The following is a 72,089-nucleotide window of genomic DNA, read 5'->3' as shown; positions in this document are numbered from 1 at the left end:
AGAGAAGAAGCTGCACTTTTGGGCCTCATCAATGCTGCTCTGGGAAGCAAACACAGAAACCCCGGAGCTTGCAACACCTTTATTCAGTACATCAGGAGAAACAAATGTAACAGATGAGTCATGGCAGAGAGTTCAGTACATAGGAAGAGTAACAAATGTAAAAGGTGATAGGGCGAAAGTCCTAGAACAATGAAGAATTATGCAGATGAAGATTTTTGTTCCTCCCAGGATGTCTTCTGCTAGTGTAATCTTGCCCTGGAGCATCACAGCCTCACTGGACCACTGAGGTCTAGCTGTGACCCGAGGCGAAAATGGAGTTATGTCTCAGCATGTTGTAGCTGGGAAAGGTGGGAAAACTAGGTCCTAATCATGATTTCATTGTGAAATGATTTTTCCCCCAATTCATGTAGAATTGCTCCTAACAGTACATCATCATAATAAAGTCACTGGAAACCAAAAAGAATGCACCACCTCTGGCCTTTAAGTCTAAATTACTCTAAAATGAAAATTAGAGAGAATTTTTTTTTTTGGTACTGGGGATTGAACTCCGGACCTTGTGCTTGCAAGGCAGATGCTGAAACCACTGAGCTAAATCCCCTGCCCCTCTAGAGAAAATATTTAAACAGGTACAAGTATATGAAAAACTCATTAAAATAAGGACTACATACATAGAAATGAAATATAAGAATGCATTCTGCGGCTTAGGTCTAATAAGAAAAAATAAGTTATTTCCTATTACCAGCAACTTATCCCAAATAAAGTAATTTTTAGGTTAGAGGATAGACCTTTCCAGTAGACTTAAATCTTTGTGAAAGAAGAAATATTCGGTCTCAGTTTTTTCACAGTAGTTGATACATAACAGATTCTGAATAAATGTGAAAGCATGAATACTCTAAGTGCGTTCTGGTAGTCAGTTTTATGTCGCTATGACAAAATACCTAAAATAAATCTACTTATTGGGAAAAAACGTATTTTGACTCATCATTTCAGAGGTATCAGTCTAAGATTGCTTGGCCTCATTTGGGGGGGGGGGCTTGTAGCAAGGCAGAATATCATCATAAAGAGAATGTGGCAGAGCAAAGCTGCTCACCTCATACAAAGAGAGAGAGGGAGGGATTGGCAGTTCCAATAGCCCTTCAAAGGCACATGCCCAATGACTTAACTTTCTTCCACTAAGCTCTGCCTCCTAAAAGTTCCACCACCCCTTAATAGTGTGACAGGCTGGTGTTCCAGCCTCTAACTCATGGCACTTGGGGGACATTTTGAGATCTAAATCAGTGGTGGCAAACCTATGGCATGTGTGTTACTGTTTTTAATACAAAAGATGTTAATATAGAGTTGTATTTTCTAAATTGAAACCTCAATATTCATGTTTAATTGCAATAAATAAATGGATTTTGGGTTGCAGTTTGGCACTCTGTCTCTGAAAAGTTCACCATCACTGATGTAAACCACATATCATGCACATTTAAACAAAGAGCAATACATGCTTCCTTGTACAACAGAAAGTGAAAATGATGAATCAAAAGCAAATTAAATAAAATTCAGTACATTTTTCTGATAATTATCTTTTGTCATTAGAAGATGTGTTTTGTTTTATATTTACATAGCTAAATGTCCCACGAAGGTGACTTCCTCAACATACACACACATACTGCCCCCAAATATATTCAAGCCAACCTTCTCTTAAGACATAGGAATTTGTTTGCCATTTTGGAAATGTACTTTTCTTAGCTTCTACAATTTATATTAAATTTTCAAAGATTTGGGGACCAGAGTTCATCAAGTTTCCAGCTCAGAGCACCATGAGTTTCTTTACATCCTTTTATTTTTTGTTTATTTGTTTGTTGGACACATCTGTCAAACATATGCCCTAGGAATAGAAATTCTACCCACAATGGTAACTGAGGTCTCTTATTTTTTTCCACACCTTGCTGCAGGAATATACGACCTTTTTGTTTCTTTTATTAATTCCTTGAAAGGATAAAAATATTACCTATTCTACAGGAAGCATATAATAGATGAGAGTTCATACAAGCATATGAATATATACATGATGATATGTGTTAGCATCATAAAAGGCAGAATTGTCAGGCAATTAGGGCCAGAAAACCCTCCAGATTACTTCTTTCACTTACTCAAGAGAACAAGGGCCAAAACAAACCACCTGTTAGTACACATTGGGCAAGTCAGAATCTAAAGGCTTGCAAGAGTGAGGATTATAAAAATCAGAAGCTCATATAGTAAAGTACACGAACAACTAAAATACTCTAAATATTATAGGGCAGACCAAAGAGGACAATCACAGACTCAAGTGTATCAGCACTCAATTTAAGGCACTAGTAAGAAATAACTTTGAAAGTTTAGCCTTACAGATATAGTTATTTCTGAAGAAAAGAAAGTAGCTAACTTTAATCATAAAGTGGAAGACATAGCTGGAGTGGACAGAGCCAGGGACCATAACATCAGTTCCATTCAAAGCAGGAACAGAAAGACTGGAGCAGAAAACATTGACTGAGTTAATGAAGAAAGAAAAGGTAGCCTAAAATCAGATAAATACCCTCTTCAAGGTGAGTCGACTGCCCCAGTGTGGCTACCAGGAGGCTCTATGGCATTTTGTTCCATACATCAGTCCATATTACTTGCATAATGTTTCCCCAATAAAGATCCCACCTTTTTATTATTCTAGAAAAAGTTGAAAGTCAGATTTCAATGAGAATTTCTTCACGGCTAAGGACAACTACCCTCCTCTATCATAAATAGAAATGTGCATTTGGATGAAATGGGACTGAGAACTTATTTGATAGCTGTTTTAAGTACTAGTTCTTGAAACTGTTACAGTCTTTTCATGTAGTCTGAGAAAGATATATAGAAGCTATAAGCTCTGACACTAGGGTGATTAGCAGCCATTACAGGCTGTTTTGGAACATTCATAGGGGATCTTATTTCACACAAAACAATCTGAGAAGAAAATCACTTATAAAGATGATCTATTACTTAACACCTCATTATCTGGAAAAAATCTCATGCTGACATATTCATTTAATGATTTATTAAAATGTTTCAAGGGCTGGGGATTTAGCTCAGTGGTTTCACCGCCTGCTGCGCAAGCGCAATGACCCCAGTTCGATCCTCGGTACCCAAAAAAAAAAAAAAGTTTCAAGGCCTTTTAAAGCCTGTTTCTTTTATATTTTAAAATATCAAAATACTATTAGGAGAAACAAGCTCCATAAAATATCTGACTTTGCAATTAAATAACTATTTGAAATTTCTACTGCAGGAAAATAAAGTCAGCAAAATTTAGTAACAAATGAGTAAATTTCACCTATATGTCTTTCTTGTACTGTACAGTCAACTGGGCAAATGATATTACTATTGGTAATAACAGACAAGTCATATATAATAAGTTGAGGGAATGAACAATTATAGCAAAATAAAATGTCAATCACTGATTTCAAAATATTTTTAAAAGGAAAACGAAGATTTTTAAAAAATTTCTAGAACTGCACTATTGGTAACACAATTGTACCCTATTCACCTAAATGAGGCCATTGCTCATTTCTTCATCCGATTTTTTCTTTCTCCTCTATAAAGTCAATCAGCTTTTGACAGGAGTCTTCAGTGATTATGATAGAATAACGACTTTGGTTAGAAGTTAAGAATTAACTTTTATTCAAATACAAATTCTAGGGGCTCCTAGAGATTTCTTAGTATTTTCTCTGTAGATGATCATTTCATCTACATATAAAGATTTTACTTCTACCTTGCCAATTCTATCCTAATTGTGTCATTTTATTGCCAGAATATTTTGGTTTGGGCCTATGTTTCAAAGTTTAATGGATAGATGAAGAGTACGCATATCTGCCCTTGTTCCCCACCTTAGGGAGAAAGCATTGTATCTTCTCCATTCATATAAGGAGTTTTTGCTGGAAGTATGGAGTACATGTCTTTGATCTGTTGAGAAGCTTCTGTTCTACTCCTATTCTCCTGATAGCTTTTACCGTGAACAGCTGTAGAATTTAGGCCAATACTTTTTCTGCAACTACTGACAGGATCATATGGCTTTTTCCTTTCCTCTGTTAAAATGATGACCTTTGGGGATGGATCTTCCAATGCTGAACTAACACTGCCATCCCTATAATAAAACCACTTTCTACATACTGCCAGAACTGACTTCTAATAGTTTGTTTTGTTAAACAAATTTCTATCTATGTTCATACTTTTTTCTTCTATTATCTTTATCCAGTTTTAGTAGTAGCACAATGTTGATTTTCTAAAATGAAGAGAGAAGTAGTCCTTCTTTTTTCTGCTTTAAATGTTTGATATAATATGTCAGTTAAGGGTTGGGGATTTAGCTCAGTGGTTTTGTAGCCTGCTGCACAAGCGCAAGGACCCAAGTTCGATCCCCGGTACCAAAGGGAAAAAAAAAAAATTATCAGTTAAAATGTATATGAGCCTGCTGTTGTCATATAGGTAGGTTTTCAAGGTAGGAATATACTTTCTTTAATAGGTGCTATTCAAATTTTATATTTCCTCCGGAGTCAGTTTCATTAATTTGTCTTCCAAGGTACTTCTTACAAGTTGTCAAATTTATTTCAAAAAGATTTTTGTAATATCCTTTCTATATCCTTTTAAATTCTGTAAAATCTGTGATAATGTCTTCTAGATCTTGATACTGTAATTTAAAAATGTATAATTGATATTGTGTAATAGGAAGAAAAGGTCTAAAGGAGTACGGGAAATGGGCGGGGTAGTGGAAAAGAAAGAAGGGCAAAGAAAAAATATGAGAAAAGAAGAAAAAAATGGAAACAAAGTCTTTGCAAATAGGGAAGGGTGGAGGGGGTGAAGGGAGGGCAGGGGAAGGGGAAAAAATAAGAACCAAGATACATCATGTAAAGGTACAAGATCCTAATGATGAATGTAACTGTATTTTATTCCTAAAATGTACCAATAAACTTAATGGGGTTAAAAAAAAAAAAAAAAAGAATTAACCTTTAGAGTAGAATACCTGAAGTTTTAATCCACCTGCATAACTTAACAACTCAGTCACTTTGGGAAAGCCACTTAATACTTCCATACTTAAGTTTGGTGTGAAGACTAAATAATGTTGGCATATTTAACCATCTAATGTCTTAGCTATAATAATAATTATCATTATTAGGTACAGTGGACTGGGAACAAAATAAAGAGGAGTAGTTTGTATTTGTCTTTCCCACTTGCTAAATATATATCCAAGCAAAATAACATGTTGACAAGTGCAAATGAAGTAGATCAATGCAATGAAATGTTAGAGCAGAGAAAGTTTGCTTCGATGGATTTGGTTAATCTCAGAGATGCTATTAAAACTCATGTAAACATTCACACTGTTCCTTGCCTTGAGCCCACAGCACCTGACTCTTGCTCTTGGGTTTTTTGTTGATACTAAAAGCTTGAAAAGTCGCAAGTTTTAATCCATTTTTTTTCAGTGCAACCATAGACAGTAAGAAATTAGTATCTAGTGCAGCAAAATTTGGTATCTAGTGGAGTATCTAGTGATGGGTAGGGGATGGAAGCAAAATGAACCTTCCCCTTTTTCTCTCACTAAGTAAACTATATGTGGATTCAAGATCTTTATGGCCTCCCTGAAGAGATCCTTCAAGACCAAGCAGTCCACTTCTCTTGAAGTTACAATGGTCTTGGTACACTTATTGCTATGTATTCTTTCCCCTTCCTACTTTATTCCCTTATTCTCTCAACATCTCTTCCCTAAGGTTGCACTAGTCAATAAAATGCTAGAACAGAGCTTTTGATATAGGGTTTATTTTATTAGAAAAATAAGCTAATACACTAGAGAACAAGAAATGTCTTAAAAGGAAATTCTCAGAATAACATTTTGAATTTGAAATGTCCGTCAGTCTGAAACACTGATGAACCTTATGGTGGGTACTATGTGGGGTGGTGATAACAATTGGTGGTGGTGATAACCAATTAACTGGTGGTTAATAGGGTTGAAGTGCTGACAGAAATTGAGTATGTAAGATATGCAATGGCCACTGTACTTACATAAGTGTGGGGAACGTTATAGCAGAGTGAAAATGTCAAGCATTAACACCCCTACTAGAAACTATTGGGAAAGTGTACATAATGACCCCAATTTCTTTGTCTTGGTTGGAATACATGTAAGGCATAGACTGAACAGTTTATAGGAGATTATCTATAGAATTAAACTCCAGATGGTTATTGCCTTAATAATGCACCTTTTATTCTGCACATTTCCTTTCCTATTGATGTAACCTGTACTTTCTAATGGAACACTTGTACTCAGCCCTGGTTTTGTGATGTATTTCTGGGAATCCAAACTAAAACAATCATTTTGGGGACAGTAATGATTGTTAGGAATATGGTATAGGCTGGCTACACTTGATGGCATTGATACCTTGGGAAAAATAAATTGTACAAATAGTTAACTATCAACTAAGGTATATGAGGAAGGCCTGAGGGCATTTATGGTAGGTTGTCTTTTCTAAGCTGGAGTTGATAGGGTGATATCATGGAACTGGGGTCCCTAATATCTTCAGCTTTTAATCATCAAAACATTAATACAGACACACAGTGTCTCGGTGGGCTTCTGTGACTTTGTGGACTAGTAGCACAAACCACACATGGGAAGACTAATCCAATTGTTTATTGGATAATTTCAAAATCTGCCAGTTTCAAATAGGGTTGAAAGCAAGACAGTTTTGTAGTATTGACTTCCTTGCAAGCTTTCCTTTGCTCAGCCCATGTCAGGTCACATATCAACCATGCCACAGGAACCAATGATGTATAAGGAAGTTACGTGAAATCCCTGGCAAGTCATGAAAGGAAAACCGTACTGTAAAAATTAACAGGCCTAGAGGATGACTATGATTTCTGTGGCCATACATTCTTCATTTTGAAAAGTTTCTGATTAGATTTAGGTAAATTACTTGGTAAACTGAAGATTGTAATTATTGCACTCCAAAATAAATGTAATAAGAAATAGAAATGAAAATAACTGTGCTTGAGTTTGTATTTAATTTTTTCCAAAATGTTTCTTAAACACTTTTCACGTTACTTCTAGTACAAGGGAAAACAAAGAGTGATACACGATGCTGAAGAAGAAAGCAGAAAGGACTGAATGGTCTACCTTTTATAAGTTCGGAGCTGGGGTTGCTTTGTGAAATTAAAGACATGGCTCCATAGCATGACTTAGACCATTACAGGCATTTCTCTCCCAATGAGGACTCCTGCTCTACACCTCCTTCTTAGAACCTCCTGTTCTATGAGAATAGCAGTTCAGCTCCTTCAGAGAACCAGAAATATGAGTCGGCATTTTCTGCACAGCAGTAGCGGCAGCAGGTTCTGGTTCTGAAATGGGAAAGCTAGAGAAATAATCATGGCTCTTGCCAGTGAGGTCACATACATCACAGAGGTCGGGTTTTCTAAACTGTCAAGTGCTACAGAGGTCCATAAAAGCAAGGGCCACAATTGTAAAAACTTTGCTAGTCCAAAGAAAAGAGAATGTGCCAGATTATGAATATGTTCAACTCTGGGAAAGCAATTTAATTTTCAGTACCACCTCTTTTAACTCCAGAGTTACTAAAGAATATTAAAGGAGATACTGAGAAATAGCGATCGGCCGAGAGCGGCGCGGGGCTGTGGCTCAGCAGTCCGGGCTGGGCCTGGCCGGAGGCCTCGGGCCTCGGCTGTGGTGCGCAGCCTGAGCGTTGGCGTGCTCCATGGGCAGCAGCCAGGGCCGCGATGACAGACTACAGCGAGGTGCAGCGAGCGAAATGAGCTGAAGGCTCTGGAGTCTTATCTACCCCAACTCCTTCACAGAAACTCTGGAGTTGCGGCCAGTGCTTTTCAGTATTATCAGAAAATCCACCCAGCTTCACCATCACTGTGACATCTGAGGTTGGAGAAAATGATGAAACTGTTCAGACTACCCTCAACTTTACAAACAGTGAAAAATACCCAGATGAAGCTCCTCTTTATGAAATATTTTCCCAGGAAAACCTAGAAGATAATGATGTCATAGACATTTAAAAATTATTAGCATTACAGGCTGCGGAAAATCTTGGTGTGGTCATGATCTTTACTCTAGTGACAGCAGTGCAAGAAAAATTAAATGAAATAGTAGATCAGATAAAAAAAGAGAAGAGAGGAAGAAAAGAAACTAAAAGAAAAAGAAGCAGAAGCAGAGAAGCAATTATTCCATGGCATCCCTGTTACAATTGAGAATTTCTTATGTTGGAAAGCCAAGTTTGAGGCAGAATTCTTGGAAATTAAAAAGAAACGGATAAAAGAAAAACAGCAAGCAGGAAAAAATAAATTAAGTGGCAAACAGCTGTTTGAAACCGATCATAACCTTGACACATCTGATATCCAGTTCTTGGAGGATTCTGGAAATAATGTGGAAGTAGGTAAGTCTTTGTTCCAGGAATTGGATTACTTGGAGCTGGAGGATGTTGAGGACGACCCAGACTACAACCCTGCTGGCCCAGGGAGTGACTCAGAGGACTGATGCACCATCTCCGGAGAGCTCCACAGCCACAGCATCTGTGGCTATGCTGAGAGGCTTTTAATTTTCCTTTCTTTTTTTTCTAAGAAAAAACAACTCTCAGGAGAATATTCTTCTGATAACTTTCACCATTGAACTTAATAAACTGACCATAAAACATAAAGATAAAAAAAATATAAAGGAGATACTGAAGATATTCAGAAAACAAGAATAGAAATGTAGTATCATCATCCACACTTTCTACAATAAAGAAATGTCTCAGACACTACCAGGTTCTGAGGGATTTATCTGAATTCCTTATGTATTTATGTCTGGCTTTCATTTTTACTCCTTCTTTCCTTCCCTCTCTTAACTTTCATCTTTATTTCTCTCCTCCTAATTCTTTCCATTAAATGAAAGCAAAAAGCATATTTGCCACCAATCTACTAATAAATAATTTATTGCCAATATGTTCTTTCTCCATTGATAACATTTATTTTTAAGGGAGTTAATGAGAAGACAGAGAGATTAAAGCCAAAGACACAAAAGCAAGCAAACAAACAAAAAGTATGTCTTTCTACTTCCTCTTAAGAATGTTGGGAAATCAAGGCTTCCCTTCCTTTTCAAGGTCATTTCATGTTTGTTGTCATTTGCTTCCAGCAAGATAGCCTCCTGCTCCCTGGTGCTTTCTTAAGTTTAAATTAGTTTTCAATAAAGAGCTCTTATGAACACCTTGTAGGGAGAAAGCATTGTTTTTAATACACTTGTAACTAATGCTGCTGGTCCTTGGGGAGTTTCACAAGACCTCAAAGGCAATAGTTCTCTACCAGGGAGCAAAGAAGCCATTACAGCTTGTACTGGAAGATTTAATAGGTGTCATAATTTATCATGTAAACCGAAAAGTGTTTCTTAATTAAGTGCGTACGTTAATGAATTTTTTAATTTGATCCCTGTAAGTACCTTGCTATACTAATTGCAATATTCTACACATTAGTCATCCGCTGTTGCCCTTGGCTATTTTCTACCCTGAGAGGAAGAGAAAGAGAGCTTTTCAGTTAAAGTTCATTTAACTCTTTCCACCCAACAAATTAGATTTAGTCTTGCTCACACTGGAGTGACAGCTGTGGTTGAATTTCACCGAGGTTTTAGGGTACTTGTTTGTGGGAAGCAGCTTAAATGTCTGATATTTTTCAAGTAGTGCAAAGTGGGGGTAACTGGCCAGAAACTGAGACACAGCCCATTACTAAAAGGGTACTTTTTTGGGTCTCCTAATTGAGGATTTTTTAAGGGGTAAGATGAAGAGGGGGCCAACTTTTCTTCTGTTCTAAAAGAGTCCTATGCAATGTGATTAATATAGGCACAAATTTCCAAGATACTTCCCAAACTCAGAAGAAATAAGAAAAAACTAAAATGTAGGTATATTTACTTGTCTGGATATTACTTCTACAGCAAATAAACCAATATTTGTAATAAAAATGCTTATGGTATATTGTTAAGTCCAAAAGTGCAATGTTATTATACATGATGGTAAAATATTATTATAACTATGAAAAATGTTTGCAGAAGAAAATACCTGGAAAATAATATGCTCAGTCATTATATTGATGGCCTTCTGGTGGCAGAAGAAAATATCTGGAAAATAATATGCTCAGTCATTATATTGATGGCCTTCTGGTGATATGAGAAATTTTTTCTCTTTCTTGCTCCTGTTTTTTCCAACTGTAATATAATGCTATTATCTAATAAAAGAAAAGCTCTTCATTTTTAAAACACTGACAAAATATTTTTATAAGACTTTTGCTTCAGACTTTAGTAAGACATGCTCTTCATTTAAATATCTATGGTATCACTTTTTAATTCTTTTACATGTTCAGATTTGCTCACTATTGAATTAAAAGGAAAAAAACCCAAAATACCTTTCAGTTACAAAGTGTTATTCAAGGAGAATTAAAAACAAACTAACAGACTCAACACTCCAATTGTTGGCATTTTTATTTCAGTGGACACATTGTATTGTTCAAGAAGAAATAACTGTACTATAATCAGGTTGTTTTCTTATATTTAGACATACAATTTTCTCTTATGTGCTACCAGCAACATCACTAACCCTAACAAGATGGAGCTACACATTAAAATTTACACATTAAGAAAATAAAATATTTAATTGACACATAGCAATGCTTTACTTTTACACATATATATTTTATAAAGCATTCTTATACACAAGAGAACTTATTTTGAATCATATCTCTGATATGTATAGCAGTGGGATTTTTCAAAAAGGGATTACACTTGAATCTCTGTCATTTCAAATGAGTAAAATTATTACAGAATTCCCACATAATTTGAATTTCAGATAAGCAATGAATAATTTTTCATGTAAGTATATTGCTAGTGTTATTTGCTAAATCTGGAAACCCTACAAATAAAGGAATTAAGATGCATCAGAATCAAATAAACAATTTTTGTTTGTTTGTTTAATACTCGTATTCTACTCCAGAATTTTATTCTTCAGAGTTTGATATCCAGTAACAGAAAAATAAAAGATCCAACTCCACGTGATTTTTCATAAAGATGGAAAAATTTAATATTTAGGAATTGTTGTCATAGAGCAGTACTCTTCACATTTAATGTGCATAAGAATCACCAAGGGATCTTTTAAAACTAGATTCTCATGTCAGGGTTGAAATGCTGTATTTTTATTAAATTCCAAGGTTATGCAGATACTTCTGGCCATTGAACCAAAGTAGGAGGAGGATTCAGATGATTCCTGAGGTTTCTGTGAGGTTTAAAATTTGATTCTGTGATTGCTTTATAAATACATCATTTCATTTTACTAAAATTTCACTTGCAAACAAATGATGACAAATTTTCTGTTATCTAAGACTTACCCTGTGGATTGGAACTTAAATAATTAAGTATGGTATCCTAGTGCAGACTTTCATTGTAATCCTTATCTTGACCAGGTAGTAGAAATATAAGTTTATCAGAAACACCAGAACTACAATCATTTTCATTGATGAGAGCTATTGCTGTCTATTCAATTACTGAATCCCTGATATACATTTACTGAGAGCTACTGTTGATCAGAAAGGAAAAGACATCTGAGAAACCTTTGAATATATTTATTTTTCTCTTTTTTCAATTCTTATTTATGTTAGTATATATTTGCAGGACATAATGATTACATTGTTCATGGGGATTGGTGCATGTACATAACAAATTTAAATTCTCTTTTCATTCCTCTTCTCCCTCTTCCCCTCCCTTCATTTCTTGATCCTGTTCCCATTTGTTATGAGCTTATTCAAAATGAAAGTTGGTCCATACTTCTGACCTTCTAATCAAACCCAGGACTCTCTTCTTTCATCTTTATGGTCAATGTACTTCCTCGTCAGGTCCTCAGTGTTGAGCTTCCTTGTCTTCTGGGTCCTTCTGGTCACTGAAGTCTCAGGTCACAATGTCAGTAACATTTCCATAAAAAGTAGATACCACACTGGCACTCTTTTATGGTATTAGCATTCTCTATGATCTACAATTATCTTACTTATTTATGCATATATATGTATCCTTCTGTGTATTATTTTCAGTGCCCACTGTGCAAGTATGTGACGTTTGTGACTAGTAACCTTGTAGTATCACAGTAGACACTCCATGAGTACTTGTGAATTGGATGAGTTTATTTTTTTCATTTTAAACTCAATCCATTAGAATTTACATTTATGTAAGTAGAAGTAGAAATTTCAATAACAAAGGGGGACAAATTTTGTGAAAATTTTCTTTACATAAGTCTATCTAGAAAATCTGGGGACTAATTTATTGTCTCATCTTGGGAATTTGAATATATATAATTATTAGGGTTACATGCAAATATAATTTATATTAAAGTGGCCTTGCATATTCTTTATGCTATTTTAAACATTTTATGTAATACTTTTCTAAATATTTCTAGAAAAAGTGAGATTATAGACCAATGTAGAGGTAAAATTGTTTTTCTTTATACTCAAACTTCTACCATGTTTGAGTAGAACAAAAAAAAAAAAAATAGAAGGGCAAGAGCTCAAGAGAATGAGAAAAATTCAATGTCACTGACAACTTTAAATGTAAGAAGGAAAAAGCTTACATAAATAGTAATCCTAATAAATCCAATAATGCAAAGCCTGGCCTAAGTTGCATTTGGAAGTTTGTTCAATATTGTACACCTGCTTGGGAATGGAATTAATAAGAGAAAATGAAAAAATGAGAACAAAGTCTTTGTAAATAGGGAGGGATGGAGGGGTTGAAGGGAGGGCAGGGGAAGGGGGAAAAATAAGAACCAAGAGAGATTATGTAAAGGTGCAAATTTCCAATGATGAATGTCATTATATTATATACCTAAAATGTACCAATAAATAAAATTTTAAAAAAATATTGTACATCTGCTTTAAGTCAGGTAATGAGACACTCATGAGAATTTCTGGAAATGAAGGCTATAGGTTTCATAAATAACTGACTAGACTAGCAAGTCTCCCCATTATCATTTAGGTTTGAATATGATGAAGCTGGACTCCAAATTCATTTCCACTGTCACTTAATCAGAACACACATCTCAAATCCTCATCATCAAGCCCCAGAAGCTATTGGCCTAATTATTGACCAGGCCACCACCACTCACAAGCAAATCAGGCAGCACACTCTGGAAAGCTGAAAACTGCATTATTAGTGTCTTCCAACTGTGCGCTGAATACATTATTGATTCATTTTAGCTGGAGGTTCTCCTGACAAGCTTATGTGTGCAATTAAGTGGATTACATGGAACATGTTAAACAGCCTAAGAAGTTCTCAGGCTAGAAATGCTTTGAGAATCAGCATTTTTCTCACTCATCTCTCCCTCTCACAAACAGAGCCTAGGAAATTAATAGCAACTTTACAACAACCTGTACTCAATGGGAGAGGAGCTCTCCAAGTGAACAGCTGTCACTTGCTTTAAGAAACTCATTTCGCAAAAATCAAAAAGATTCTGAATCCACCTATTCAGAAAGAGTGTCCAACAACATTCTCTATTGTACTGTAATGGGGAAAAAAACCTAACTGCATAAAATAAATCCTTACTACTCTTGTTTTTATTTTAAAAGGCCATTTGTACTATTTAGGCATTTGATATTAAATATAACACTTCCTTGAAAAGCTATTTTCTCTTTGATTTCTAAATTCTTCAGTGAATGCTTTTACTCATTTCTGTAAAAAAGCTTACACTATGTATCAGTGGACTAATACAATAAGGCATAATGTGACGCTCCTTAGTTGAGGATTCTGATATGACACAGTCAAAGGTTTTGTTACAAAAACCCTCTTTTTTGTACCTAAAAGCAAAGCATAAATAAAATAAAAGTGAAAGTAACAGTCTGATGCATATTGTTAAACACACACACACCACAGTAACAAAAGATCTCTAAAGCACCATATTAAATATTACGGCCAAACCCAAACATTACGTGAAGAAAGCCTCATTGATGCCAATAATGAAGTCTTAAGATAGTGAAAGTCTTTAGAGTAGTCCAAATGAGAATATTTTTTAGCACTCTTAGGAACAATGATAGTGTCTAGGAAAAATAAGACTTTGATGTCCCCAAGGCACTGTTATTATTAAATGTCGCACAAGACAGTAAAGAAGCAATTTTGAGGGGAAGGGGCGGGGTGGGAAGGACCGCCGGCGAGATCTCGAGGCGAGGCTCACGTGCCTGCCCCTGCCTGGGCCCCAGAGCCCACCAGGTCGGCCCAGCCCAGCCATGATCAAGGGGATCCTCATCTTCAACAACCAGGGCAAGCCACAGCTCTCCAAGTTCTACCATCCCTACAGTGAAGATACACAACAACAAATCATCAGGGAGACTTTCCATTTTATATCTAAGAGAGATGAAAATGTTTGTAATTTCCTAAAAGGAGGATTATTAATTGGAGGATCTGACAACAAACTGATTTATAGACATTATGCAACACTATATTTTGTCTTCTGTGAAGATTCTTCAGAAAGTGAACTTGGCATTTTAGATTTAATTCACGTGTTCGTGGAAACATTAGACAAATGTTTTGAAAATGTCTGTGAACTGGATTTAATTTTCCATGTAGACAAGGTTCACAATATTCTTGCAGAAATGGAGATGGGGGGATGGTATTGGAGACCAATATGAATGAAATTGTCACACAAATTGATGCACAATATAAACTGGAGAAATCTAAGGCTGGCTTAGCAGGAACTCCAGCTCCTGCTGTATCAGCTGTAAGGAATACAAATCTTCCTGAGATCCCAAGGAATATTAACATTGGTGACATCAGTGTAAAAGTGCCAAACCTGCCCTCTTTTAAATAAAATACAAAACAGGCCACTCCCCGGTAAAATCCAGGGGCGAAAGTCATCTAAGTTTGCCATACAGTTGTTTACCAAAAATAGAGGAGGAAAGTCTTAACTTTTGCTCTTGAATTTAAGTCAAGGTATTGTATAGAAGTTGTGTAAAATCAGTATGAAATTTTGAAGTTGCTTTTCTTGCTCAGTGATTTTTAAAAAATTGTATAGTTCCAGTGTGATTTTTTTTTCTTTTCTAAACTGCATTCCTATGCCCACCTAAGGCATGCCTCTATGTATTGGCTATTACAGTATTTTGAAAGTGAGATGTTTCTTTAATTATGTACAACCCAAAATGTTGATGTTTTGTATGGATCACAAGTGTAGCAGTCCTTAATTCTTTCTGCTGTTTGTCACAATTGTTATTTAAAGAACCAAGTGTGTACTGCATGAAAACATTATGACCTTTTCCTCTTAGTTTAAATAAATTCAAAGGTAACTGGATTTCTAAAAAAAAGGAAGCAATTTTGAATATGATGAAGAGCAATTGTCAGGGGTATGTTAAACCACAGCTTCTCTTTGTGTGAGCTTTTTGTTTTGTTTTTGAGACGGGGTCTTGCTGTGTAGTTCAGGCTGGCCTTGATCAACTCACTATGTAGTCAAGGCTGGCCTCAAACTCATGGCAATCCTCCTACCTCATAAGTTTTCATGAAAGAGAAAGCAAAGAACTACAGCTGACTTCAAGCTCCTTAGAGGGAAAAGAAGCCCTGAGGAACGCATATAACTCACTTTCTCATTTTAAAAATTCTGAGTGAAATGATATAACATGAGATGAAGAACACAAACTAGCAGAATGATGAATAATAATGGTGTTAAATCTATCAAACTCCAATGTCTAAGGTCTACTGTTTGGGCATAATTGCACAGGATTGAAGGAGAGACCCTAACTATAGCTCAAAAGTTTAATTTTCTCACTAGAGTATACTTCCTCTACAAGACCACAAAAGGAACAAATATGCTATCAATGAATAATGGCTTCCTTGTTGCTCTGAATAATAAAATATTAAAAATAAGAAATGACCTCAGATTCTGTTCTTACCTTCTCAGAATACAATTGATATTCCTTTAAATATCTTCAAAATCTTGTGTGGATATAATTTTTTATGGATTACACAGATATTATAATCTGGATATGGATTATTATATGGATCTAGTCTTGGAGAATCTGAATCAAGGATAAAAGTTAAAAACAAATATGCTTTTCTTTTAATTACTTTGCATAAAAATCTAATTGAATGGATATTGGTCTTTATGTCATTTAAAATTCTCAGGTTTTTTGTTTTGTTTTATTTTGTTTTTTGAGACAGGGTCTCACCATTTAATCCAGGCTGGACTTGAACTCACTGCATTCCTCTTGCTTCAGCCTCCTGAGTGCTGAGATTAGAGTTGTGCACCAGCATGCCTGGCTCAATTTTACTTTGAAAAAAAAAAAGAAAAGAAGATGAATTCTATTTAAAATTGAAAACAGCAACTAGGAACTAGAAGTTTAAGCTTATATCGCTCCATCACTAAATAGTAAATTTTGTTAGAGTGAGGGATATTTAATCTTATTTACCACTTGATTTTCTAAGGGAAAATTCTGATACTAAAGAAGATTCAAGCAAATAATTTTTGATAGTATACAGTCCTATTATATAGAGGTAAGTGAAAAGAGTAACAGGCTAAAATTTTTCTTTTAAAAACTATGGTTTCCCATTAAAAGAGGCTATTGAAAATATTTTGACACAATGAGCAGTCTTTTCTAAGAATATTTGCAAGTCACAATAGTGGGTTAAAAGCATACCTTTAACAGAAAAATGGATGACATATTGGTAAAGAAATTTCTACAGTTAGAGCTAAGTTAAATATGCTGACTTCCACTTACCAAGAAAAATAGAAACTATGTTATCACATAATTATTAAATGCTGCAATTGAAAGAAAATACATTCATAAAGCCTTCTCTTTTCACCCATGTAAGAATCCATTTAAATTATACCAAGGATGTGCATCTATTATTCTTAAATTGACAGACTTAAACAGACTTGAGTTGAATCTTTTCCCCTTCTTAAATGACCTTGACTCTAATTGTAATAGTCTTAAACAGTATACAATCTTCTTCATTTCTTTAACTCTAACCAGTATAATTTTTTTTGGAGTAGTAACCTGAAGAGCTTCTTTCAATATATGTTTCGGCAATGTAAGAAAATCAGGTTTTAATTCAAAGTTTTTGGATTAGTCCGAGATCTCCAAAAGAACAGAACCAATAAGATATATACATATATAGAAAGATATTAGGTATAAGCAATTATCTCATGTGATTATGGAAGCCAAGTCTCAAGATCTGCAGAGTTGAGTAGCTATAGACCTTGGAGAGCCAATGGTACAGTCCCGGTCCAAAAATGGTGTACTTCCAATGAAAAACCTGGTGGTTTCATGACCAAGAAGGAGCTGATGTTTCAGTTCAAGTCAGAAGGCAGGAAAAACCAAAGTCCCAGTTGACAGGCAGTTAGTCTACAAAAGTTCAATGTTTTTGTTCTCTTCCCGCTGATTGCATGGAATCCAATCATTCTAGGAAGAGCAATTTGCTTTACTCATTGCATTTGATTCCAATGTTAATCTTACACAGAAATAGCCTCAGAGTTACACCCAAAATAATGTTTGACCAGTAGTCTGGGCACTCACTGGCCCAGCCAAGTTGACACAAAAAATTAGCTATTACAACTCACTTCAAATAAAATTGGTTTGATTTTATTAGTGTAAAATATATTTTTAAATGGAATAAAATGTTCCATGAATATTTTCATCATATGAAATTGTAAGTATCACAATAGTATAAATAAAAAATATAGGCAGAGTAAGTTATCTTGAGAATATTTTGCATTATGGGAATTTGTCCTACATGCTTTGCAAAACTTATTCAAACACACCCAAAAATGTGACAATGTGCAGTTACAACAAAAGGGACTTACTAAGCTCTAACAGTTCATTTTATTAATAAGATGAAAGTGTTTTACTTGCTACAATATGAATATCTAACATGCAACATAGGTAAATATCTTACCAAAAATCATTTTCTGTCCTTTATTTCTCGTAACAGAAAACTCAGTGCTTTCATTTGAGCCTATGGTATTCTGCTCTTTTGTTCTCATCCTCCCTGCAATTATAGCAACTATAACTAAAGTGCTTCAAATATATACCAATATACTTTCATATCTCCCACATAAGACACGTACTTCTAACATATTACTAACACAATACATCTTCATTCCTAATGTTTGATGGAAATTATATGTAATCTCCAAAACCTGTAGAAAAATGCCAATGAAAGATCCCTTATGTTTAGTTTTCATGGGCCAAAATTCCTCTTCTCTAGGACTATAAAATGAAACTAGCAATAGAATTATAGTCACTGTGGGGCCAACAAAATCCCAGGTTAGAAGTTGATACCAATAAGCGAATGTCACTGTATTTTAGTTACGTGGAACTCTTTGTTTCCCCCCATTTGGAAGTGAACATTCCTCTTTGCTTATGGTAATAATATTGGGATGCAAGATTACTTCAGACCTTTGTGGCCAGTGATCATCTTTCTTTATACTTCTCAACTTCTGCATTTCAATTTTGAGCCATGGGTCATACTAACTGTTCTCCACTACCAAGAACTGAGACTTGCTCAAGTCCCCATGCACCTTAGCAATGATATCAGACTTCACATTTTTCCTTTCTCATATCTTCTCTGATTACTAGGGGGTAGGAGACAGTTATCTGTTCTGTTCCTATCAACTTGTGTTTCCCTAAAGTTCTCCATCATGAAGACCTGATAAATTGTACTTGGCCCTGATTAAGATTCAGTAACATTCATGCTATGAAGTCACAATAAATGTACCTACACACACAGACCTCGTGCAGTCCTTTCTCTTTCTATTGTCAACCTGATTGCTACTCTACTAGTGGAGGAAAAAGGAGAGAAAAAGCTATAACCAGACATAAAGAATTTCACTAGCAAGCTTGGGTGAATATACAGGTCTTTTATTCGTTTGGTTTTTTGAGTTAATCAAAAGAAAGAGAACAAGGAATCAACTATGCAAAGACCAGAGGGACTCCAATATATACTAAATAGATAAATATTTAAACAGATTGCTCCACTTCTGAGCAACATTCGACAGTGTCTCCTTTAACTCTGAAGAGCCAATTCTCCCCTGTGGATTCCAGGGATCCGAAGTCTCTGAATGGTGATTAGTGGATTCCGTGCAGCCCCGGGCCTGACTCCAATCACGTTCTCCTTGAAAATTACTGAAACTTCATGCAGCGGCACAGCACAGAGCAGGACTTATCACTGGGGCTTGGTCCTCATTACAGTCCAGAGACTTCAGGAGATTGTTTACGTGGCTGGGACATCTTCCTTGCGGGTAGCTAATTAGTGTTTCCCCAGGGCTTCTGCTCTGTGAATACGTAAGAGTAATCATCACCAGCTAACTACATGGGGAGTGTATCTAAGCAATTTTACCAAGTCAACTGACAACAGCTTGAAGTAATATTAGCCTTGTTACATGAAGACAAGTGCTCTCCACCCAGTGAAGTCGGAGACAGGCACCACTCAATAAATCACTGCAGCATCCTTGAGAGCTGAGCATCAGTTCTGAGCCATTAATTTCAGTGAGGTCTTTTGACAGGATGTTTTGAGAGCATGAAAGCATTCACTGAAAGCATGTCTTCTTGAACTAAATCATAAAGAACAAATTCTTCTAAGTTACCAACCTGGCAACCCATTTAAGTCCTATGATTATCAAATAAATCTCTTGACATTTTTTCATCAGCCTCTTATCACTCAGGACATAAAGAATAACTTTCCTTTAAACAAGAATGTAATATAGATACCTTGTTAGCCCCCACTGTCATAGCACTACCTGCAGTTTCAGAAACAGGTCTCTGAACTATTGCATAGTACTAGATTAGGATGAAATTTCTCTCTGTTGGCCAAACACCAACTAATGTTACCAAAATCACCACCTAATGACAAAATAAACTAATCAAAAAAAAAAAACTGAAACTGAAATGTAGAATGAATTTATGAAACCTATGTTAAGAATGTGTTAAAGGGGAGAGCAGTATTATAAGGGCAAAGTCCAGTCTGAATCTCATTGTGAGCAGCATTTTTTATTCCACAAACATATGTCTTACTCTCTGCAGGCACTCTAATAGGTACTGGATTATAAAATATTCAGGAAAGAGCAGTAGAGATTTGTTAACCAAAGGAGTCAATAATCCAGAGATACAATATTCTCTATAAAGTAAACTATTTCTCATTTCATGAAATTAATGAAGAGAGTGGTCCATGTGTTTACACTATAAAATGAATAAGATTTTTTGGTGAAATAATGAATGCTCTATTTTAAATTGTCTAAGAGTAGAAGAAATCTTAACTTTAGGGCCATACTTTATAATGTATATATCTGACACAATAAAGTAAGGCTGGGACTAAGGTGGGATGAGTGACTGATTAAAGCTAAAGAATATACAATAATTTAGCAGTGAAAGAAGAACACCTTTGCAGTATTACCAAAGAGCTAAGATGAGTAAGTAAGTGGCCTGGATGAATTTGAAATAGACATAGGTATCAGAAAGTTAAGTTTGTGGGATCTTGCTCATATTAGTCTGCAAAATTATTGTATATATTTACCCAAAAGTCATTTTAAAACCCTTCTTCATATAATAGATAATGTGAAACAGGAAGAAAAGGGGCAAAGGGGAAGGGGAAGTGAGAAGGGTAGGGGAAAGGAAATAAAGGAATAGAATTAATATGAGAAAATGAAAAAATGGAAAAAAAGTCTTTGTAAATAGGGAGGGATGAAGGGATTAAAGGGAGAGCAGGGGAGGGGGGAAAAATAAGAACCAAGAGAGATTATATAAAGGTGCAAATTTCCAATGAGGAATGTCATTATATTGTATACTTAAAATGTACCAATAAAATTAAATTTAAAAATAAATAAATAAACTATAAAAACCCTTCTTCCTTACCCTCTCTATGAGTTAAACGATTGTTCCAAAATGCATTCCATTTTTCTATAATAATTTTCTATGATTTAAATTAGTAGAAAAAATTTAAGTACAAAAATGTTTTGTTATTCTAATAAAGTGGATTTAAAATTGCTCTATAACCTGTTACTGTCATTCAGAGCCTTTTTTCTTTTCAGAAGGGATGATAGCCTTAAATTTGCCATTAAAGATGTCAAACAAGAAACTTTGCACACAAAAGTACATTGCTTTAAATAGACCACATACTCACACACAGAACATGTATAAGTAAGTGCAAAGGAATTGAAGTTATCCCCTGTATATTATCAGACTATAGTGTGATGAAATTGGAGATCCATAGCAAAAGAACTCGAAAAATTTCAAAAACATGTGGAAATTGAACAACACACTTCTAAATAACCAATGGGTCACAGAGAAAATTAAAGAAGAAATCAGACAGTTCCTTCAATTAAATGACAATGACAATACAACATATCAGAATCTATGGGTCACAAGGAAAGCAGTCTTACGAGGGAAATTCATAGCAGTGAATACTCATATTAGGAAAACAGAACGAGCCCAATTAAACAACCTGATGCTGCACCTCAAGCTTCCAGAAAAAGAAGAGCAGGACAACCCCAGAGCTCATACAAGGGAGGAAATTATAAAGATCAGAGGAGAAATCAATACAATGGAGACTAAGAGAACGATACAAAAACTCAATGAAGCCAAGAGTTGGTTCTTCAAAAGAATCAACAAAATTGACAAACCCTTAGCCAACCTTGTCAGAAAAAGGAAAGAAAAGGCCCAAATCCATGCAATTAGGAATGAAAAGGGTGAAATTACAACAGACCCAGAAGAAATCCAGAGGATCATCAATACCTACTTCCAGAACCTATATGCCAATAACTTGCACAACACAGAAGAAATGGACAGATTCCTAGATACATATGAATTACCAAAGTTGAACGAAGAAGACCTAAAAATTCTGAACAACCCAATATCAACCAATGAAATTAAAAAAGTAACTAAAAACTTATCAACTAAGAAAAGGCCAGGCCATGATGGCTTCATTGCTGAATTCTCCAAGACATTTAGAGAGGAACTGCTGCCACTACTGTTTAAACTCTTCAATGAAATTGAAAGGGAAGCAATACTCCCAAATTCATTCCTGGAAGCAAGCATCACCTTCATCCCCAAAGCAGAGAAAGACTCAACTGAAAAAGAGAACTATAGGCCAATCTCACTAATGAACATAGATGCAGAATTCCTTAATAAGATACTGGCAAATAGAATGCAGAAGATCATCAAGATCATACACCCTGATCAAGTGGGATTCATCCCAGGGATGCAGGGATGGTTCACCATAGGCAAATCAATCAATATAAAACACTATATCAATAGACCCAAAGACAAAAACCATATTATTATCTCCAAAGATGCAGAAAAAGCATTTGACAAAATCCAACATGCATTTATGATAAAAAAAAAAAAACCTACAGAAAATTGGAATAGACGGTCTCTACCTCAAACTGATAGAAGCCATCTATGAAAAACCAACAGCCAATATCATACTAAATGGTCAAAAACGGAAATCCTTCACACTAAAATCAGGAACAAGACAAGGATGTCCACTATCACCACTCTTGTTCAATATAGTTCTGGAAACATCAGCCACAGCAATTAGACAAGAGAAAGAAATAAAAGGAATAGAGACAGGAAATGAAGAAGTCAAATTGTCATTATTTGCAGATGACATGATACTCTATATAGAATTCCCCAAGAACTCCACCAAAAGTCTTCTAGACATAATACCAAATTCAGTAAAGTAGCTGGTTACAAGGTCAACACACAAAAATCAATAGCTTTCCTCTACACCAATGACAGACTCACTGAGAGAGAAATAGGGCAAATAATTCCTTTCACAATAGCATATAAAAAACTGAAATACCTAGGAATCAACCTAAAGAAAGAAAGCAAAGACCTCTTCTCTGAAAACTATGGCACTCTGAAAAGAGAGATTGAAGATGATATCAGAAAATGGACAGACATCCCCTGCTCCTGGGAAGGAAGGATTAATATAGTGAAAATGGCCATACTTCCAAAACTGCTATATAGATATAATGCAATTCCAATTGAGATCCTAGCAGGATACTTCATGGACCTTGAGAAAACAATCCAAAAATTCATTTGGAAAAAGAAGAGACCCAGAATAGCAAAAGCAGTTCTAGGTAACAGAGACATGGCAGTGGGTATCACAATCCCCAACCTGCAACTATACTACAAAACTACTGTGATAAAAACAGCATGGTACTGGCAAAGAAACAGACTTGAGGACCAGTGGAACACATCAGAAGATGCAGAAACAATGCCAGACATACTCGGCCATCTCATCTTTGATAAAGGAGCCAAACACCCTCCCTGGAGGAAAGATAGCCTCTTTAATAAATGGTGCTGGAAAAATTGGGCTTCAACTTGCCAAAGATTAAAATTAGACATATATCTCTTGCCATGCAATAAACTAAAATCAAAATGGATTAAAGATCTAAATATTAAAATAGAAACTCTGAACCAGTTGGAACAGAGGTTAGGTAGAACTCTTGAAGACATAGGTGTAGGAAAAGATTTTATGAACAAAACCTCAGTTGCCCATGAACTAGCACAAACAACCAACAAGTGGGATCTCTTCTTATTAAAAAGCTTCTGCATAGCAAGAGAAACCACCAGCAGTGTGAAGAGACAACCCACAATGTGGGAAAAAATCTTCACCTGCTCTTCCTCAGACAAAGGTCTTACTATCTCGACTCTATAAAGAACTTAAAAAATTCAGACCTCCCAAATTTAAAGACCCAATCCAAAAATGGGCATCTGAAATGAACAAACATTTCTCAGACAAAGAAGTAGAAGTAGCAAATAAATACATGAAAAATGTTGAACATCACTGGTCATTCAAGAGATGCAAATGAAAACAATGCTGAGATTCCACCTCACCCCAGAAAGAATGGCTGCTATCATGAAATCAACCAATAACAAATGCTGGCTGGGCTGTGGGGAAAGAAGAACCCTGCTCCACTGCTGGTGGGAGTGTAGACTGGTGCAACCACTGTGGAAATCAGTATGGAGATACCTCAAAGAACTGGGACAGGAAATTCCATTTGATCCCACTATTGCCCTGATGGGTATCTTCCCCAAAGAATTAAAAGAATCATACCACAGTGATATTATGTGCATCCATGTTCATAGCACCACAGTTTGTGATAGCTAAAACTTGGAAACAGCCCAAATCCCCATCAACTGGAGACTGGATAAAGAAAATGTGGTTTTTTTATAAAATGGAGTACTACTCAGCCATAAAAAATGAGAAATTAGAGACATTTATAGCTAAGTGGATGCACATTCAGGCAATACTCTTAAGTGAAATAAATAGGACACACATGTATAAATACCGAATAGTTTCTCTGGTGTGAGAAACTGAAAGTGTAAATAAGGACTAAAATGTATAATAGGTAATGTGAAATAGGAAGAAAAGGGGCAAAGGGGAAGGAAGTAGGAGGGATAGGGGAAAGGATAGAAGGGAATGAGATTAATATGAGAAAATGGAAAAATAGGAACAAAATCTTTGTAAATAGGGAGGACTGGAGGGGTTGAAGGGAGGGCTGGGCAAGGGTGAAAAATATGAACCAAGAGAGATTATGTAAAGCTGCAAATTTCCAATGATGAATGTCATTATATTGTATACCTAAAATGTACCAATGATTCGAATGAATAATCGATAATGCGAAATAGGAAGAAAAGGTCCAAAGGGGTAGGGGTAGTGGGAGGGGCAGAGGAAAAGAAAGAAGGGAAAGGAAAAACACTGAGAAATGGAAAAAATGGAAATAAAGTCTTTGTAAATAGGGAAGGGTGGAGGGGGTGAAGGGAGGGCTTGGAATGGGGGAAAAAAATAAGAACCCAGATGCATTATGTAAAGGTACAATTCCTAATGAGAAATGTAATTGTGTTGTATACCTAAAATATACCAATAAAAGAATTTAACAACAACAACAAAAAAAGTACATTGCTTTACGGTAAATGCTCTTGCAAGTCTTCCTATACTTTCTTTAAATAAATTTTGGACTAAGATAAATTCAAATTTAGAAATTAATACTCACATGCCTCCCTCGATTCCTTTGGCAATTGAGATTTTGAGAAACTTTGAACATATTTGCTCGTGTTCTCATGACCTGTGAATGCTCTACAATCTCCACATAAATGCACTGAGGTTAGAGTGTATCTGAAAGTGAACACAAGTGAAAGTTCATGCATTCAAAGCTTACCTACATATTTCATAAAATAGCAAATATTCTTCAGAAATACATCTAGTGACTTGTACAATAATCTTGCCAACATTTGAAATGATGAAGTGATATAAATGCCCAAGTATATATAATAATAATTTGCTTTTCTTTTTAATGTTTTAGTAGCATTAAATATTCCACTGATTTGATGATACCATTTTAAGCTAGATTCTTCATTTCAGGCAGACAAATTTATGCAGATCTACTTGCTGAAGATGCATTTTATAACTTTGTGTAAGATGGACTGAGATATGTGATTACAAAATCAGTAAAACTCAAAAATATAAATTTAATTGACATCTTTATGTGGCACCTATTATTTTATTGCAAGACTGATTGCTTGTTTCATTACATATTACCAGATAAGCTGAGGATACACTGATCTTATTGGAAACTAATGTCTTACAACATTTTCTCCTTTATTATTCAAAATATTTAATTTAGAAATTGAAAACTTTGCAGGAATAAAGTATGAATTTATAAGTAGAAATATTTCCTGTCCTTTCTTTTTTGTGCTGATATCCAAAAACTTGCCTTTAATCACAAATAAAATAGACTTGGCTACACTTTTACCAGAAACTGTTGTTTTACAAGAAATAAACTATTTTCAACTGTGAATTTCACATAAATTTAATTTTTCACATTGTTTTAAGTGAACAGATGATAATTTAGTAGCAGATTTCTCCCCCAAATGCAATGATTTTAAATATATTTCACCTCTTTCATGCTTTTGAATTTTCTAGAGTTTTTATTCCAATTATAAGTTCCTTATGCTTTTATTTATTCTTCTGTATAATTGAATTTTTGTTTGAAGCACATGTGTCTCAATTTTCCTTAGACAGTCCCAGATTATACCTATCATCCAGGCAACCATGCAGCTGTGCATTTTCCTCTGAATTTTACACTTTTAAAAATAAGTATTGTGAAAAAAAAAAAAAGTATTGTCAGCAGATGCGGTGGTATGTGTCTGTAATCCCAGCACTCTAGCAGGCTGAGGCAGGAAGATCACAAGTTCAAGGCCATCTTGGGAAACTTAATGACTTAGTAAGATTCTCTCTCAAAATTTAAAAGAAAAGGACTAACAGATGTATAGAATAAGGCAAGATGACTTTTCCCACTACTGGGCCAGGGATTTAGCTCAGTGGTTCCACCACTTGCCTCACAAGTGCAAGGACCCAAGTTCAATCCTTGGTACCAAAAAAAAAAAAAAAAAAGCATAGACTTTTGCCACTACTCTATTTTTTCTTTCAGTTTTCTCATTTTTTACCTAGCAGCTGGCAAGAAGCATGCATAGCAATGTTATATTAAATCTAAAAAATGATCAAAAATAACTAATGTCTCTTTTCAATATTTTCTATATATAATATAGTAAACAGGCATCTTTCAAAGGACAACATACTGAGCATTCATGGACCAAATAGAGTTTAAGTTGAAAGTCCAATAGCTAGAGACAGTTAACTCCTTCTAGTCTTGAGTAGTAGTGGGGAAGATATTTGTGATGACTGCAGCAGATATTCACATGTGGCCCTTGTGGCACACACCACAGCCTAAAAACCACACGAAGCCATCAGATTACCAGTAGTTGGAGTCAAAGGAAATGTACAAGTCAGTTGTGTATAGAAATAGCCTGTAACTGTATACACAGGAAATAGATAATTAGGAATCTGTTGTTTGCTTTATAGAGTTGTTCTGACCAATAAATAGTCACTAACAAAAATTATTCAAATTTAAGATAACTAAAACTAAATTGAGTTTAAAATATTCAATTCTTCAATCACACTAATCCCAGTTCAAGTGCACACCAGCCACATCTGTCAAATGGCTGAAGGATTGGACTACACGAATATAGAACATTTCCGTTATTGTCCAAATTTCTATGCCACAAAGCTGATATAAGGAATAGTATGTAACATTCAACATCCAGCCAGTTAAATATATAAGGCAAATATTAACAGAACTGAGAGAAGAAATAGATGGCAGTATAATAATATAGTGGAATTTAATGCCTCAATTTCAACAATGAATAGATCATCAGGCATATCAATAAACAAGGGACTGACCAAAATAGACCTAGCAAACATATAAAGTCCCCAAACAGATTAATCTCTCAGAGAAGTTAGTAGGAAGAAAACAAATAAGCTGATTAAAACTCTGGAAAAATAACTTGAATAGTCATTTCCCAAAAGAAGACATACAAAAACCCAAAGTTATATGGAAAAATGCTCAACATCACTAATTATCCAGAAAATGCAAACTACAATCACATTGAGATGTGACCTCACACTTGTTAAAATGGCTGTTAATAAAAAGGCAATGACAACAAGAGTTACTGAGAATGTGGACAAAAGGAGTCTTTGTAGACTGTTAATGGAATACAAAACACTAGAGCATTATGGAAAACAGAATGAAAGTTTGTCAAAAATTAAAATGACCCAACAAGGCCATTTGTCCTGCCACTCCCTGCTCAGAGGAAGGGGCTTCTGTGCCACCGTCCCACCACTGCCAGCTCAGAGGAGGTGAGCCACACAGATGCCAACCCCCCCCCCGCAGTGTAGAAATGAGAACACACGCAAAAAGTCTCAAGACTAGACTTCCAGATCACCTACAGCAACCCCAAAGGGAAATGAGATGGAACACTCTGATATTCAACCAGCTGGACTCCCTGAACTGGCAACAAAAGAGGATCTGGAAAAAATGAAATCAGAAATAATTTCTCAGATTACAGCAGAGATTGTGCTTGTAGTGCAAGACATGATTAACAAATCTAGAGAGGAGCTGAGGAACATTATGGAATCCCAACATAGGAAACAAATGGAACCCATAAAACAGATGCAGGGTCGGGGATTTAACTCAGTGGTTTCACTGCCTGCTGCATAAAACAGATGTAAACAGGTTTCAAGGAGATCAGAAACTCCATTGAAGGTCAACACAGCAGAATGAGCCAATGTGAGGACAAAATTTCAGACATAGAAGATAAGAGTGCAATTAGTGACCAGGAAAAGAAAAATTGCTTCAAAATTGTAAGGAACCATGAGAAATCAATCCAACAGCTGCTAGACAATGCAAAGAAGAATAACATAAGACTGATTGGAGTCAAACAAGAAACAGAAGAGTGTGCAGATGACATAAAAAAAACTGTTCACAGAAGTGATGGCAGAAAACTTCCCAAGCAGGGGAAAAGAACATGACATACAGACAAGTGAGGCATATAGGACTTCAAATAGCTTTGATCAAAAAAAAAAAAAAATCTACACATAGGCATATAATTGTTAAGATTCCAGAAACTCAACAGAAGAACAAAGTTCTACAAGCAGTCAGAGAAAAGAAACAAATCACATACAAAGGAAAGCCCATCAGAATCAGAGCAAACTTCTCAAAACAAACCCTCAATTCAAGAAGACCTTGGAGTGACCTATTCCAAGCCCTAAAGGAAAACAGCCTCCAACACAGAATGATTTACTCTGCAAAACTCTCTTTCAAAATTGATGGAGAAATAAGATATTTTCTCGACAAAAAGCACCTTAGGAACTTCGTGAATACCAAACCACTACTCCAAAAAATTTTAGACAATATCCTAGGAATAGACAATGAGGATCACAACCCAAGGAAGCACAGCAGAAGGAACTGATTGGGCATGACAAGAAATTAAATGTAAAGGGGGAGAACCCTATAAAAAGGAAAAGTCATGACAATGATAAGTCAATACATATCAGTTATAACCATCAATGTTAATGGTCTCAGTTCACCAATCAAAAGAAATAGACTGGCAGAATGGGTTAAGAAGCAAGATCCAACAATATGCTGCATACAAGAAACACACTTAATTCAAAATGAAAGTCAAAGACTGAAAGTTAAAGGGTGGAAAACAATACTCCATGTGACAGGAACCTGAAAAAAACCAGGAGTAGCTATCCTCTTTGCAGATCAAGTAGATTTCAAACCCACACTGATTCAAAGAGACAAAGAAGAACACTACATCCTTGTAAAGGGAACAATCCAACAGTAAGAGATGACAATCATAAATATATATGCAAGAAATGCTAGTGCACCCAATTATACAAAACAAATACTAACGGACACGAAAACTCATATATGCACTAATACAATTGTAGTGGGGGACTTCAATACACCACTGTCACAAATAGATAGATTGACTAGACAAAAAATAAGTAATGAAATACTAGAAATCAATCGAACACTTAAACAAATAAACTTAACAGACGATTACAGAGTGTTCCACCCCACAAAGTCAGAATACACATTATTCTCAGCGGCACACAGATCATTCTCTAAAATAGACCACATACACACTCACAGAACATGTTTAAGTAAGTGCAAAGGAATTGAAGTTATCCCCTGTATATTATCAGACCATACTGCAATGAAATTGGAGATCTACCACAAAAACTTCATAAACACATAGAAGTTGCACATTGCTAAATAACTAATGGGTTACAGAGAAAATTAAAGAAGAAATCAGACAGTTCCTTCAATTAAATGACAATGACAATACAACATATCAGAATCTATGGGTCACAAGGAAAGCAGTCTTACGAGGGAAATTCATAGCAGTGAATACTCATATTAGGAAAACAGAACGAGCCCAATTAAACAACCTGATGCTGCACCTCAAGCTTCCAGAAAAAGAAGAGCAGGACAACCCCAGAGCTCATACAAGGGAGGAAATTATAAAGATCAGAGGAGAAATCAATACAATGGAGACTAAGAGAACGATACAAAAACTCAATGAAGCCAAGAGTTGGTTCTTCAAAAGAATCAACAAAATTGACAAACCCTTAGCCAACCTTGTCAGAAAAAGGAAAGAAAAGGCCCAAATCCATGCAATTAGGAATGAAAAGGGTGAAATTACAACAGACCCAGAAGAAATCCAGAGGATCATCAATACCTACTTCCAGAACCTATATGCCAATAACTTGCACAACACAGAAGAAATGGACAGATTCCTAGATACATATGAATTACCAAAGTTGAACGAAGAAGACCTAAAAATTCTGAACAACCCAATATCAACCAATGAAATTAAAAAAGTAACTAAAAACTTATCAACTAAGAAAAGGCCAGGCCATGATGGCTTCATTGCTGAATTCTCCAAGACATTTAGAGAGGAACTGCTGCCACTACTGTTTAAACTCTTCAATGAAATTGAAAGGGAAGCAATACTCCCAAATTCATTCCTGGAAGCAAGCATCACCTTCATCCCCAAAGCAGAGAAAGACTCAACTGAAAAAGAGAACTATAGGCCAATCTCACTAATGAACATAGATGCAGAATTCCTTAATAAGATACTGGCAAATAGAATGCAGAAGATCATCAAGATCATACACCCTGATCAAGTGGGATTCATCCCAGGGATGCAGGGATGGTTCACCATAGGCAAATCAATCAATATAAAACACTATATCAATAGACCCAAAGACAAAAACCATATTATTATCTCCATAGATGCAGAAAAAGCATTTGACAAAATCCAGCATGCATTTATGATAAAAACCCTACAAAAAAATGGAATAGATAGTCTCTATCTCAATCTGATAAAAGCCATCTATGAAAACCTAACAGCCAATATCATACTAAATGGTCACAAACTGAAATCCTTCACACTAAAATCAGGAACAAGACAAGGATGTCCACTATCACCACTCTTGTTCAATAAAGTTTTGGAAACAATAGTCACAACAATTAGACAAGAGAAAGAAATAAAAGGAATAAAGATAGGAAGTGAAGAAATCAAATTGCCATTATTTGCAGATGACATGATACTGTATATAGAAGACCCCAAGAACTCCCCCAAAAGTCTTCTAGACTTAATAAGCAAATTCAATAAAGTAGCTGGATACAAGGTCAACACACAAAAATTAATAGCTTTCCTCAACACGAACAACAGACTCACTGAGAGAGAAATAGGGCAAATAATTCCTTTCACAATAGCATCCAAAAAAATGAAATACATAAGAATCAACCTAACAAAAAATCAAAGACCTCTTCTCTGCAAACTATAGCACTCTGAAAAGAGAGATTGAAGATGATATCAGAAAATGGAGGGCTGGGGATTTAGTTCAGTGGTTTCACCACCTGCTGCACAAGCACAAGGGCCTGAGTTCAATCCCCAGTACCAAAAAAAAAAGAGAAAATAGAAATACATCCCCTGCTCCTGGGTAGGAAGGATCAACACAGTGGAAATGTCCATACTTCCAAAAGTGCTCTATAGATTCAATGCAATCTCAATTGAAATCCCAGCAGCATACTTCATGGACCTTGAGAAAACAATCCAAAAATTCATTTGAAACAAGAAGAGACCCAGAATACCAAAAGCAATTCTAAGTAACAGAGACATGCCAGGGGGTATCACAATCCCCAATTGAAATTATATTACAAAGCTACTATGATAAAAACAGCATGGTACTGGCAAAGAAACAGACCTGAGGACCAGTAGAACAGATTAGAAGATGCTGAAACAACTCCAGACACACTCAGCCATCTCATCTTTGATAAAGGAGCCAAACACCCTCCCTGGAGGAAAGATAGCCTCTTTAATAAATGGTGCTGGAAAAATTGGGCTTCAACTTGCCAAAAATTAAAATTAGACCTATATCTCTTGCCATGCAATAAATTAAAATCAAAATGGATTAAAGATCTAAATATTAAAATAGAAATGCCATATTGGCTGGAACAGAGGTTAGGTGGAACTCTTGAAGACATTGGTGTAGGAAAAGATTTCATGAACAACTCCTCAGTTGCATGTGAAATAGCACAAACAATCAACAAGTGGGATCTCTTCTTATTAAAAAGCTTCTGCATAGCAAGAGAAACCACCAGCAGTGTGAAGAGACAACCCAAAATGTGGGAAAAATCTTCACCTGCTCTTCCTCAGACAAAGGCCTACTATCTCAAATCTAAAAAACTGAAAAAGATAAGATCTCCCAAATTTGAAGACCCAATCTGAAAATGGGCATCTGAAATGAACAGACATTTTTCAGACAAAGAAGTAGAAATAGCAAATAAATATATGAAAAAATGTTCAACATCACTGGTCATTCAAGAGATGCAAACGAAAACAATGCTGAGATTCCACCTCACACCGGAAAGAATGTCTGCTATCATGAAATCAACCAATAACAAATGCTGGCAGGGCTGTGGGGAAAGAAGAACCCTTCTCCACTGCTGGTGAGAGTGTAGACTGCTGTAACCACTATGGAAATCAGTATGGAGATACCTCAAAGAACTAGGACTGGAAGTCTCATTTGACCCAGCTATTTCCCTGCTGGTTATCTTCTATACCACAGTGATATACGTGCATCCATGTTCATAGCAGCACGATTTGTAATAGCTAAAACTTGGAAGCAGCCCAAATGCCTATCAACAGGGGACTGGATAAAGAAAATGTGTTTTTTTTATAAAATGGAGTCATAAAAAATGAGAAATTAGAGACATTTATAGCTAAATGGATGCACAGTGAGGCCATACTCTTAAGTAAAATAAATAGGATACATGTGTAAATACTGAATACTTTCTCTTGTGTGAGAAACCAAAAGTGTAAATAAGGACTAAAATGTATAATAGATAATGTGAAATTGGAAGAAAAAGGGCAAAGGGGAAGGAGAAGTGAGAGGGGTAGGGGAAAGGAAAGGAGGGAATGGAATTAATATGAGAAAATGAAAAAAATGGAAACAAAGTCTTTGTAAATAGGGAGGGATGGAGAATGGGGAAAAATAAGAACCAAAAGAGCTCATGTAAAGGTGTAAATTTCCAATGATGAATGTCATTATATTGTATACCTAAAATGTACCAATGATTAAAATGAATAATTGATAATGCAAAATAGGAAGATAAGGTCCAAAGGGGTAGGGGAAGTGGTACGGGTAAGGGAAAGGAAAGAAGGGAAAGGAAAAATTATAAGAAATGGAAAAAAAGGAAACAAAGTCTTTATAAATAGCGAAGGGTGGAGGGGGTGAAGGGAGGGCAGGGAATGGGGAAAAAATAAGAACCAACATACATCATGTAAAGGTACAAGTTCCCAATGAGAAATGTAAATGTATTGTATACCTAAAATGTACCAATAAATGAATTTAAGGAAAAAAATAATAAATAAAGTTAAAATGATCCAACAGGGCCATTGCCAGACATGTATCCAAAGGATATGAAGTCAGTAGGTTGAAGAGATTGCAACTTCTATGTTTATTTAGAATTATTCATAATAACTAAGGTATAGAATCAATCTAAGTTTCTATTGATGGATGAATGGATGAAGAAAATGTAATACATATACACAGTGAAATACTAATTAGCCTTAAGTAAGAAATCCTCTTTTACAATGTGAATCAACCTAGTAGACGTTATGTTCAGTGAAATAAGCCAGGCACAGGAAGACACACATGTAGAATTTTTAAAAATTTAACTCATAGAAGCAAAGAGCAAATTGGTAATTACCAAATATGCTAGGCTTGAGGGGATTGGGGAGATATTAAAGAATATAAAATTTAAATTAGGTAGTAGAAATAAGTTCAAGAGCTATATTATATACTGTGTGGTGGCTACGCATAATAACAATATACTGTATACTTAAATTGCTAAAGGAATAGATTTTAAGTGCCCTCACTACAAAGATCATGGAAATGTAAGATGATACATGTGGTAATTAATTTAATTTACTCATGTCATAATACATGTATAGATCAAAACCTGGTGTTTTGCATCATTAATATACATACTTTTGATTATTAATTTAAAAATAAATATAGCTTGGTTCATCAAAATTTTTGAACTTATGAGTAGCATATTCTTGTACAAGTCCTTTGTAGACATATTTTTATACCTCTTAAATACCTTAGAGTGGAGTTGCAAGGCACAGGGTAGATGCGATGTACTATCTCACCATCAGGGTATCAAGGTTGACCCTATTCCCAACTTTTAAGCACTGGTATTCTCCAGACATGATGTGGTAACTCATTGCAACTTTGCATTTCTTTGAAGACTAATGGCATGAAACACTTTTTTGTGCAGTTATTGTGAAGTGTTTTCAAGTCCTCTGCTTGTCTTTTAGTTTAGTGATTCAAATTTTGTCACATTGGAGAGATTCTTTATAGATTCTGAATATAAGATTTTTCATGTTCATTTTTTTACTGACATATTTTGATGAACAGGAATTTTTAATTGTGATGAAGTTGAGATTAACAATATTTTTCTTTCAGGGTTTGTGCTCTTTTAATTTTCAGGAAATGCTGCCTACCTTGAGCTTGTGAAGATAATACTCTATGCTTTCTTCTAAAAGCTTTATGATTTGGTATATTCCATTTGATTCTATAATCCATTTCAAACTTCTACATGTAAGAAATGATTTAGGAGTTTTCCATACAGATATCTGATTGTTACAGCAGTGTTTAAAAAAAAGACTTTATTTTCCAATTGAAACTCCACTGCATTTTTTCATAAATTAAGTGATCTTAGTGCTCGCTTCGGCAGCACATATACTAAAATTAAGTGATCTTATATGTGTGCTTCTATTTTGAGTCCCTCTTCTTTTCCAGTGATTTATATGTATGTATTCCAAAATCATACTGTGTTCTTTTAGCATTATATTAAACCTTTAAACCAGGCAATGTAAGTCTTTGTTTATTTGGAAAACTGACTACTTCATGTACTTAGCATCTTCACATATGTTTTAGAAGTGGCTTGTTTAGTCCTTCAAATTAGGCTACAGGAATTTGTATATCAATGTAGTTTAGAAAACAATATTAAACCAACTAAACTGCAAATGTGGTATATTTATCCATTTATTTGGAAGTCAACAGTAACTACTGAACAATGTACATTACTACACACTACCCTCTACCTTTTCTTCACAAGGAGATATAAACCTTTGAGGTAATAAGTAGTCCATATTTAACAATTAGCAAATAATCCTGGTTAAAAGGATTGACCCTCAAGCTTTACCACTTACTTGCTGTATATCAATTGACAAATTACTCTCTGCTCCTGTGTTCCAATTTTGAAATTTGTAAAATGAAGATAACAAAACCTCATAAAATTGTTTGAGGATTGAATGAGTTAATTCCCATGAAGATCTTAGAATAGGGGATGACAGAGAGGGTGTCCACAGTAAACGTTAGCTGTTAGTCTTACTAATATTTTTGTTCTTATCTTTATCTAATTTGCCTAATCTTTCACATAGCTCATAGAAGTGGAGACATTTAAATCATCATACAGATGTTTATCTCCTGAATCATAAAAATTGTCAAAGTTGTACCTTGCAGCACTGCTGTGGTAACAACACCTTTAGATCTTTTTCAGAAAGTCTAACATTCTTCAAGGTGACTAAGTAACTGCTTTCAAAGACTCTTTAAGTACTTCATATTTAAATAGATGAAGATTATTATTTAAGAAAACAGCTTATACTCTCCTGTTCTTCAGTCATTGTTTAAAAGCCCTTCTGATATCTAAATGCAACAAAGCCATGCATTCTACTAGGGACTTAGCATCAGCACCAGTTGGCTAATAAATATATCCTCTTGATGTCCTGTAGCCCCATTGAGTCTCATCCAACTTGGGATAAAATAATAGCTATTCTAATAAAGAATAACATCCAATACAAAAACATTGGGAAGAAATGACAAATATCTGAAAAGTTGCCAAAACCAAAAATCCTGCCTTGAGTAAAGAACCAGCGAATTTGTAAACACAGAAGTTGTCAACATTACTCCATACTGCTTTGTAAATTGTAAAACGCCTGTGATGAAGTTGTGCCAAAAGCAAGCATTTCAAAGTAACAGTTTACATTGTGTCTCTCCATGCATTGACTGTATTTACGGTATCATGCAAGTAAGTATCCTAGAAATACCAGTGGGCTAGATTTCCCCAGCTGTACATTTCTCTCTGTGAACGTAGCTTATATTTCATTCCTGTCGAGGTACTTCAAAGAGAGCATTACGGAAAAAATGACTATCCAAGAGGGTTGAATGACAGAATACCTGCTAATTTTGATGAAACAGAGGAATTTCCAAAAGGATCCACTACATTTTCAGAAAAAAAGAAAAATTAAAATATCTCTTTAAAAAATGACAGAATTCTAACATTTACTAGTTTTGTGGAAGTATAAGTTCCTTTCAATCAGATTCATTTAATGAAGTAATTCCAAAAAAGGTATGAGGCTAACATCTTTCCTTGTGGATTTTAAACTTTTAATGTTCTTAGGAGAAAGAAAATTGAAATAAGTGTCTGAAGGCTTACTCTCAGTGCTATTCTGTAGTGTGAACTTGGCTAAGTCAATAGAACTTCTCTAAGCCTCTAATAAATTCATTTCTGCAATGAGAAAAATAATGCCCCCATGCTAGCATTTTCACAAGTAATCATGAGTTTTAGCTAAAAAGTGCAGGTATGTGAAAAGTAAGAAATGCAGATATAGAATACAATGCACACATGAAAGAAGCCCCATACCTAGACCAGTGCCAGGCAATAAATATTTCTCCAGTCAATGATTGCCTTTCTGTTAAACAACTTACTACTAAGATTTGAGAAAAATGGAGTGAAATTATTTCTATATTGTGCTCTCTGATATTTTCAAAAAGTCAATGAACCAATGAGACAATTATTCAAATTATGTGGATCTAAAAGACAACTATCACTCAAAAAAGGAATTTTCTGTCTTTGGATCAATTTTTCCCATAGATTTAATTTAAATAAACACTAAATTATCCACTTGACTTTTTCGGTGGTATAAGATCAACATAACCAAGATTCAAACAAAGAGAAATTGGATCAGATAAAACAAGGGCAGAATGTATCTCTCCATAAAGGGAAAAAAGGCAGATGTCTGAGTAGATTTACCAAAGTTCCAGAAAACTAGCTAAGATGTCCACTGAGCAGCTGGTGACAATTTGGTTCTGGGCTCAGATAGATCTGATCACCTGAGCGGACAGCAGCAGTTGGATAAAAATGAAAATGGTAGCCAGATATCCTGGCTAGGAAATACAATTTCTATAAGAACTGAGGACAGAACAGGAGCCAAGAGACTGAAGAAGTACAATATGTAACAAGTAAGCCAATAATTGAGGCCCAATATAGCAATTCACACTTAGAAAATGGGAACAAAATTCACACTGAGCTGACCCAGGGCTGGCCAGCATGCAGCTGCCACAACCACCCCCGGTGTCTTTCAGTGCAGGCCAGTGTCAACCTCTGGGCCTAGGAGAAGTGAAAACCACAGAGGAGAGTTAGTCAGCCAGCCTACAGCAAAGAATGGTAGGTCACAGGCCATGACATTATCTTTTCCAAATGATTTCCAAAAGAGATTTTATCCAAAGATAGTCTCCTATCATTGTACAAAGATGAGGACAGGAAAATAGTCATGAGTTTCTTCTCTAAATATTGGAGGCCATGCTCACTTCAGCAGCATGTATTCTAAATACTGGAGGAAAAGTCAAGAATAAATGTCTTCTAGTGAGTAAATTAAAATTTTCTCTCGTTCATTTTTTTATCAACTTCATTCTGAAGAATAATAAGAAGCCAGTAATAACACCCATATTTTCAGACATTCCTAGTGACAAGTTATTCAATAGCAAATGACTATACCATAGAAATTTATTATTATTCACTCATCTAGTGAACATTTATTAAATATCTTCAGAGAGCCACTGTGTGATCAAGAACATGAACTCAGGAATTAGCCTACATATCAAGATCCACTACTTACTAACTTTATGACCTTGAACAAATTTAACTATGCCTTAGTTCTCTATTTTGTAAAATGAGGATGACAATTATAGATGCCTCTATAAAATATTGTTGGGAATAATACATATATATATATATGGTACTTAGAATAGTACCAGGCACACAGTAAGCATTTTACCTGTTGGTTATTATTATTATTGTTATTATGTGTCTCAATATATTCTAGAAATATTTATTGTCTCTGAACTAGATATCATAGGCAGGATTCTCGAAAAGCAGATGTTGAGAGAGTGTTTGGTGTTCAGGATATTTAACAGGTCTAAATATAGATGGAAAGAATGAGAAAGAAATGGGACTGGAGAGAAGTTGAAATTCAGTCCAGGACCAACAAAGCCTTGGCTAATTCATTGGGAAGTTCAAAGTCTATACAGACCTGAAACTTGTCTCATCAACAAGCTGAAATAATCAGACCTTTATGCTTCAACCATGTGTCCTTTGGCCACACTTGGCTTAGGGATGCATAGCAGCTGTCTTCCCTGCCCTAAAGAGGACACAATCAAGAGGGAAGGCATAAGAATGCCTTCAAAGTAGACTCAGGCCTATACAAACAAGGAATTTCAGAGTCACTGCAACAGAAAAAGAGGGGCATAGGTCCCTCCTGGCCTAATGGATTACTCACACTCAGGGAGGAGTACAGCCAGGTGAGGGCCAGAACCAAGCTGAGCCTTAGCATGTGTGGCCTGCGAGAGGTGCAGCTCTCCTCCATGCCTGAGGAGGCACTGTTTGGGCAACAGGTCAGTCAGTTCAACCCTCAACTTCTTCACCATAGAGTGGTGCATGTAACATGTCTTTGTAGGCCTAATATAAGGTAGTGTGTTTCAAAGCACTATCTAACCAATAAAACAGTATTTAGATGTTAGTAGCTGCTGTAATGTCATGCAGAGAAAAAAATAATTCCCAGTTAAAAGATGAGTAAAGTCCTTGGCTATTTTTGTTTTCCTTCTGCTATTGTTGTTGTTTGTTTGCTTGCTTGCTTTTGTGTTGAGACAAGGTCTTGCTATGTACTGCAATTCAGGCTGCCTTGAACTCTTATGTGGCCCAGGCTGGCTTCAAACTCAAGGGAGGAAGGAGATGAGTAAAGTCATTTGACTGTCCTGCAGATTTCAAAAATGAAAAAGATATTGAGAGTTCAAAATGTGGAACACATGGGACAGTTAAGGGTTTTAGGCTGAAGGAATAGCAGGAATGAAAACATGAACATGGGAAATTACTGTCTGTTCTACAAATAGAGAGTAGTCTAGATTTCTTGGGTTGGAGAGATTTTTCTCAGGCTCCTGTGATTTATGTATGGCTGGAAAAGTGGTCTGAGCAGAGACTGGGTGGATGAGTCCAGGAGGCTCCGTGTGTACATCGAGAGTGGTTGAATTTTAATCCTAGAAATATTACCAAGACATAACTAATTATATCAGGTTATATTTTCAGTTTCTGATTTTATGCATGCACATATGCATCAAAACATAGTTAATTATTGTAAACATTTTCTAAACTTCCTCAATGCTTTGCCCAAGAATCTTTTGTCACATTTATTTTTTTTCTTCCTTTTTCCTTTTTCTGCTTGTGAAGATAAGAGGCCTGGGTTCAGTTCAGAAGCCATTAATATGTGCACTTAGAAAGTTATTTCAAAATCTGAGTCTTAATTCCCTCTTTCACAAAATGGAGATAATCACGCTCATGTTACATATTTCATCAAGCTATATTATAATTGCTAAAATTCTTTATTCATTTGGGCACCATTTCCACTGCCAGTCATCCTTGCTTTCTCATTCTGTTGCTTTCCTACCTCCTTGCTGAAAATGGATGTATTTATTTGTTTTCTTATTGTTCTCAAATTCTTGGAGAAAAATGTGAAGATGAAAACATAATGATTCAGAAACAAATGCTGGGCCAGAGACCATGGAGTTGGAGGCAAAGAAACTCAGTAAGAGATACAAATGATCAAACGTTGTGAGGTAACGAGCTGTATTTACACTAAGTTTTACTTGTAAATGATTACAAATCATGCCTCTTCATTCAAATTAATAAAATGTCAAAATATTTCATTTAGTACTTTGAGTATCTGGCAAAACAGTCAATATGGGAGTAATTTTTATCTCATGTAAACTCTTTGAATACTTTACCTTTACTGGTGTTCTATATTAAATTTCTACCTTGCACCAGTTTATGAAGTAGTTTAGTCTCTTACTTGACCATATTCCCTTGAAAGGAAGATTTGTGGCTTTCTGATCCTTGTAAATGCCAGTACTTAGCACTTTACCTTGTAAGTAATACTTAAATAAAAATTAGGTGCTGAATGCATTCTTGGATAATTCTTTCCATAATAAGTGAACAAGCCAATATATAAATGTTAACTCTTTTCCAGAAACTATGCTATATAATTATAACATAATGGAAGCTACAGTAGTTAAAACAGAAGGAAAAAAGAGAATGTGGGAGACTAATCTAGACTAGGAGACCTATTAAAGGAGGAGACACTTCAGATGATGCTAAATGAGGAAGCACTTGTTGAGGTAAATGGCTAGAAAAAAGACAGAGGCAGGGTGAGGAGACAGCACTGGGGAGACAGAGCTTGATAACTTTTCTGTACATGGAGTGGAGTCCATGTTGCAAAGATAATAAAATGTGACTTTAGAGTAGCAGAGCATGTTGCTAGAAAAGGAGAGAGACCCCAGGTTGACCATGTTATGTGGCACGTGAAGAAGTTAAAGTTTCCTGTATGGTCAGTTGGTGAGAAGTTTTTGAAGAATTTAAGGCAGCATAATCAAAGGATTGACCTTTGGGTCAAACTGGCTGTTCTATGGAATTTGGATTTTAGGAGGAAGCAACTACAGATAGAGAAGCCACCAGTTAGAGGCTACTACTGTAATGTAGTTTGGAGATGGTGGAGGTTAAACCAGGGTAAAAGGGGGTTTTAATCCAACAACCTACACACAGGAAAATACTGTGAGATATATGTGAATGAAAATTGGACCGGCTTAGAGATTAATTTAATTTAAAATGAATGGAAAAAGTAGAAAATGACATAGCTCTCTAGCTGATTTATTATAAACAGATGATTTAATAAAAAATAAAGTGAACCTGAATGTGGTGGTGCATGCTTGTGATTCCAGCACTCAGGAGGCTGAGGCAGGAGGATCACCACAAGTTCCAGGCCAGCCTGGACTACATAGTGAGTTCAAAGCCAGCCTGAGCTACATAGTAAGACCCTGTCTCCAAAAAAATTAATTAACTAAAATAAAATAGAAGCAGGTTTATAAAGAAAATGATGAGGTTTTGGGGGACATACTAAACTTAAAAGCAGGTCATACTGGTAGGGATGAAAAATGGGCAGCTGGTTATACTATGCTTGGGCTTGGGAAAGACCAAGTTTATACCTGTAGTTTTATGAGCATACAGATAAGAATTGAATCCTTGGGGCCGGGGATTTAGCTCAGTGCTTTCGCTGCCTGTTGCACAAGTGCAAGGACCTGAGTTTGATCCCTAGTACCAAAAAAAAAAAAAGAATTGAATCCTTGGAACTAAAGAAAACTCCCCAGGAAAAACATCATATGACAGGAACAGTAAGAACAGAATAGGACCTAAAGCAGGGAGAGATAAAGAATAAAAGTAAAAAACAGGCTGCAAAATCAGAAAACAGTAGTGATTTGGAAGCCAAGCACTGGGAAATTTCAAGGACAAGTGGTGAACAAATTGAGTATCATGGAGAGATTAGATAATATAAAGACGGGGGAAATGAGTGGGTTTGGAAATTGGGAAGTGAATTTTCAAAAGACTAGTTAATGGTGAAAACCAAATTTCAATGCATTAAAGAGTGAATAAAAAAAGAGTAAAATCATGAGACAGTAAGAATAGACTAATTTAAAAGGAAGCAAGAGCTGGAATGGAAACAGGAGCTTACAGAGTATTTACAAGAGGCAGCTCAGGGGCCAGAGATTTAGCCCAGTGGTTTTGCCACCTGCATTGCAAACACAAGCACCAGAATTCGATCCCCGGTACCCCCCCCCCCCGGCAAAAAAAACCAAGATGCAGCTCAGGACTATTGAAGCTGCTTGTGTTTTTCTTTAGGTTAAATGATGCTCAGACATTTTTAGAGGTTGCAGCAGTAGGAGTAACAATTTATTGATATTTTGAAAGTACCTAAACTGTACTAAACATATATGCAAGCACTGCACTGTTTATGTACATGATAGTTCTGTGCATAATTAATTTTACAAAGGAAGATACTGAGGTTTCATTTTGTTTTTTGTCGGGGGGGGGTTGGTACTGAGGATTAAACTCCAGACCTTGTGAGGCAGGCGGTGGCACCACTGAGCTAAATCCCCAGCCCCTGAGTTTTTAAAAAGTAAGAGACACTGCAAATGGTTAGAGTCAGTAAGAAGCTGAGGTAGAATCCGAGCCTAGTCAGTCAAACTTCAAGGTTCCATACTACTCCATAATATCTGTAGAATTAAATGGAAATTGAGGCGAAACAGAGGTGATGATGGTGACAATGTGGGTGAGACTGGAGAGGGTCAAGACCACAGGGGCAATGGGGCCCTTCAAATGGAAGAGATGCTCTAGACACAGTTTGGAAGTGTGTGTGTCTGTACAACTGGTGTAAGAATAAGACAGAACATTTTCTTTGTTTCCCAATGTTGTCAGTGAAGTTATGGAACATGGCCGTAGAAAGAGCAGGTATGAGAAAAGAGAAAAGTGATGAAGATCTGTAGCATACATTGAAAGAGAAGAAGGATCCTTCTTCCTACTTGACCAAGTTCAAGTGAAAGAACAACAAGTGGCCTTGGAAAGGAATATTAATTGGCATGGCTGAAGTTTTACAGCCACAGCTAAGCTTCCCTGGTGTAAGGAATGAGTGGTCAAATCTTTTCAGTAATAAGCCAGGCAGTAAATATTAGAGGCTATATGGTTCCTAAGGTCTCTGTTGCAACTATCTACTGTACTTTCATAGTGCAAAAGTAACCAGAAACAACAAGTAAATAAATAGGCATGAATGTGTTCCACCAAAAGTTTCTTTATGGACGCTGAAAATTCAGTTTCATATAATTTTTATGTGTCTTGAAATAGCCTTCTTTTGAAATTTTTCAACCATTAAAAAATGTAAAAATCACTCTTAGTCTTGCAAGCTGTTGAAAAAAGCAAGTGTTGGGTTTGATTTGGCCATGGTTTGCTGAGCTCTGAATATAGAGCACAGAAGTTAGGCTGCGAACTTGGGTGGGAACTTGGCTTATCTGTAGGGTAGAAAATAGAACAAAACGGGCCGGGATTTAGCTCAGTGGTTCTGTTGCCTGCTGCACAAGGTCCCAAGTTCAATCCCTGGTACCAAAAGAAAAGAAAATAGGAAAAAAGAATAAAGATATTTTTTTGCCAGCTATTTGCCTATTGTTCACAGATCACTGCCTGTCCTTCCCTGGCTTTGCAGGGAATCACATTTTCTTGGTACCTGGCCCAATGGTCTAGTTACGTTTAGTCAACAGGAAGCTTAGTGGAAAGTTGGGGGGGGTGGAAATGTTTGTGTAATTAAAGCCATTTCTCAGCCTCAAACTCACCCTTTTATATTCTGCTCTGTTATACTACAGTTGTGACTCTACAAAGGCATTTCTCCTTTGCCAAGAGCACCCTGTTATACTCTGTAAATAGGGAGCCTTAGGGGGAGCCTGGGAGGCAGAAAAACGGAGAATGGAGTTGCTTTCCATTTGCTTTCTTTTAGAGTTAACCTCACCACAAAAAGGCTTTCCATTTCTGAGGTAGCAGTTATTCCAGGGAGAAATTGGTTCTAAGTTTCAATTTTCTCCACATTTTCAGAAACAGTCTTTATCACAGCTCCACAAGAAATCCAGCACCAGCTGGCTAGGACCAATCCTTTTTAGAGATCCTCTTCTAGGGGTTGCAGTAGCAGCTAGGCATCTCCTCCTCTTCAGAGGACTGGCTTCCAGCACCTCATGGCCCTTGTTCAAGTATCTAGAGTCCAACCTCTCAACCTTCCCCCTTGTTGCCCCAGCCCTAGGGTTAGTGGTTGTTTTCTTCAGCTACTATCTGCATGTACTCCTTTTTGCATTTCAGTCCTCCAGTACCTGGGTGGCCTGTATTAAATTCCATCTGTTCAATGGTATGGTTTCTCTTTTTTTCTAACTGGACTGTTAGTTATAAATACACAAGGCTATTTTTATTCTCTTGTTCTGCTCCAAGTGGTCTTTCTGGAAGCAAGTACATCTTCTCCAAAGCTTTCTGCACTTAACCTCCCTTCATGACGAGTGCTCTGCCAAGTGGCCCTCACCTTAGTTCTAGTTTGCTCCAGTAGGCTCTGATTTCTGGACATGTGTATGTGTGTGCACGCACTACCCTTTGACCCTAGGTGTAATAGCAACTTCCTACTTTTGCTAATATGTGAGGTGACTATCTTTTTGGCTTCCAGCTTATCCATCACATGCAACTAATTCTTTATGTTAAATTTCATGTGCTTTAAATATTTAGCACAGCTTCTGTTTATTTGACTGTACGCAGACGAGACAGCCAGTGAAAGTGAAGTTTATGTGACCAAGCATGAGATTCAGGCTAGAAGGGAAACAGAGAAACAAGAAGAGCTGTTAGGTTATGTGAAATACAGAAATCACAGTAACAACAATCTTCATAGCATCAGACAATGGCATCCTTGGAAGAAAGACCAAATAAGATATTTACAATAGGAGGTTTCTGTAAGAAAGTGAAGCATTTCTGTTTTACAACAATATAATTTAACAGATTTTTTTAATCAAACTTACTTATTTTTAAGTAAATAAACCAACTCAAGCATTGAGAACAAATAAGAATAAAATTGCTTTTTGCAAGGAAAATTTTAAATGAACATTATATTTGTTATTTTCCAGCTTTATCAAACTGCCAATTAAAACATATTGAAAAGAAAACTGCTACCTGCTCTTACCAGATGTTCTGAAAAGAACCATCATCATTAATATGCATTAAGTCACATGAAAAAGCAGCACTGCACCTCAAAGGTATTTCTCTTGCCAATTTTTTAAAAACTGAAAACAAAATTTTTCTGTCAAGATCATTATGGTTATTTTTAATTAACTTCCTAAACAATTTTTTAAAATTCACTGTAGGATATCACCAAATACTACTAATAAATTATAAAATCAGAATCTATGTGATTTTTTTTCATTCTTTAACAGGAAAGGCTTTTAGTAATTTCATGTTGATTGAGAGGTGATACCAGTTATGTTATTAAATGAAAGAATTCTATTTCTAACTGCATATTATTTTATTTATATAATTATTGACCTCTTTCCATCATTAGACAAAGTAAATAAGCTGCTCTCCACCAAGCTTCCAGAATACAACACTGTTTTTCTGTTAAGCTTTTATTCTTTCTAGTTCTCTTCCCAAATCTCTTCCTAGAGTTTTCCAAATTTTAATCTCTAGACTTTTCTCTCTTCTATCTACACTTACCCTCTAGAGGATTTTTTTTAGCTCTGCTTTTACACCTCAACCATATACCTCTGACCATCCCAAACTATATGTCCAGTCCCTACTTCCTGTTTGAGCATCACATTCATATACCTAGCTACCTGGATGACATTTCCACTTACATAACTACTTGCCATCTGAAAATAAACAAGCCTACAGTGGAGTGTGCCAGATCTATCCTATCTGCAGTTTCCCCTACTCCCCTGGTAGCAGCAACTCCCTTCTTCTAGCTCCTCAGCCCAAAAGCTTTAGAATCATTCTTGGCTCTTCTCTTTCCCTCATATTTCATGTCAAATCCAATCCAATCTCGCTGCCTCTATTTTCAAAATGTATCTAAAATTGACCCCATCCCACCACCTCAGCTATTTCCATGCTGTTATCATTTCTTAGCTAGATTACTTCTATGTCCTTCTACCTGGGCTCCATCTTTCCAGTCTTGCCCTCACCTCTCACAGTGTTTACTCTACACACTTTCTGAAGTGATAATTTAGCTCAAGTTCTCTAATGGGTTCTTGTTATGGCCAGGATGTTTGTGTCCCTCAACCCCAGAATTCATATGCTGAATTCTTCATCCCAAGGTGATGGTATTAGGAGGTGAAGCCTTTGTAGGTGATTAGATCATGAGTGTAAGACCCTCATGAATGGAATTATACTAATGCCTTACAAAAGAGACCCAAAAAGCTAGCACATCCCATCTGCATGTGAACACACACCAATATGGCTCCCTTTCTAAACTACAAAGTGGGCTTTCACTAGACACAGAATCTACCAGTACTTGATCTTGGATTTTTCTCCAGAGCTGTAGAAATGAATTTCTGTTGTCCTTAAGTCATATAGTTTATGACATTTTTGTTATGGCAGCCCAAATGGACTAAGACACTTCCCATCTCAAAGTGGAAGCTATAGTCCTCACAATTGCCTGTGGTTGGTATTTCCCCCTTTCAGATACACCTCTAACTTCTCCGGTTTCTTTCATCTTTGTTCACTCTTTTCCATTCCACTCACCTCCTTGCTGTTCCTCAAATACTTTTTATTAATTTACTAACAATTTTTTGCTTTGTTTTGATTTTGAAGCAAAATATTTATTGGTACATTTTAGATATACATAATGATAGCATTCATCATAGGGAATTTGCACTTATACATGATATGTATTCCTTCTTATTTTCCCATTCCCCTTCCCTCCTTTCCACCACTCTTCCTCTTCTTATTTACAAAAGCTTTAGATCCTCTTCCCCAAAACTATGGAGACACCTTGATGTGACAAACTCAAAGGTGTATAGGATTTAAAATTTTTAAAGGAAAAACATTATTCAACAGATATCACCTGAACCACTAGGCTGAGATGGCTTGCGACTCCAAAACTGCTTTGTGTTCTATCCCTTTTGGTGAGGTCCTATCTTTATTAGTAGGTTTTGGGTGGTTTTTCTAATAAATAGCCCATGCTTCACAAAAATCAATGTGGAACAAGAAAATGATGATGTCAGTGTCCACACAATTCCAAGGTTTGGAAAGGCGCTTCATTCCCCACAGCATACATGGTCAATTCATAAGTAAGTGTAGCTATTTAGTAATAAGATACAATAGTTCTTAAATATATCTATGGAAGTTTTTCAAATGACTAATAAATTATTTGCAAAAACATAGTTAAGTTGTTTGGGACAACAATGAGCAGAATGAACAGAAGTGTAAAGTACTTCTTTTAGTCTAGGGACACTGAAAAAATACACTGTGATACACTGTGAGCTCTGTGAACCAAAAAAATTTGGAACATCTGCTCTGGGCATTCTCCAGCATAAGGCCTTCACACCCTATTCTCTCTTCCTGGAAAACTTCTCTTCTACACATTTTCATGGTTAATTTCATCACCTCCTTTAAGTCTCTGCTCAAATATTACCTTCACAGTGAGGCTGACTGACTACCATGTTGAAAATGGCAACCAACCTCCTACATCCACCCTAACACTTCTGATCTTAGTTACCTCATCATATTTTTCCCCATATCACACATCACTTTAAGGAAACTTACAGTTTATTTTTTATTTTTGTTGTTATCCTCACTACAATGTACAAGATGCATGGAGGGATTTGTCTGTTTTGCTTCCTGTTATGCTTCAAATGGCTAGATTTTCCTGGCCCATAGTCCCTATTTATTGAGTAATAGTCATTACTATTAAGTAATAGTCATTACTCAATAAATATCAGTGGGAGAAATATGTTTATTTAAAAATCTACAAAAGTAGTCATGTTTAGAATACTTATTACAACTTCATGTACATTTTGATATTTCGATGGGACAAGAGAGTATTTCCTTGAATTCTGGGCTCACGGTTTTCATTTACATAAGCATAAAGTGAAACATCTTCCTTGAAAAAAAAAAAAAAAGAAAGAAATTGCTTGTATTCTCTTAGCTTTGTTATCTAGAATGGTAAAACCTGATAGAAAAATTGTAGGAGGGGCAGTAAGATCAGTAATATTGGCTGGGAACAATGCCAATATTGTAAGTTTTCTTATGCACAAGTATTCACTGGATATCCTTACTGATCTTCAAAAATGTACAAGCTGCAGTATTAAAACCTGTGAACCTGAAGACCTAGCCACTGTCTTTGGGAAGTACACAACTGGAAATCAAAATAGTTGCTAATCTAGATGAAAAGTTCTTAGTGCCTTGAGGCCAATAGAGAGAGAATGTATTGGGATCAAGAAGAAAGACAAAGACAAAATTTGAGAAACTTCAAGTAGAATTCAAGCAAGGATTTAAACAAGACTTAAAATTCTGAAATGCACAGATTGTGAGGTAGGAGGGGTAAAGATCTTCCAAGCAAAGAAGAGGAGAAATATTTTTAAAGTAATTATGAAGATAAAATAAAATAAGTCTTGTTTGGCCAGTTGTGGGTAGATTTATATAATAATCACTAACCATGAATACAAATCTGTAAATCTGCCTTCATTTATTTCAAAGACAATTTTGAATCATTTTATATCTTCTTTTCTTCAGTTCTTGTGCCAGTTTTTAGTTTATTTTCCCTCAGTGACACTCCTTGTCCTTCTGCTCTGTCTGCAATGCATGACTTAAGTAATTCTTAGAATCTGCATCACTTGGCTAAAATCTGCGTTTAGCCATTAGGAGAGCAGAGTAGGAGAATGAGTAGGAAGGAGGGGGAAAGCAACTGCTCTCCCTCCCTGCCTTGAGGACATCCTCTGGCCACAGTTAATGTTCCCTTGTGGCTTCAGTGTTTCCAGCCTCTCTTTCAACAGGCCCAGGTGGTTCCAGCTTCCAACAGATTATTTCATCCCTGTCTTTGGTATTATAACTTCCTCCCTTTGCATAACCAGTAGCTCTAGACTGATAAGGGGTTTCTACTTTTTAATCCTTGGAGTGCCTTACCAACTCTTTCGGATTTGCAACTGCTCTATTACCCATAAAATCAATTCCATGCTTTAAATTCCCTCTGTTGCAAATAATTAAAGTACTTTTCACTTTCCTGGTTTTACCCTGACTCTGATTCAATAAGTGTTACTTTGGTATCTAAGAGCTAAATTGTGTATCCCTCAAAGTCCTGTGCTAGAGACCTAACCTCTAGTAACTCAACTTGTAACTATATTTGAAGACAGGACCTTTACAGGAGTGATCAAAGTAAAATGAATGGAAAAAAAAAAGTAAAGTGAATGGCCTTAATCCAATATAAATGGTGTTCTAGAGATTAGGACACCATTGATATAGACACACACAGGAGGAAGATTACGTGAAGACAAGAGAAGATGGCTATCTGTAACCAATGAGAGAGCTCTGAGAAAATGTTTCAGTTCTAGCAAAGTGTACTTTCTGTATTCTATGTTTAGTGTGCCAAATGTGTGGTAATCAGCAAGGTATGCCACTGCATATGGCCCCAAATAGCCATGGCTTCTCCTTAACTACAGGGCAATCCACTTCTATGTACTTATGAAAGGTACAGTGGAAAGAGAAAAAATAACAACAATGTTTAGCTTTGCATAGTTCTTGTTCTGTGAATATATACCCAACTGAAAGAAGAGATTTGGAATATTTGACATAGAGATGGGATTGCTAAGATAAGATAAGGAGAAGAAAAAAAGCAAGTAATAGCGGTTATACCCCATCATTCCCATTTTTCTCTTCTAACATATTACAATTTGCTATTGATTTTTATTTGCTTGGTTTTTGTCTGGTTTACTTATTATAGTCTTACAAGAGCGAGGACTGTCTATGTAACTCACAAATGTATTCCAGAAGCTCATTCAGCAACTGCTAAATAAATGACACTCTAATATTTCTTTAATGAATAAAAGAAGGAAAAATAAAAGCAGAAGTATAGATCCTTATTCTTACATGTAAGATACTATTGAGAATATACAATCCATAAGTCAATTTCCTCCCCTCAGGTATCCTAATCAGAGAAAAATGAATACCAGATAGCTAAAAGGATTCAAGAGTCCTGAATGAAGAGACACTGTATGCCTCAGAAGCTCAGAGGGAGAAGAGTAAATGGGGTAAAAACTGAAGTTATTAAGGATATGTAGAAAAAGCTAACCAAAAAAAGAGATAAGAAAAACACTAGCATTCTTTAGCATCAACCTCTGAATACTTTTCATACTGCAAAACCATCAGTTTTTCTAATATTTAATTTCATGTCAAAGCACGGCTGTCACAGTGAGTGTTATGCTTTCAATGCTCTCTGTGAAACCAGGGGTCAGCAGGAAGTCTACCAGGCACTTCAGTGATGACCACCTGCAAGACCCTCCAGGATATCACTGAACTCCTGGCCTCTGTGAGTCTATTAGCCCATCTGATGAAAAGGAGGAATCTCAGGGCACCTAGAGCTCTGAAGTATGTTGTTCCTGTCCCCTCAGGCTGACTGGAGTGCCCATCTGCCTTGGTTTTCAACAACTGCAAAGAAGCCCAGCATGCAGGGAATGAAATATCTACTGGGTAAGGGGGACTGTCAATTCTTAAAATGTCTGTCAGTTAGTACAATTGCCTCTAAGGATCTGAGGTAATTTTTATGCATCATGGCAAAATATTTCCACCCTAAGTCCAAACATTTGGCAACTTCCTACAGAGTATAATTCAGTATCATTAAGTTTGATGACTTCCTAATTTTATCCACATTTTTAGATGATTATCACAGACTTTTCATTCCTGGTGGCTGCTTCTTGCCAGATTTTCAGTTTAAAAAGAATAGAGCAATATGTATGAATCCCAGTATAGAGATTATGTATTATAAATTTTTTCAGTAAATATGATTAAAATAAGAAATATTTAATAAGTTAAATGTCTATACTTCTATGTAATGAATAGCACTGCCAAAATAACAGTTTTAACAGTAGTTTTTAGGGAACACTAGTAAATCATATTTTTCTGCTACTTTGCTATCTCTGAAAAATTAAATTTATGCTTCCTCAAGCTGAATAAAACAGTGAAAAAATACACCAGTCTACTGAAGAATAGCTCATCCAGGAAGGACATAATTGCTTTAATACATTCAGAAAATTTCTAGAGTCATCAAGAAATTTTTTTAAAACTTTGCTTTCAAATATCTGAAACAAATTAGTACATATTCCAAAAAATTAATGAATAAGAGGAGAAATGCCCCAGGATCAACTAAAAATTTATTAAGTATGTTGTTAATCTTATCAAGAATATGTTTTTAGGTTCTTATAAGTAAGACTCCAGGATCCTTGGAGGAGCCATCCGCTATTTTGATGTCTTTCCTAGAATGCTCTAGAAATTCTAATTGCTCCACAGGAGCCCTAGTTCTATCTGTGCCTACAGAGGAATGATGGCTTCTGGAAAGTTCCCTAAAGTTCATCCTGACAGTTTCAAGATGACTGCATGATGATGCAAATGCCAAAGACATTCTGTTTTCCCTACATGTGATAAAATTTTACAGTTGGTTGGGCTTGCCAACTGTCAAACAAAAATTATATTTATTAAATGGTTTTATATGGCTGGAATAATGTTACTTATGAGTGACCAGTACAGATAGGGGGCAGCTTCTACAAGGCTTGCAGTCCAAAAGAGATGGTGTATATTGAACAATGAGTTCAAATGTGATGCATGTTAACAAGGGGAAGGAGAAGTTACTATGGGAGATGATAGTGAAGTGACTGGACTACTATTAAATCACTCCAGTGAAGGGAAAGGTTTCCTTGAGGAAGAAAAATGAGCTGAAGTTACTTTGGAAAAGAAATGATACAGTGAAGAAAGAAGGATGTTGAGGAGAGTGAACCAGCATATGATCCAAGGCTATTGGAGAAAATGAACAAATCTGTGACTGTTCACCAGCAGACAGTGGATCAGTATTCAGTACCTTAAGAGAACAGAACTTGTATCATTCTTTCGAAGTCTTTCTAAAGGAGTACAAAATAGAAGCCTCAGTTTCATCTATCACTACTGTTTTGGAAATCACTGGAATAAGACACAGTGATGACTGGAATAAAGTGGCAGAGTCTGCGCCGAGATCATGACCATGTGTTACTATTCCTTCTTAGGAACAGAATGTGGCATAGGCAACCCAACAAAAGCCTAACCCCACCCCATTCCCAAGACAACAGCTCTCACCCAAATGCCATCACAACCCCGCCTACTCACTGCCTCAATGAAAGTTGGCAATCTTAATACCTTTCAAGACACTTCAGATTTTTTGAGTAAATACTACCAAAATGATTACTTCTCCAACACCATTTTATTTCCACTGAATTAAAAGTCAAATTTCATCAAACAGCATTTAAAAAAATTTTACATTTTATACAGGAGAAGCTTCTTTAGAGATTGCCTTAACTATATGCCTGAAACACAGAATCAGAGAGATGACTTGCTAAAGATTACAAAGCTAGTCAGAATCAGAGATGGAACTAAAATCTTGATAGCTATTTGGGTGATCTTTTCTTGAATACATGTAGTTTTGAAGATATTTATATATTGTTACATCTCCAGCAAATATGAAAACCTTGGAATACAGATGAACAATCATAAATAAGCAATTAATATTTGTCATATTATTAATCATAATTTTGGTATGTAACAACTGTCAGTTTTTAACATAGTGAGACTGATCTTGGTATTAAAAGTAATCATAAAATAGTGGGTTTGAGTCACAAATTCGCAGTAACTATGGACTACAAGAACCTAACAGCTTATCATTACAGCAAAATATATTTAAATATGACTCAAAGAAGGACTCAGTGACAATAACCATAGGTTTTCCAAGTGCATTTTGACCTGCAAGCTCTGCAGCTTCTTTATCTATTTAGGTGATATATGCAAACAATGCATGTGCACAAACAAAGAGCAAAGAAACCTTCCCATCACAGCACTTTAACACATTTGCTCTCCCTTAAAGTGTGCACAGGCATTTCATGCAAACGCTACTAGGAAAATACCATGTAGGAAGACTTTATTGACTAAAGGCAAATTCAGATGTCCATCAAGGAAAGGCCACAGACACCCTTTCTGCTCTGTGTTAGCACAGCCACCCCCATCCCTTGGACAGAATTTACATACTTTGAGTCTTATGCAAGAAACATAATCAAAACCTTTAACTCCCCTACATCTCTTCTTTTTCATCCAAGTAAGCTGTTGTAGAGTAACATGGTGGACGTAATCAAAAGAGTAACTCATTCTATCTGCATGAAAGGCTATTTTGCTCACTTAGCAACAATGAACCACAGCCAGCTTTAAAATGAAACACTTCCCCTCCCAAATCCCATCACACACACACACACACACACACACACACACACACACCAAGAAAAGATTCAACACTTGGATTTTTTTCATTCTCTCAAAAAAACTGGGGTCAGCAAACATGAGCATCTTTTACATTCTGCATATTCAGAGTAAGTATCCAACGCGACTTGCCATGATAACTAAATTTATTATTAACTGTGTATTTCATGATGTTAGTGACAATATGTTAATGTGATTTTTCACGTCCTCCTGCAGTGAACAGATGGCTCCTTTTACTTTACTTTCCACATCAAGTGTGATTATTTCTTGGTGCCAAAAGCCACCTGCCGCTCCTCGGTCTCCAGTCTAATTTTTTATGTTGGTAAAACACAGCAGGACTTGTTATCAGTTGGATGGCATCTTAATAAAAGGAGACATGCCAACATATTGACATCATGTTCAAGGGGAAATTTCAGCCCCTTCAAACCCCTAACCCCTTTTCCCACCCCCTTTCAAAGAGTGAGGGAAGAAAACAAACAAACAAATTAATTAATTAATTAATTAAATCCAAAGATCCCATCAGTTTCAAGATGTTTGATTACAATTGTTGGGCCTTGAGCCAAGATGCTGATTTGGCCTCTCTTTGTTCCTAAAACCAAGCACCTCACTCAGAGCTCTGATCTTTCATCCTGTGTAATGATAATTAGCTGTAACATATTCCAAAGTCAAGTGTAAGCAGGAATACATTAACATTGAGATCAGTGTCAGGGCAATTTTCATTGGGAAAATGACAAAGAACACATGCAAACACACATATACACTCAAAAATTTCAAGAGTTGAACATTCATAAAATCACTTTCAGACCTGAGAATATTTAGCTCATTGGCTTGTTGGTCATGAGTGCTTACCTCGAATGCTATGGCCTCCTAATGTGGAAGCAGTGACTCCCACAGCCCATGCCTAACAGAGAAAACATGAGTAATACATCACAGTACCTTTAATTTTTCCATTCTTCATTAGAACAAAGAGGAATAGTACGTTAGATGATTTGTGGTCCAAGAAGAGGTCTTCCAGCCAATTGGATAGCATGGCTCTCAACAGCTGGTCCAGCACATTTGGGAACAGCACGTAGAAAAATGCATCAGTGTTTTGAAGATTACCAACTGTGATGATTCATTGGTTATGACACAGTCTCAAACAGTCAAATTTCCTAGGCACAACCTATAAAAATGAATGCCTTTACAACTAGGCTGCATACACTTAAATTCAAAAATAATGGTGCTGGCCGGGAATTTAGCTCAGTGGTCCCGACACCTGCCTCACAAGCACAAGGTCCCCAGTTCGATCCCTGGTACCAAAAAAAAAAAAATAGTAATAATGGTGAAATCAAAACTTTCCCACTGATTCCCAATCTTGAGACTTAAAAAAGTGGTGACATTATTAGATATTTGAAATTTCTGGTTGAAAGCCAAGGAGTTAAATATGCAGCTGATTTCCTAGGATTTACAAAGTTTATAAAAGGCAAAAGAAAATGCCTACAATTAAAGTACAAATAATTAATGGTTTCCTTGGGATGAACAACTGTAACTGGATTACTGTAGAATTTTTAAATCAATGTAAACTTGGCAGTTACAGTTTTATGTCTTCCAACTATCTATCCAAACAAAGGACCCCATATGGAATAGATTTCTACTAAAGTTGCTTGCAGATTGGTCAGCTTGGGAGGTGGGAGTGTTTGCAGATTGACCAGTGCTGGATTTTTAACCTAGGGCCTCTGCACTTAGTTACATTCCAGCACCTTTTATTTTTGTTTGAGACAGGCTCTCACTTACTTGTCCAGGCAGGACTTGAACTTATGATCCTCCTGTCTTAGCCTTCCAAATGGTAGGATTGCAGGACTGCACCACCATACCTGGCTTTATTGGCTTTTTATCAGTAGTATATTTTAGCAGCTGCTGTAGTTTACACATTGACTTATCCCTCAAAGATCCATGTGTTAAAGATCAGTCCTAGAGGCAATGGAATCTCTAGAAGGTGGGGTCCAGTGGGAAGTCCTTTGATCTCTGTGGCTTATGCATCATGAGATCTTGGCTTCTTCCTTTTTCCTCTTGTTTGCTGGTCATGAAGGGAGCAGTTTGCTGTCACATGCTACCTACCATTCCACCCAGCAAAGGCCCAAAACAATAAGTCCATCTAGCAATGGACTGGGGTTGCCAAAATAAATATTTTTTTCTCTTTATAAGTTAATTATTTTAGTTATTTTATCCTAGTGACAGAAAACTGACTAATATACTAACATTTTATATGAAAACTTGGAAGCACATAGAAAATTTGAAAGAACTTTATCCTAAAACCATTGTATCTACCATTTAGATTACACAATTAACATTTTATTTTAACTTTGTTATATCTTTCCATCTACCTATCCTTTTATCTATTCATCAGTCCACTGGAACAGATTAAACTATAAACTCAATAACAAATAGTCTATCCAGAAAAGGAAAATTAGAATTATTTTGACTTTATCAAAATCATTTAATAAAATGAGCAACATATAGTGGTATTCATTATTCAAAAAATATTTCTTGCCTTTCTGGTTTTTGGGTCACACTGAAAATGCAAAACTGAATAAAACAGCACAGGCCACTATTCTCATTGAACTTACAATGTAGTGGGCTTGGCAAAGAAAAAAAAATGCTCAATAAATGGCTCTCTAAAACATAATATGTACAAGCGATATGTCAATAAAGATTTAGCAAATTTAGCTGTCACTGTTCTTAAAGGTTGTAATAATAACAAATGGATATTTTATGCACTGCAATATTACTGCTTGTAATAAAGCCCATATGTAGTAATCTCTGAAAGTATATTTGCCAAATTACTAAACAAATGAATATAGGAATGCAAAAATATGTAGCACTTAACCAGGTAGAATTCACAATGTATGACATTTAATTGAAAGTTCTCAGGCTTGCAAAGATGCAGGGAAATATCACCCATAAAAAGGAGATAATCAATCAAATTTGAACTGGAACTGATACTGATATTAGAATTAGCAGAAAATGAAGTAAGAGGTTATTCTAACTTTATTCCATGTATTCAAAAATTTAAATAGATATTTTAAAGACCCCAATTGAATTCTAGGAATTAAAATCTATAAAGTGTGATGTCAAAATTACATCAGATGTATTAACAGCAGATTAGATATTGAAAAAGAAAAGATTAGAGAAATTGAAGACATAGCAATTAGAAACTGTCTACTATCAAGCATGGAGAGAAAAGATAATTATAATGGAAAGAGCATCAGCAAGCTTGTACAAGAACTCCAATATGCTTAAATTAAGTTCTTAAAGGACAGAATAGAGAATAAAACATATTTGAAGAAATAATAGCCAAAATTTGCCAAATTTAATAAAATCTGTAAACCTACAGATTCAAGTAACTCAGTGAACACAAGTCCAGAAAAAATACCACAGAAAATCATATCATAATAAAACTGATCAAAACTACTGATAAAGAGAAAAATCCTAGAGGCAAATAAAATAAGCATATTAAAATTAAGTTATGATAACAAGGCCGGGGATTTAGCTCAGTGGTTTCGTCGCCTGCTGTACAAGCGCAAGGAATGGAGTTCGATCCCCGGTACCAAAAAAAAAAAAACAACAAACTTATGATAACAAAACTCCCACCAGAAACAGCAACAGCAAAGATCCTTTCAAAAAAAAACTTTTAAAAAAAGAGACAAAAGGGGCCGGGGATTAGCTCAGTGGTTTTGCCGCCTGCTGCGCAAGCGCAAGGACACAAGTTCGATCCCTGGTACCAAAAAAAAAAAAAAAGAGAGAGAGAGGCAAAAAGTCAACTAGTATGCTTTATCAAGAAAAATAGCTTTCGGTATTAGGATAAAATACAGATGTTTAAAAGTTGTAAGAATTCAACCCCAGTACATCTGCACTACAGGAAATGTTGAAGGCTATCTTAGGCAGAAAGGAATTGATAAGAGAAATATATATCCACTCAAAACACTGAAGAGCAAGGCAGTTGTAATTACATGGGTAAATGTATGATTTATTTTAACATAAATCACCTCGAAAGGTCCTGGAGTGGCTGGAGGTTGCGCTTGGGCCGAAGGAGAGCCTTGGGTGGGAAGAGGGAACAAAGCCTGGCTTCCTGTTGGGGGCAAAGGTCGCCTGGAACACCTGCGTCAACAAAGGCAGCCACGGCGCCTGCGCCTTGCGTTCCTACCCTCAACACCACTATCACCCGTGAAAGCCCGTCTAGAGACTGGTTTCATGGCCGCTCCGAAGAAGGCGGCGGTGGGACCCTTAGTGGGGGCAGTGGTGCAGGGCACCAACTCCACTCGATTTTTGGTTTTCAAAGCAAAAACAGCAGAACTACTTAGTCATCATCAAGTGGAATTAACACAAGAGTTCCCAAAAGAAGGATGGGTGGAACAGGACCCGAAGGAAATTCTTCAGTCTGTCTATGAGTGCATAGAGAGAACTTGTGAGAAACTTGACAAAGAAAATATTGATATATCCAACATAAAAGCTATAGGTGTCAGCAACCAGAGGGAAACCACTGTCGTCTGGGACAGGTTAACTGGAGAGCCTCTCTACAATGCCGTGGCTTGGCTTGATCTAAGAACCCAGTCTACCGTTGAGGTTCTTAGTAAAAAAATTCCTGGAAATAATAACTTCGTCAAGTCTAAGACTGGCCTTCCACTTAGCACTTACTTCAGTGCTGTAAAACTTCGTTGGTTGCTTGACAATGAGAGGAAAGTCCAAAAAGCTGTGGAAGAAGGTCGAGCTCTTTTTGGTACCATTGATTCTTGGCTTATCTGGAGCATGACAGGCGGAGTAAATGGAGGTGTCCATGGTACAGACGTAACAAATGCAAGTAGGACAATGCTTTTCAACATTCATTCTTTGGAATGGGATAAAGAGCTCTGTGACTTTTTTGAAATTCCGATGAACATTCTTCCAAATGTCTGGAGTTGTTCTGAGATCTATGGCCCAATGCAAGGTGGGGCTTTGAAAGGTGTCCCAATATCTGGGTGTTTGGGAGACCAATCTGCTGCATTAGTAGGACAAATGTGCTTCCAGGAAGGACAAGCCAAAAACACATATGGAACAGGCTGTTTCTTACTATGTAATACAGGTCATAAGTGTGTATTTTCTGGACATGGCCTTCTGACCACAGTGGCTTACAAACTAGGCAAAGACAAACCAGTGTATTATGCATTGGAAGGTTCTGTTGCTATAGCTGGTGCTGTTATTCGTTGGCTAAAAGACAACCTTGGTATTATAAAGACCTCAGAAGAAATTGAAAAACTAGCTAAAGAAGTAGGTACTTCTTATGGCTGCTACTTTGTCCCAGCTTTTTCAGGGTTGTATGCACCTTACTGGGACCCCAGTGCAAGAGGAATAATCTGTGGTCTCACTCAGTTTACCAATAAATGTCATATTGCTTTTGCTGCATTAGAAGCTGTTTGTTTCCAAACACGAGAGATTTTGGATGCCATGAACCGTGACTGTGGAATTCCACTCCGTCATTTACAGGTAGATGGAAACATGACCAACAACAAAATTCTTATGCAACTACAAGCAGATATTCTACATATTCCAGTAATTAGGTCTTCTATGCCTGAAACAACAGCACTGGGAGCTGCCATGGCTGCAGGAGCTGCAAAAGGAGTAGGTGTTTGGAGTCTTAAACAGGAGGATTTGTCAGGAATCACAATGGAATGGATTGAACCACAGAGCCAGGCCGCAGAAAGTGAAATCCATTATCGTACATGGAAGAGAGCTGTGATGAAGACAATGGGTTGGGTTTCAACTCAGTCTCCTGAAAACAAGGAACTTGCTATCTTCTCTAGTCTGCCCTTGGGCTTTTTTATAGTGAGTAGCATGATCATATTAATTGGAGCAAGATACATCTCAGGCTTGCCCTAATAATTTCAACTCATGGACTTGCAAAAAGTGAGCTTTTTACATAATAAAAGAATCCAGCAATTCTGTCTTTCAATATGATAATGCTATTAGAGACTTTGGTTTTATTTATAGACCATTTATTGCATGATCCATGAGAAGTAGACCCATGGCTTGAAATAAAGAAAATACAGTAGAAAAACACTGTAGAAACATCATGTGGTTTTTTTTTTATAAACATAAGATAGTGAAGCTGACACAACTTCCCCCATTGGAAAATATAGGATATTCAGATTCTGTCTATAGAATCTTTCACCACACATAGTCTGCTATAGTTGAAAAAAAAATTTAGTTACCTATGCTAATACAGTTAAAATCTATAACTAATCTGCTAAAATGGAAGGACATCTTATTATAGCTGTTGTTTTTAATATCCTTTCATCCTCTTTTCTACATGTTAGGGAGATGACACCATCTTCACTGAATGTTTAATGGAAATATTTGCTAAATTTTTAACAGTAGAAATAAATTTTTCTCACAGCATACTTTCCTGAAAAATGGCCTAATTGAAAATTTTCAGACATTTCATATAGTCACGCTAATTACACAGTATTGGTGCATAAAATCTATAGGGATAAAGACACTTTCTCTTTTCCTTTTTGCTTTCTATGTATTTTATTCAGTATGTATGAAATACATGACTAGATCCTATAGAATAGCCCATTATTGTACATTGTAGCCAGTAGGCTATAACAGGAATGTCCTAACTGGACTACTATAGACATAAATATTTTAGGTTTAATAGCTATATACATTTTGGGGCAATATGTATATATGATATATATATGTATATATATATATATTACTGAGAGAAACATTTTCTTCTAAAGTTGGCATATAAATATAACTATATGTTTCAATTCCCAACACCAAAAAAAGGTTTTAAATAAAGTACATTTTAAGTATTTATATTTTTACAAAGATTATAATTTCTTATACCTTACTTTTTATTCAATTGTCTTAGGTAGGTATATGCTAGAAATAGAAAAAGCTATGTGATGCTTCAGTAAACATTTTAAAGCAGGAGAAATATATTCAAACAATATCCTTGGGGCTTAAACATATGTAAAGAAAGCAACAATATTAAGAAGGTTGGAAAGATACATGAAGTGTAGATTTTGCGATTTTATATACTATACAGGAAGTGGTATAATATCACTTGAAATTGCAAGGAAAATTAAAGATGCATACTATTAAATTCTAAAATGACAAATTTATTGGTTAGTCAGTTAAATATGTTAGAACTAAAAAACTACTAAATGACTCTTAGAGAATGTATAAAACAGATGAAATGGAACAAACAATAAATAAGAAAATAGAAAAGAAATGCATTTAAACCTAACAATACCAAGGAGCATGTTAAATATAAATGATCTAATTGCCCAATTAAAAAGAAAGATTATCATATTTAGAAAGCAACACCTCAATTTATTCTGTAACTAAAAATCATGCTTCATATATACATTTTAAAAAATTAGTTAAAAGTAAAAGTACAAGTTGGGTGTGATGGTGCATGCCTGTAATCCCAACACTCAGGAGGCTGAGGCAAGAGGATTTCTGAGTTCAGGACCAGTCTGGGCTACATAGTGAGTTCAAGACCAGCCTGAACTATCTAATGAGACACTGGCTCAAAAAATTAAATTAAATTTAATTTAATTTAAAAAGTAAAAGTATAGAAGATAAGATATGCTGTGCAAAAATCAATCAAAATAAATCTGGAATCCTTTACAATAATATCAAGAAGTAAATTTTAAAGCAAAGGATATCACCAGTACTAATTTTTCAGTGATAAAGAGTATGTTCAAGATATTGCAGTCCTAAATATGAATTAATGACAGTTTCAAAATATATAAAGCAAAATCTGATAGAACTGAAAGAAAAAGTAGAAATAACTATCACAGCAAGAGATTGCCACATCTTCTCAATATTTAACATAAGTAGATTAAGAATTTAGTAAGTATAGAAGATTTGAATAATACTGAGACAGCTTGGCTAGCCCTCTGTTTTATGGGATTAATAGGCATCCTGGAAAATTGGGAGTTAAAAAATAGACTGGTCTTCAATGCTCTGAAATTAAGGGCACACATGTACATAGGATGTGAAGTCAGCTCAGCCTTCAAAGACTATGTGTCAGCAGAGATACTAAGGAAGGAGGGCCAAGCAAAACAGGTTCTTAAAATCAGCTCTGGGCAGGGGAGTGAGCTGCCCTGCTTCAAACCCAATTAGAAACTTTCCCAGATGATAAAGGACAAAATCCAGGTGGCAAGAGACAAATGCATGTGTAGAACAGTCACTAACATAACCTATAGCTATTTTACTATATGAGCATAGTAAAAATCAAACCCCAGGGTGGAGACTTAACAGGGTATTGAGGCATGCATCACATGAAGAAGCATGATGAAGAAGAGTGCAGGCAGCAAAATCTCCTATATGCCCGATGACATCAAGAGAGTGGGTCTCTGCTACTGAATAGATCCCATAAAAACTATACATCTTTGTCCTTTGGGTTGGCCTGGTATTCCTATCTCTCACAGTTTTCCATTTGTTCTGGAGCGTAAAAAAATATAAGCCTTGTTCCTGTGCCCAAGGTTTCATTCTTTTGATAGAACACACAGAACCAACAGTGTCAGTAACAAAGTTTGACTGAATTGACATTCATAACACATACTACCCAACAATAGAATACATATTTAAGTGTGTATGAAACTTTTACAACCACAGACCCTACTCAGGGCACAAACCAAGCCTCAAAAAGTTAAAAACAAAATTCATACCAAGTATGTTTTCGGAGTATATGGAACTATTAATCAATAAAAGAAAGGTCGCTGGAAAATCTCCAAATACTGGGAAACTAAATAAGAAACTTTAAGTAATCCACAAGCTAAAGACATAAAAAGTAGAAGTAGAAATAATTTGGAGTTGAATGAAAATGAAAATACAACATAATAAAATTTGTGAGCTATTTTTAAAAGCAATAGTTAGGGGAAAATTTATAGATGTAAAGGCCTATATTAGAGGAGATAAAAGATCCTAAATCAATGACTGCAACCTCCACTTTGAGAAACCAGAGATAGAGTAATGACTTAAATCCAAAGTAAATAGAAGGAAATGGTAAAAATGAGATCAGTAATCACTGATGTAGAAAACAGAAAATGTTAGCACAAATCCATAACCAAAAGTTGGTTCTTTTCATCTATCAATGAAATTGACACTCTTTCAGCCAGACTGATCAGAAAAAAGACAAAAAGTATAAATGTTGGGAATGAAAGCAACATCATAGTAAGTGCAAAGAGTCTGAACACTTTATGCCTGTAAATTTAACAACTTATGAAAAAAAAGGGTAACCTAAAATGGCTCTATATCTCTTAAAGAGATTGAATCTCTAATTAAAAACCTACCCCATAATGAAAAATCCAACGCTTCAAAAATGACTTCTTCCAAATATCTAAGGCAGAATTAACATATGTTCTATACTAACTCTTACAGAAAACTGAAGAAGAACTCATTCTATGAGACCTGGTTTCTAGTGTTATTCTAATTCCAACATCAGAGAAAAGACTTTACAAGAAATAAGAACTGTATACCAAAAGGAACTCCATCATTCTTTATTACTAGTATGCACCAATTTAAAAATATTTAAAATTTTAGTTTTTTTGAAAACATTTAGAAATAAGAGCTGCAAACCAACATCCTTCATAAACATAGATACAAAAATTAAAAACAAAACTTTTAGCAAATTTAAGCTAACAATACATAGAAAAGATATCATAGCATGACCAATGAGACAATGTTAAGATAGGATAATAAATCAATGTAATCAAAGAAATTAAGTCAGGCATGGTGGCACGTGCCTGTTCAAGCTCAGGTAAGGCAACTTACTGAATCAGTGAAACCCTATCTCAAAAAATAAAAGGGGGTACTGGGGATGCAGCTCAGTATGAAGGCCCTGAGTTCAATCCACAGTACCCTTATGCCCCCTAAAATAAATTAATTTCAAATACTTCACCATATTAACAAACTAGAAAAGAAAAACTGCATGAGAGATAACTATACAGTAACTAGAATGCCTAAAATTAAAAACACTGACCATACCTGATATAAAAGAGCTGTATCACTCAAATATTTCCCATGTAACATAAAATCATACAACCATTTTGGAAAGAAGTTTAACAGTTTCTTACTAAAATAAATGTGTATATTTCTTATTATAATAGAGATTTTCTCAAGAGAAATGAGAATATATGTCTAAACAAGACATGTCATAAAACTTATTATAGCCCAAAACTGGACCCATCTCAAATGTCCGTTAATAGCTGAGTATCTAAACTATGGCATATCCATTTAATGGAATACTATTCAACAACAAAAAGAAATAAATTATTGATACTCACTATAACATAGATGAATTGCAAAATAATTGAGTTGAGTGAAATAAACCAAAGTATATACATAATATATAATCTTGTTCATATAAATCTCAGAAAAGGGCTCAGTGGTTTCGCCGCCTGCTGTGCAAGCACAAGGACCTGAGTTCAATGCCCAGTACCAAAAAAAAAAAAAAAATCTCAGAAAATACAAACTACTATATAATGACAGAAAGTAGGTCTACAGCTGCTTGGGAATTGAGGGCCTGGGTATGACTAGTGGACAGAAAGGGGTAGGAGACATGATTATAAAAGTGCACAAAAAAAATTTGGGGTGATGAATATATCCCTTTTATTAATTGTGGTTTTAAGGATAAATATATATGTCAAAATTAGTCAAATTGAGCCATAGATCCCTCTTATTTGCAATTTATTAAATACCAATATCATCTCAAAAACTATTTTTAAAAAATTATTTTCAAACTCTGAATGAATACAACCAAAATTCACTCAAGCAGATTAATTTCTGCTGTTCTTCATTAACACAGCAGAGTCAGTATGTGCCAATTCCTACCTCCAGTAGGTCTCTGAGCTGCATTTGAAGTCAATTGTCTGATTACACTGGAGAAGTACATGAGAATTTCTACTATCATTTAAAACAAATTAATTTCCCATTTCATTTATCTAGTTGTAATTCTCCGACTGGGAGCCATTGCAAATGACCTTATAAAGAGTCACAAACAAAGATATCATTAGAAAAATCAGGCTAAAAGTCCTCAAACTCACAATTTCATTCTCTCTCTCCTTTCATATACCCTCCTATGATTATCAGCTTTTCTTTTTTTAAATCTTTGCCTTTGTAAGTCTCATTTTCATAATTTAACTCATACGATATTGGTAAATTACAGTACTTTGCCCTAAGGCTATAAAAGAGCTTCTGTATATTCTATTATAAAATTATCTAATTAATAATTTCTATATATTGCCACTAAGCAGAACTACATGGCTCAATTATGATGATGGGGTCTCACTGCATGCATGTTATGAAACCGCAAGTCATCATTTAATGTCAGGCATATGTATGAGTGAGAAAGGATGAGCTGAAACACTAACAAGGGGAATGAAAAGCATCTAATTCTAATGCTAGTTTCCCAGGATGCATTTTGTGAATTAAAGCAAGTAAATTGTGGCCAAGGGTAGAAAAGGTAAGGAAAGAGGAGGACAGAGGGAGAGAAACGAAGTGAAACAAAGGTCAGGAATAAAAGGGAATGCCAAAGAAAACAAGATGTATTATTAAATCCAATTAAAAACACCCTGTGCGAATATGGTGTAGAAGCTTCACTAAACAGCTACATAATTTAAAACTTAGCTCTAGGAATGGCAAACATGGACACTGAACTTAGACAGATAAGCATCTCCCCCCAACCTCAAGCCATTCAAAGTTTTGAATTATTGTCTGTTTGTGTTTGATTCCTGGCACTTATATTATCTTACTGATATAAATACCCATAATCTCCCAGGGAAGCTGCTGTTTCACTCACAGTAAGCCTCGGTGCATGAGTCTAAATGTTACATTAAACAATCCCCATTTAGGTGGAATATTATGTATGAACTCTATGACTATTAGATAAGGAAAATTTGTTTTTGTGCCTTTTTAAAAATCACATGAACTAATAAGATCCTCTGGGGTAATCTTCTAGCAAAGTCTAGAGTAAATACAGTATCATCTTAGTCACCTAGTTTAACCTCCCACTGAAATGAGGGCTCTATCTAATCAGTTTACTCTGATTGTTTCAATCAAAACAAAATAGATAAACTTAACACATTTAATACTTAAATATCTCCATAGTTCCCATTAACAACATTTATAACCAAATCATTTGAGCCTGGGAAAAATTGCATGTGATCCTTGCCCTCTATGTGTTTAGCATACATTATAGTTCATTATCATACAACCCTCAACCAACTGATTTATTTTAGAAAAAGAAAAGCAAAGAAGGCCTTGACCCTCAGTGGAAAAAAAAGTAGAGGCTGATAAGACTATATTAATCATCTTAATGTGTCTAAAATTTAGTTAGTTGTAAACAGTCCACAAATCTACATTATATTCAGTCATTAGAGTATGTTTTAAAGTATCCCAGAAAATCTAAGTTTAGAAAATATTCACAAAGCTAAAATAGTAAGGTGACACTACACATTTATACTAGTAACTTCACAAGAAGCCCAGGCAAAAATAAGGACAAAAATATTCAAATGAGTCCAAAGAAGATAACTCTGCTTGGTCCAACTTTTTCTCTGCAATCAAGTAAGCAATGTGCCTAATTGCGCCTCCCTGTTTCGACCTCATTTGACTTCAGCAATGTGACCAGAGGGAATGAGCAGAAACCATCTGAAGGAAGCTCTGGTTCCCTTTTTGGTTCTTTCTCTCTTTCCTCGCTGCTCCCTCTCCTTCTCCCTGTCTCCCCTCCCTTTCTGCCTCCCTTCCTCCCTCTCTCTCTTTGTAAGATAAAGTTTATCTCTCACCTCTAGTATATTTCACTGAATTAACTGATCACTTCTCAACTCTATTTCAAGTAGCCTATATTACCAACTATTCCCTAAGTTTCACAATTAAGAACACTGAGAAAAATAACAACAAAAAAATTCACTTCCCCAGTCTAAAAAAGACAATAGCTTTAGAATTGAGAAGAAGATTCATCTGGGGAATATGAGTACTTTTATAGAATTCAGTATTTTTTTTTAAAAAAGTGTACCCAAGACTACTTTCACAATGTCAGAAAAGGCTGGAGTTGGATGTGGCCGGAGAAATAATCCAATACATCTTCTAACATAAAAAATTAAGCAAGGGTGAGGGATGTAGCTCAGTGGTAGAGAACCTGCCTAGCATGTGCAAGCCCCTGACTTTGATCCCCATGACAACAAAAAGTAAAAATAAAAATTGTAAAAAATTTGAATTATTTAATATTTGTCATAAATACATGTTGGGAGAGAGATTTTAAACTTAGTTTTTAGATTTTAATGCTCCTTTAGCTTCACCAAGTTGATAACACCTCTCCTAGACTTTAACGCAAATAGTTTCATCTTTTTTTACAAGATGGAAGTAAAGATAGTAAGTTTATTAGTGAGCTTTTATATGAAACTTAAAATTATGTCTTGATTAATGTATAATTTGGCACATACTCCCATACTTATACACAGTTGTCATTTTTATTTCCAGAATCTGAAAAATTCTGAACTATAATGAAAGCTTTCTGTATTCGCTAATGATTTTCTACTTAAAAAAATAAAACAAAACAAAAGCTTCACTATTTTGGAGAAGTTGTTTTCTTAACCACAAAGCACATCAAAAATTTCAGGAGGAACTGCTAGAACACCATTCTTTCCCAGAGTCAAAGCTTGCTACCCACTCCATAACACTGAGACGCATTCAGATTTACTTAGGGGTGAGATGCAAACATTCCCCTCCTCTCCCTCATCCCCTTTCTCCTCCTTCCCTTTCTCCTCCTCCTCCTCCTGTTCTACTTTATCCTCTTTGTCTTTTCCTTTTCATAAAACAAATCCATTGAGTCATATCATATGCTACTTACCACTCGCATTCACAAACATCAAAAGGATGGCAATCTGTTTAATATCCTGCAGATGAACATGCGCTCAAAAGTGGCATTGGCAACTGGGCACTGGCTGCCCACTGGGCACCAAGCAGTGATGTGCTAAAGATCTGGCGTGTTGTTCCATAGAGAAGAATGATATTCATTACAGTTGTATCAAAAACAAATTATGTACCAAATGTTTGCCTCAATAAGTACTTGAACAATCATTTATCTGTCTTTCACTCATCCCTTCACAGCCTCTCCCCTTCAGCTCTGATCAGCGTTCAGTACTTTGCCTGTTTGCATGCATGCTCTCTCATCTGTTTCTGTGAGCTCGCTACAGTTTCTCCTTATACCAGCCCCCAGGATGTGGTCAAAATTATGCAATACCTCCACATAAGAGAACCATGAACAAAACATGTATAAATTCTTTTACAAAATACTTTCAATAGCATCTGATGTTGTCTCATTTTTGTCATGCGGTTGATAGCTAACACTGGAGAACTGGTGGTATTTACTTTTCATTTCCCATATGTCAAATATAGTCATAAGGAAATGACCTAAAATTTAGCAAGATAAAACTAAAATCTAAAACATACCTAATGAATTTTAGCTAGAAATTAGAAATAATTTAAATCAGATTCTTTACCTTAAAGATTGAGAGGCTAGGGTGCCAAGAAGATCATGGACCCAGTTCTCTGGGCTGGTTTGTGCCTAGCAGTGCTGCACTTAGAAATCAAGAGAGTTTTCTTCTATACCACACTAACAATTTTCCTTTGAAGATGTCAATTTCAATTTGAAGAATAAAATATTGTTAGTTTTCTTATAGCTCACATTTACAGATATTTACAAATGCAACATTTGCCTGAGGGCTGGGGAAAGAAACTATGTAAGGAGAACAGAATTTAAAGTTTCTTTCTGTTTCTTTCCCTCATTCATACTCTCTTGGCTTGGGCATCACTATTGACTCCTACCTAATATACTACAGTAACTTAACTTATTATTTTGTCTCATCTCACTAATTTATCTTCTACAAGTCCATGTGATTCTCCCTCTCTTTCCCAAATTATTTTTTGCCTAGCACTTGTATCTAAAATTGGAAGAAAAGTATTATTATGGTTGCAGTTGTAATCTAAGATGGGTAGGAGATGATAGTAACAATAGCATTAGAGACAAGTTCTAGAATTGTTAAGCTTATTGGTTTAAACAGAGCATATGATGTTGGAGAGAAGTGGGAAATAAAATGTTGGGGCCAAGTTTTGGAGAACCTTGAATATCACACTAGGCACAGAGATCTTTTTATCCCCTATAGAGAATACAGCTCTATGAAAGGTCCATACTGAGATAAATAACACAATGAACATCTCTGGTCTCTGCCTCCTAGGCTGAAAACCTTCATTATTGAAAGAATATGAGTAGCAATTCAGAGCAATAGACTGCTAGCATTAGTTCTGGATTCTACCATTTGCTGTGACTTTGGCAAATACCTTAACTTCTCTGTCCTTCAGTGTCTTCAGCTTTAAAAAAGAGATGATGATGATGATGATGACGATGGTGGTGATGAATGCACTACATAAAGTGGGAGTTAATTCATACAAAATGAATAGCTCATTTCATAGAAGTAGGTTAGGTGAAGTAGGAGTTTGCTGAAGAGTAATAAGCAGGGATGGTTCAACATACGCAAATCAATCAATGTAATACACTATATCAATAGAGCCAAGGACAAAAACCATATGATTGTCTCCACAGATGCAGAAAAAGCATTTGACAAAACTCAACATACATTTATGATAAAAACCCTACAAAAAATTGGAATAGATGGTCTCTACCTCAAACTGATAAAAGCCATCTATGAAAACCCAACAGCCAATATCATACTAAATGGTCAAAAACGGAAATCCTTCACACTAAAATCAGGAACAAGACAAGGATGTCCACTATCACCACTCTTGTTCAATATAGTTCTGGAAACATTAGCCATGGCAATTAGACAAGAGAAAGAAATAAAAGGAATAAAGATAGGAAATGAAGAAGTCAAATTGTCATTATTTGCAGATGACATGATATAGACATGAGTCTATATAGAAGACCCCAAGAACTCCACCAAAAGTCTTCTAGACCTAATAACCAAATTCAGTAAAGTAGCTGGTTACAAGGTCAACACACAAAAATCAATAGCTTTCCTCTACACGAATGACAGACTCACTGAGAGAGAAATAGGGCAAATAGTTCCTTTCACAATAGCATCCAAAAAACTGAAATACCTAGGAAGAAACCTAATGAAAGAAATCAAAGACCTCTTCTCTGAAAACTATGGCACTCTGAAAAGAGAGATTGAAGATGATATCAGAAAATGGACAGACATCCCCTGCTCCTGGGAAGGAATGATTAATATAGTGAAAATGACCATACTTCCAAAACTGCTATATAGATTCAATGCAATTCCAACTGAGATCTCAGCAGCATACTACATGGGCCTTGAGAAAACAATCCAAAAATTCATTTGGAACAAGAAGAGACCCAGAATAGCAAAAGCAATTCTAGGTAACAGAGACATGGCAGGGGGTATCAATCCCCAACCTGCAACTATACTACAAAGCTACTGTGATAAAAACAGCATGGTACTGGCAAAGAAACAGACCTGAGGACCAGTGGAACACATTAGAAGATGCAGAAACAATGCCAGACATACTCAGCCATCTCATCTTTGATAAAGGAGCCAAACACCCTCCCTGGAGGAAAGATAGCCTCTTTAATAAATGGTGCTGGAAAAATTGGGCTTCAACTTGCCAAAGATTAAAATTAGACATATATCTCTTGCCATGCAATAAACTAAAATCAAAATAGATTAAAGATCTAAATATTCAAATAGAAACTCTGAACCAGTTGGAACAGAGGTTAGGTAGAACTTTTGAAGACATAGGTGTAGGAAAAGATTTTATGAACAAAACCTCAGTTGCCCATGAACTAGCACAAACAACCAACAAGTGGGATCTCTTCTTATTAAAAAGTTTCTGCATAGCAAGAGAAACCACCAGCAGTGTGAAGAGACAACCCACAATGTGGGAAAAAATCTTCACCTGCTCTTCCTCAGACAAAGGTCTACTATCTCGAATCTATAAAGAACTTAAAAAAATCAGACCTCCCAAATTTAAAGACCCAATCCAAAAATGGGCATCTGAAATGAACAAACATTTCTCAGACAAAGAAGTAGAAGTAGCAAATAAATACATGAAAAATGTTCAACATTTGCATTCAAGAGATGCAAATGAAAACAATGCTGAGATTCTACCTCACTCCAGAAAGAATGGCTGCTATCATGAAATCAACCAATCACAAATGCTGGTGGGGCTGTGGGGAAAGAGGAACCCTGCTCCACTGCTGGTGGGAGTGTAGACTGGTGCAAGCACTGTGGAAATCAGTATGGAGATACCTCAAAGAACTAGGACTGGAAGTCCCATTTGACCCTGCTATTCCACTGCTGGGGATCTTCCCCAAAGAATTAAAAGAATCATACCACAGTGATATATGTGCACCCATGTTCATAGCACCACAGTTTGTGATAGCTAAAATTTGGAAACACTCCAAATGCCCATCAACTGGAGACTGGATAAAGAAAATGTGGTTTTTTCATAAAATGTAGTACTACTCAGCCATAAAAAATGAGAAATTATGGACATTTATAGCTAAGTGGATGCACATTGAGGCAATACTCTTAAGTGAAATAAATAGGACACACATGTATAAATACCGAATAGTTTCTCTAGTGTGAGAAACTGAAAGTGTAAATAAGGACTAAAATGTATAATAGGTAATGTGAAATAAGAAGAAAAGGGGCAAAGGGGAAGGAAGTGGGAGGGATAGGGGAAAGGATAAAAGGGAATGGGATTTATATGAGAAAATGGAAAAATAGGAACAAAATCTTTGTAAATAGGAAGGACTGGAGGGGTTGAAGGTAGGGTTGGGCAAGGGTGAAAAATAAGAACCAAGAGAGACTGTGTAAAGGTGCAAATTTCCAATGATGAATGTCATTATGTTGTATACCTAAAATGTACCAATGATTCGAATGAATAATCGATAATGCAAAATAGGAAGAAAAGGTCCAAAGGGGTAGGGGTAGTGGGAGGGGCAGGAGAAAGGAAAGACGGGAAAGAAAAAATGCTGAGAAATGGAAAAAATGTAAATAAAGTCTTTGTAAATAGGGAAGGGTGGAGGGCGTGAAGGGAGGGCTAGGAATGGGGAAAAAATAAGAACCAAGATGCATCATGTAAAGGTACAATTCCCAATGAGAAATGTAATAGTATTGCATACCTAAAATGTACCAATAAAAGAATTTAACAACAATAACAAAAAAAAACACAAAAAGATACCAATAAAATGACTATTATAAAAAACAAACATGCAAAACACGAAATAAGTGTTTGAGAGGATGTGGAAATATTGAGTCCTTTGTGCACTGCTGGTGGAAATGTAAGGTGATGTAATCTATAGTAATCACAATGGCCATTCCTCAGAAATTAAATAAAATATTACTATATTAGCCAACAATTCCACTTCTAGTTATATGCTCAAAAGAATTGAAAGAATGGTCGCTAGCATGTGTACAACAATGTTCATAGCATCATTAGCTCACAATAGCCAAAAGATAGACATAAATCAAATATTCATCAAGAGATAAATGGATAAATAAAATGTGGTTTATACATGTAATGAAATGTTCTTCAGCCTGCAATGGAGATGGAAATCTGTTACATGCTATAGCAGAGATGACCCTTGAAATGATATGCTAAGTGAAATAAGTCATACATAAAATATTTTACTTATATGAGGTGCCTGGAACAGTCAAATTGATGTAGATGGAAAGTAGACTAATATCAGTAGGGCTAGGAAAAGGCAGCAAGGAGGAGTTATTGTTTAGTGTGCATGAAATTTCACTTTAGGATGATAAGAATTTTCAGAAACATAATTATGGTGGTTGCACAACAATGTGAATGTACTAAATTTTATTGACTTTTACACTCAAAAGTGAATCAAATGATAAA

At 35.8% G+C, this 72,089-nt stretch overlaps 1 protein-coding gene, 1 long non-coding RNA gene and 2 pseudogenes across 2 annotated transcripts; 3 read left to right on the top strand and 1 right to left on the bottom strand.

Annotated features, from left to right (window-relative positions):
- Nucleotides 1–8,078: 8,078 nt before the first annotated feature.
- Nucleotides 8,079–8,530, top strand: LOC147827154 (RWD domain-containing protein 1 pseudogene; annotated as a pseudogene).
- Nucleotides 8,531–14,129: 5,599 nt separating this feature from the next.
- On the top strand, nucleotides 14,130–14,849 carry LOC106009673 (AP-3 complex subunit sigma-1 pseudogene; annotated as a pseudogene).
- A 1,455-nt stretch (nucleotides 14,850–16,304) lies between these two features.
- Nucleotides 16,305–67,361, bottom strand: LOC106009669 (uncharacterized). The gene is made up of 4 exons (XR_002396164.2): nucleotides 67,045–67,361; nucleotides 54,102–54,207; nucleotides 25,026–25,147; nucleotides 16,305–19,301 (listed from the first exon to the last, which is right to left on the bottom strand). It is a non-coding gene; the product is annotated as an uncharacterized LOC106009669 (long non-coding RNA).
- Gk2 (glycerol kinase 2) lies at nucleotides 57,334–59,278 on the top strand. The gene has a single exon (XM_004848005.3). It carries the CDS (start codon nucleotides 57,396–57,398, stop codon nucleotides 59,055–59,057), a length of 1,662 nt encoding a protein of 553 aa, XP_004848062.2. The 5' UTR covers nucleotides 57,334–57,395; the 3' UTR covers nucleotides 59,058–59,278.
- Nucleotides 67,362–72,089: the final 4,728 nt, after the last annotated feature.

This window comes from Heterocephalus glaber, unplaced genomic scaffold, assembly GCF_053883595.1.
Source record: "Heterocephalus glaber isolate CG9 unplaced genomic scaffold, H.glaber_assembly_v1.0 deba00001454, whole genome shotgun sequence".
Lineage (NCBI taxonomy): Eukaryota > Metazoa > Chordata > Mammalia > Rodentia > Bathyergidae > Heterocephalus > Heterocephalus glaber.
Note: the sequence above shows the minus strand (reverse complement) of the source record. Positions and strands in the feature narration are given on the sequence as shown.

Excerpts from the sequence above, each read along its gene's own strand:
- Gk2 (XM_004848005.3), top strand. The coding sequence starts at position 57,396 with ATGGCCGCTCCGAAGAAGGCGGCGGTGGGACCCTTAGTGGGGGCAGTG.